This window comes from Solea senegalensis, unplaced genomic scaffold, assembly GCF_019176455.1.
Source record: "Solea senegalensis isolate Sse05_10M unplaced genomic scaffold, IFAPA_SoseM_1 scf7180000013388, whole genome shotgun sequence".
NCBI lineage: Eukaryota > Metazoa > Chordata > Actinopteri > Pleuronectiformes > Soleidae > Solea > Solea senegalensis.
Genome location: NW_025320814.1, coordinates 1 through 62,455, shown reverse-complemented (window position 1 = coordinate 62,455; position 62,455 = coordinate 1). Strand labels below are relative to the sequence as shown.

At 39.3% G+C, this 62,455-nt stretch overlaps 4 protein-coding genes across 4 annotated transcripts; 3 read left to right on the top strand and 1 right to left on the bottom strand.

The window, feature by feature from the left end:
• Positions 1 to 32,862: 32,862 nt before the first annotated feature.
• Positions 32,863 to 38,151, top strand: LOC122760313 (transmembrane protein 42-like). Its single transcript, XM_044015400.1, has 3 exons — positions 32,863 to 33,203; positions 34,065 to 34,211; positions 34,616 to 38,151. Exons 1-3 carry the CDS (start codon positions 33,027 to 33,029, stop codon positions 34,760 to 34,762), a joined length of 471 nt encoding a protein of 156 aa, XP_043871335.1. The 5' UTR covers positions 32,863 to 33,026; the 3' UTR covers positions 34,763 to 38,151.
• A 1,526-nt stretch (positions 38,152 to 39,677) lies between these two features.
• Positions 39,678 to 51,641, bottom strand: LOC122760312 (palmitoyltransferase ZDHHC3-like). Its single transcript, XM_044015399.1, has 7 exons — positions 51,278 to 51,641; positions 46,772 to 47,103; positions 45,749 to 45,873; positions 45,014 to 45,110; positions 44,709 to 44,790; positions 44,444 to 44,574; positions 39,678 to 41,909 (listed from the first exon to the last, which is right to left on the bottom strand). The coding sequence occupies exons 2-7, from the start codon at positions 47,072 to 47,074 to the stop codon at positions 41,751 to 41,753; spliced, it is 897 nt and encodes a 298-aa protein (XP_043871334.1). The 5' UTR covers positions 47,075 to 47,103; positions 51,278 to 51,641; the 3' UTR covers positions 39,678 to 41,750.
• Positions 51,642 to 52,435: 794 nt separating this feature from the next.
• LOC122760311 (exosome complex component RRP42-like) lies at positions 52,436 to 55,576 on the top strand. The gene is made up of 8 exons (XM_044015398.1): positions 52,436 to 52,538; positions 52,702 to 52,803; positions 52,961 to 53,055; positions 53,859 to 54,024; positions 54,178 to 54,248; positions 54,696 to 54,819; positions 54,916 to 55,071; positions 55,415 to 55,576. The coding sequence occupies exons 1-8, from the start codon at positions 52,482 to 52,484 to the stop codon at positions 55,517 to 55,519; spliced, it is 876 nt and encodes a 291-aa protein (XP_043871333.1). The 5' UTR covers positions 52,436 to 52,481; the 3' UTR covers positions 55,520 to 55,576.
• Positions 55,577 to 57,090: 1,514 nt separating this feature from the next.
• LOC122760310 (tetranectin-like) lies at positions 57,091 to 59,692 on the top strand. Its single transcript, XM_044015397.1, has 3 exons — positions 57,091 to 57,285; positions 57,464 to 57,562; positions 58,743 to 59,692. Exons 1-3 carry the CDS (start codon positions 57,186 to 57,188, stop codon positions 59,147 to 59,149), a joined length of 606 nt encoding a protein of 201 aa, XP_043871332.1. The 5' UTR covers positions 57,091 to 57,185; the 3' UTR covers positions 59,150 to 59,692.
• The last annotated feature ends 2,763 nt before the right edge of the window (positions 59,693 to 62,455 follow it).

Below are 62,455 nucleotides of genomic sequence, written 5' to 3'. Positions count from 1 at the left end.
AAAGTCATATAGTATATTTGTCAAAATCAATTCGAAAATGTCCTACTATACTATGTCGTCCAAAATAACCTATAAAAGTCATAGTATAGTATGTTGTCCAAAATCGGTCGAAAATGTCCTACTATACTATGTCGTCCAAAATCACCTATAAAAGTCATAGTATAGTATGTCATCCAAATTCATTATATGGTTTTTGTGTGTGTTTCTTACCTTGGCACTGCTGTCGGAGTGACGTCTGGCACATGCTTGAAGCTGACTGATCCAAAACTGCTGTTCTTTGGCATCAGAGGCTACAAGGACACAGAAGAAGAGCACAATAATGGAATTACAAGTTGTAAAAAAAACTGAACCACAAAATAAATCCTCATGTGAGTTCAAAGTTTGGTTAATAAGGTCATCCAACTTCGAGTGTCTCCACATCCACAGCTGTGTATTGCAGTGTTCTGTGGTGTAGTCACAGTCGGTTGTTGTTGACACTGGACACTTTTGGAGAAGCAATCGACGATGTGAAATCCAATTTGAGCAGCCAGAGCATTCAGACTGAGACCAGTAAGAATCTGATTTAATGGCATTTTAATCAATCTCCATGTGTTTCACCCTTAGTGCTCACGTGGCACACTTCTTTGCCGCAAGTGCACCCATGGTAAATTTGTCATCTTCTTATGTGTCGTGATATAAAGTAGCAACAATTAAAACAAGCCAAGTGAACTTTGAACTTTGACGTATTTCCAAATTTCACTAATGCAATCGGATTTTAAACATTTTGAGTACTAGAAATGCTCTGTGTTCTAAGGGTTGAATCAGATTTGTAAAGTTCCGGTCCAGACTTCCAAAACCAAGGACGAAATCTGGATATGTGTAACAAATCTGACGTTATTTTGTCAGGACGACCTGCATGATGTCAATCATCTCATCTGCAGCCACATGGTTATTCAACTCATTAACAGTGGAACCATTTTGACCCCACCGCCCTCTTGACGATGTCCTCAGGCGCTGCTATCAAAACTAACCCTCTTCATTTTCTCCTCCACGCTAAATTTAACATTCAGTCCTCAACAAACACCAGTAAATCATTTTGACCACTTTGCAGGCAGCACAGGCAGCAGTTTGACACTCGCTGCCTCGTCCCCTTGGCAGAGAAGTCTGCTGTCGGAGCACAAACACACACACACACACACAGCTGAGGCCCAGACGAACACGGTGAGCTGCAGCTCTAACATTTGGAGACGTAGACTCTGCCTGTGCTGACCCGCTCCAGGTCAGAGGGGAAAATAATATCCTTTAGATCGCATTTCTCTGACTAATTATTTAAGAAGATATACTGATATGTCTGATAACATTAAGGTCAAGTGCAAGTTAAGCACCAACATCAAAATAGGGTGAGATTAGTCTGAAAGATTGCAACTGATTGCACAAGATTATAAAAAAAAAATACTGTGATTCAATCCTCTTTTCAAGTTTTTTCCACTGAGATCAAAACAAACTCAGTCAAACCTGCATTATTGTAAACAGAAATCTCAAAACCTCAGCAGCAAAAGTCAAGTCAAGTCAACTTTATTTCTAGAGCACAGATTAAAGGCCAGGTATAACACATAAAATCAATAAAAATAGAAGTAAAACAGTAAAATAGTGACATAATAGAATAGTAAAATGGTTAAAACTACATAGAAGTGTCCGAGTTGACTATTTTTATCCTGAAGTGAAGGCCAAGGAGAAGAGATGGGTCTTTAAAAGTGATTTAAAATGATCTTGTTAGGGATGATCTGATACAATTGTTTGATTGTCTCACCTGCTTCACTGAGCACATAATATAAACGACTTAAATGGACTTACAGCAAATTCAGTTTACAAATTCAACCATTCCATTCTGTGTTACTTGTTTTTTTTTAATTATAATTTTAAATTTAATCTAAAAGTTTACTACATCTAAACTACACCAGGGTAAAAAAAAAACACAGTTATTTAATGTTTTTTTGCAAGAACCAGCAACAAGCAATGGAAGGTTGTGGGGTCAATTCCCGCGAGTCTACATGCCTCGGGCAACCACATGTTGCTCTTGAGCAACTGTGTGAATGGTAAAAGTATAAATCAATACACATCATTTACCATGTTGGTAGCAACAATTGATTTTATATTATATATATATATATATATATATATATATATATATATATATACACACACACATATATACATATATACAATTGATTTTATATTACATATTTATATATATGTACATATATATACATATACACACACATATATACATATATACAATTGATTTTATATCATATATATATATATACATATACACACACATATATACATATATATACAATTGATTTTATATTACATATGTATGTATATATACTGTATATATATATATATACTGTATGTATATATATATGTATATATATATATATATATATACATATATATATGTACATATGATATCAAATCAATTGTTATATATATATATAATCTCCTCAGATTCACCATCATCTGTCCCAGTGCTATAATTACTATAAGTGGAATTAGACTATGAGGTGGTGCTATGATTGAGTGGGAAATATGTTTTCTCTCTCTCTCTCTCTCTCTTGCTCTCACTGCAGATTATCATCTGGAATAAAGTAGAACAGGTGACAGTTGTTGCTCATTTAAAATGGACAAACACAGCAGCTTCATGTTTATTTTTTAACTGAAAAAAACTGACAAAAACAATAATCACAGACAAAATACTAAAAGCAAAACCAGACAACACAATTTGGACTAATAAACCACAAAGGCAACCTTATATATATATATATATATATATATATATATATATATATATATATATATATATATACATATATATATATATTATATATAATCAAAAGTTGATAAATGACAAGATGAGACAAGACGAGATAAGAGAAGATACCATTAGAGGAATAAATAGAATTAAACATAGAAAATATACAATTCAATTTAAGTGAAATGAAATAACGCATTATATTTTATATTTTCTTTTTGCAATATAACCTTACAAAAATATAGTATAAATATTCTAAATATAAATAATCAAACCCTGCACCTCCTCTGTCTCCCTCTGATAAAAAGTCAAGTCTCACTGACAGGAAATCAGGCAGACAACATAAATTCCTTATTCGTCTGTCTCTGGTTTCCAATGCTTTCATCACCAAAAACAAACCGGCAGCACCTTCACCTCCAAGTCTCTTTCAGCTTTAATTTTCCTTAATCAGAATCATATTCTTGTTAAATGAGAGGAGCGTGTGCTGCTTCAGTATTTGACGTATGCATCGCTACACAAACAGGTGCACGTTAGCAGAGCCACGCGCTAACAACTCGTCATCTGTAATCACAGCCAGGTGTTTGCACATCACACCGAGAGAGAGAGAGAGAGAAATATCACATTAGATGCTCGCTCACTCTCAGGGTACGAGGTCGCTGCTCGAGTCAGTCGTTTACGTGTGTGATGACAAGAAGCAGAAAACTGTCAAAGAGTGCGTTTTTTGGTTTTTTTCCGTGTGAATACTCTAATCTCACCAGGAAAAGCCTTGAATTCTGCACTTTGTCACAGGAGTCACGACATTTAAGCTCCATTATCACTCACTCACTCGTCCTCTACTGCTTTATCCTCCACATTAAGGGTTGCTGGTGCCAATCGCAGCTGACACAGGGTGAAAGGTGGAGTCACACCAACGTCCAATGTGCCTAATCCTCAAATCTGCATGTCCTTGGACTGTGGAGACCCAGAGAAAAGCCACGCGCACACACGGGGAGAACATGCAAACACCATGCACAAAGACCCTTGTCTTTCTTGAACCAGGGAACAAGCTGCTCCTTCTACAATAAAACTTATAAAATCAATCTCTGAAAATTCTAGATAAAAAGCCAACTCGCTGTCGTCATTGTCACATCGTCACCGCATTGAAAGCTTTATTGATCTTGGATTTTCAAATGTATTAATTTAGCACAGCTGTGGTTTCATCCAAAGACAGAGGACGGCAGCAGACTCACCAGGAGCTCTGTCAATAACAGCTGTAAAATATCCCACCGCAGAACCACATTTGGGCAGATCAGCTTTCTCTGTCACAGGAAGTCGCATCAGGAATTCAACGCCTAACAAAATAAAACTGATACAAGATTAAAAAATAAACCATAAAGGTCCAGAACTGGATGAAAACAAGACAAGATTGCACTCACTTTTAATAGGAAGTGTATGAGTATGTGTGTGTGCATTTTTACATTGTATTAGGTAGATGAGAAATGTGGTGTTTATTTTAACTAAAAAATAAACTAAAAATGCTAAAAATGTGGGGGGGGTTTCATCTTCTCATGTGTTGATGAGTCAAAGTTATGATTCATTTTATATTGCATTTTTAGCAGTGATATAAAGTAGCAATAATTGTGCAGAAGTCACAAAATAGAGTGTTCTTCTTTTGTTTTTGTTCATAAAAACAAGCCAAGTGAACTTTGAACTGTGGCGTATGTCCAAATTTCACAAATTTAATCGGATTTTAAATATTTTGAGTACTTTTTTTATAAAGTTGGGAAAATGAAAGGAAAAATGTTTCATCCGATTGCCTAAGTTGTGCTGAAAAAAGGATATAAGACACTCTATGTTACACGTTCTTATAGCCTCTGTATATACTGTAATGTTTAAACATAGTAAAGGAAAAAAACAGCCTGTGTTCTACGGGTTAAAGAAGGTTTTTGTTTTTTTTTAAAGTATAACTTAGTTGATTTCATGTATTTTTTTTAATCAATACAATATTTCAAATGTATTCAATATAATAAATATGTTGACAACAGTTGAAGACGATATCTTCAACTATATATTAGCTATAATGTTTTTTATTTATTTATTTATTTGTTTGTTTGGCACAGTAATGGCCTAAAACCAGCAGACACCAGAACAACATCATTACACAAGATCAGCAGCAAGACCAGGTCTAACTGACACATCAGAGTTAACTGAGAAACACTCACAGTGAACTGCAATCAGAACCTGACCTTTACTAGTCCGACTCCTACACTGTCGGCACAGAGCCACAATAATCCACGCAAAAAAAAAATCAGAGTTCTAACCTTTACTGGCCCGAGGGCTTTGCCAAACATGTAACTAACTCACAACACTGCTCAAAATCAGACGAACGACTGACTCACTTGTAAATGTTTAATTAGTGACACAAAGCGTAGTTTGAATGTCATGTGAGAGGCAGAATGTGAGGCATGTGTACGCGTAAAGCTGAGTAAACAGCTTAAAACTGATAAGAATTGTCATGTGATGATCAACAGAACTTTAGGGAGCAAATGATTTGAAAACAAAGACATTTGCTGTGCAAAAGTTATATTAGTGAGCCTATTAGTGCAGCTAATGTATGGCAACATGTTAAAAAACTACATTTAAATGTGTAGAGGCAAACTCAACTTCTTCCTGCAAACAGGAAATGTGTAGAAATTAAATTGAAATTGATTAACTAGGTTGACGTAATCTATTTAAAAGAAGCTAATCAGGTCATCAATGGCTTTAAACTGGAATATATACGATGTTTTTCTTAGAAAGACTCATCACTGCTGCTCCAGGAAAGTGGGATTATTTCCACGTCGATAGTTTTCAGGGAATAAAAGCTGCTGTCCAGCCAAGTTTGAAAACTTTCACCACGGGATGTTTATCATCATCAACTCCTGGTGGCAAAAAACACAACCATCTCTACAGTTGCAGTGTGGTCCTGCATATATATATATATATATTGCTTTTTTTTCTTTGATTCCCTGTCTCTAACTTTCAATAAAAAGAGAATTTAAAAATGTATCAATGACATAAACTGGAATGTGGGAGTTTGAGGAAGCTGTAAAGGTGAAATGAACCCGTCTGCACCTTCTCCTCGCTGTAATCTCTGCACGACAGATCCGGTATCTTCCTACACCGGCTCACCGTCGAGTCACTTGTTCAAAACCCTTCTTGTGAAAAAGGCACAAACCTGAGAAGAAAGGTGGCATTTAAAAGCTCTACGCCGTAAGATGATATGCAAAGCTCCGCCTGAGAAACTGAACCTCACAGTTCCCCTCCGGAAAGTGGGCTTTTCAGGTGTTCCCATGGTAACCAGGCCTTAGTGTATCAGCTAATATTAATCACAGGCTGTGGCCACAAATACAACTCTTTTATTTCCATAATTTTCTTGATAGTTTGTGAATTTCTGTGACATCATTGTTTCCTCAGTGGACACAGGTCACAGAAAGCACTTTAACACAGAGTCACTGATGTTTCTCTTCTGTGGAACTTAGTTTAGCTTTAATGATTCCATTCAGAAATAATGATTTAATTAAAGAATGAAGGTTAAAACTGTGTGGAACACGGCAATAACATAACCTAACGTTAGCATGTGCAGTAACTGTTCTGTCTTCATATTATTATTCATATTATCTTCATATTATTTTGTGTAAACACCTCTTATTTAGAGCTCAAGGTGATAAATAAAAGTGTATAGGCAGGGAAAATATGTGAAGCTAATTTGGATTTGATTGGACTTTTCGCTCCATCTTCATCTAATGTCACTATATACCAGTGTGCGAAGTACATGTGAGGAAGAGGAGGATGACGAGAGAGAGCAAATGATCTTATTGGGAATAAATCTGCCTCCTGTGATGAGTAACTGTAATGTAGAATGATTAAATTGGACGATTAATCATTCAGTATACAGTTTGCAATGTAAACGAGAGCGATGTGAAACTGAAACTTTTATTTACTTTTAGCCAGTTGAATTCTCTTGGATTGAGAAGATGATGTTTGATGTTGATTGAACGATGATTAATCATTTACAGTCACATTTAAACCCTCTCCAGCTTGTCTACCGTAAAGCCATGGAACCAAAATCAATCAGGACACTTACATGCACAGTTTAATCGAGCCAAGGCCGTAGTTAAGACTAAGACACCGTGCAGAGTCTGAGTTCACATGCGGAGGAGAAAAATCCATTTATTTGCCGTGTACGTCCGACTCTGTAGGTGGCGTTGTATCTCGCTATCACTAAGTAAGTATGGAATCAGTTTCCTGTTGACCTTTTCCAGCAACAGTCAAAGACAAACTTTGGTGCATGCACACAACGCCAAGTCCGACTCCAGTCTGACTAAGAGTATACATGCAGGAGTAATCGGACTATGACTCACATTATCCAGGTATGTTAGCCTGACTGAGAATCAATTTTAGACTTTTAACATGTAAACACACTGAGCGAGCTGCGAAAATGCAAAAATAAAATTGGTATCGAACATAAAAATTTGCTAAATAAAATACTGACTATAGAAGCTTTAAAACAGCTAATGTTTAATTCTTTCAGACCAGCTGTTCAATACTTTTAGAAACAACGCAGAGAAAAAATTTGACTTCATAACACCGCTGCCCTCCTTGTGACTCCATTGTAAAACACACACACACACACACACTCAGTGTTTGTACTTTGCCATATACGGGCAGCGTGAGGACAGCATGAGGTCATACCTCTGAGTTTGTACAGCTCTCCATTGACGGAGTTTACGATGAACATGTGCGGCGCCTCGTCGCTCGGGGTTACAGAGGCGCCGATGAGGGGCAGGGACCCGCGGGGCTTCTGGCTTTTCCCCTGCTCATTGACAAAGTACTGCAGCTGTCCCAACTCTGGGTCCAACACAAAGTACCTGCGGGGAAGAGACACAGAGACGTTAAGAAAGTTAATGACCCAGAGAGAAAGACAAGGGCATCATAAGAAGCAACAGTAATGTCATCATCATTTTTGCTTTACGCTCTCATTATCTTGTTTACGGGTGAAACTTTTTTTTTAATTTCCCTTTTACACACAGCTTTCACGATCTGGGAGGGGGAGGAGTAAAAAAGCTGAGAGTGTGATGAGTCCAAAGGGAGCTGCCATAAAAACAAAGCTTTCAATTTTTTTTACCTGTCATCCACCAAAGGCTGCAGGACGTTGTTTACCACGAGTCTGTTCACACAAAATACTCCTCTGTGCGAGAGCTGAGCAACAATCTGCCATTACAGGCGAGTGTTGTTCTTAATTATTAAAACAAACTTCTTCAATGTGAATATTTACTGGTCTCTTTGCTCCATATAATAAAGAAATCATTCAAACTGAATCATTTAGGTTTTGTGGACAAAATAAGACATCTGAGAACATCGTCATCATGTCGAGTGTTTGGGAAACACAGATCAACATTTTTTCAGCATTTTATGGTCCAAGCGTTTACTCAATTAATCGATAGTATTATCGGCAGATCAATCGATAGATAGATCAAATCAGTATCGATTAATTCAGAGCATATTTCAGTTTCCATAACAATTGACTTCTGCTAAAATATAAGCCAGCTCCTTTACTTAGTTGTTGTTGAGGGGAAACTTGGGCTTTTTAGGATATAAGATTAAGATTAGTAATTTAAACTTTTGACATGGATTGAAAACATTGACATTGTCTTTTAGTAGTTGTTTTAATAGTTATCCCTGAGAGATTAAGCGTTATGAGGAGACAAAAGTGGAGCACTGCTGCATACCTCTGTGCACAGCCGCCACTTTTTACTCTTTTTCGACATTAACTGAACATGTCCAAACACTGGACCTCAAAATAGTATCATTAATACACTTTTTATTTGCTAGGATCTCACAGTGCAATTAATCAATTCAAACCTTGAACCTTTATAACGTGTTCCAAGCTCAAACTATACAGTCTAGATGAGCACCAGACTTTGTGAAGTAATTACCAAGCACTATGAACGCAGCCTGGTCTGCAGCGCTGCCCTATTTGCTCACCAGAAGAAGACAACAGTGATGTTATGCTGTTTTATGGTGACAATGGAGGACACAGACAAACATGGACAATCACGACAGCGAAACAGTATTTCTGCTTCTACACTATAAATCTGTACGTTTTCTGTAGAGAATTCAAGAAAGATGGAGCTTAAAAATCCATATATATAGGTCATATGGTGTGTTCCCTCCAAATCATACATAAAAAACCTCAATGATAAAACACCAGCATCAAATGCATAAACAATATACAGTTTTCTTTGTCTAATGAGAAGATTGGAAGAAGTTAAATGGCTAAAAACTACTGGTCCGAGGCTTAAATACAACACAGAACCACTGCGTCAATTAAGAAAGAGTCCATACTGAATCACACAACATTGACATGTATCAGTATTTCCTTACACCCCGACTCTGTGCACATTAAAGTCTCCTTTAACCAACAGGAAGCTCCATTGTAAATGACTAAAGGTAGCCATTAGTGCAGTCCACAGCTCAGGGTGTGGAAAATTAAAGCCCCACATTTTCCTCTTTGTGATTAATGAATCACATTCAATCGCTGTGTAATTGAATCTCTGCCTCAGTCATCGCAGGCCGGAAGATTTAAAGTGAGCCGGACACACAAACACACAAACACACACACACATACACAGTATAAACACTGAGAGAGAGAGAGAGAGCGAGAGGGAGGGAGACATTTCATTTCCTGTGGCCTGAAAGGTTTGCGTATGACATTTGAGAAAGCAGCGTGTTCTGGTTCTGCTGCCGCACTCCAGCACCGGTCACAGCAGCACTGGCCGCCTTTGGCTGTAACCTTTCAGTGTTTGTGCGCAGTGACCTGTGGTCATGGCGGTCGTCTTCTGGTTGAGCTCACAGTCACACACACACACAGGCCGACCTCTTTTCCAAACAAAGATTCACCATTTTTAGCAATCTATGTCCGTCCCTTTCATCCTCGTTTAAAGACGCTTCAGTGTTGACCGGGTTTTGATGGAGCGGCGCTGCCCTGAGCACACACACAGAAACAGTGAGGTGTAACCTGTCCACGCTGCTGATTTCACGCCGCTTTCAAAGAGCGGTGAGAGCGGAGTGTGGACTTTTTTCACCTTTCTAATCCAAAGTAACACATGGACAGTGAAGTGTCATGTCTGTCAGTAGAAACTACAGCCTGAGAGTTTTGGTTACTCCAGAATTCCCAGTGCCATTATATCTAGTTCTGTCACTGACACAGAGCAGCGTGATGTGGCCAAAAAGGTTATGATGATAAAAAGATCATTTCATATTGATAATTATGCAGCTAAAGGTCAGATAATTAAAGACAGATTTCTCCTCCTGAGTGAATGTGGAAATAACCACTTCACTGTGGTTTTAAACTTTGACAAAAAAAATGGGATGGGCATATTCAAAGTGAATTAACACGATGCATATTGAACATTTGAATATATGTGTGACAATCATTGCCCTAAACTGAGGCTTCATACTTTACAATTATCCATAAATGTATATCTATTAATGAAAAGAAAAACAATTAGAACCAAATATACAATTTTAATTAACTACTGTAATATCATGGCAAACTTTTAAAAGATAATCACAATAATGAGAATTTACGACAGCCAAAGTGTTTCTGCGCCGATTATTCTGCAAAATTTGAATTTCAAATGACAATTTGACCATGAATTGAGGCTTAATATTTTACAATTATCCATAAATAATACACATCTCCTCAGCAATACAAACATTCAACTATGAAACTAATTCCTAAATAAAATGTAAACATTCCCATCCTTCTTCATATTTTGATTGTATTGATCATTGCTTAAATCTAACAACAAATAATAATAATAACAACAATAATAAGAATGATAATAATAATGATAATGATAATGATAATAATAACAATAATAATACTAATAATAATAATAATAATGAAAATAATGATAATAATGATAATAATGATAATGACAATAATAATAATAATAATAATAATAATAATAATAATAATAATAAAAATAACAATAACAATAATAATAATAAAAATAATAATAAAAATAATGATAATAATAATAATTTTCTACACTGATTATTCAACAGAACCAGAATTTTACAGTGAGTTTCCATTGAAATGAATGGGGATAACAATTATAGAAGGACCGGTCAGTGTAATAAAATGAATGTAAATTCTGTCAACAAATACTTCTCAAACTAAACTCAAACGTCATCAAAAGTCTTTATAAAGGTAAGTGCTCTTTATATCATGCCATGGGAGTGAAAATATCTTCATTAATAATCATACAGAACTGCTAAAAGCATCAAATCCTTGCATTTAGAGGCAGATGTCAACAGAATGTCCTCCTTTGATGGGTTCACTGTTTCAGCTGTACAATAACATACATTTATAACAAATGACATCAGGGATCTCTCTAAAAGATGCCACCAGATGACGGAGCACATCGTTCACACGACTGTAGGCATTTTCCCATGAACCCTGTGCAGTTCTCTAGGGAGGATGTGCAGTGAATGGTGCTGTCAGAAAATTGATCCCCCACTCACAGCCTCGCCTCCTTCCATCAGGAGAGCTGGTGATTTATGTCGACCACAGCCGAGCAGGGAACAATCTGCCTGCGTCAGTTTTTATCCAGCCCTCTCTTATTCTCTCTCTCTCACACACACACACACACACACACACACACACAACAATATGAAGTCTTACTCCCGTTCAGTCAGCAGGAACTGTTGACCCCTCCAGGTATCACCAGTCAAACCATAATCCAGACCTTTTCCATGATGGATGACGGTTGATAACCGAGGTTGAGCCTTACATTCAGTCATTAAGTGTGCTGACATTAACCGACCTATGAGGCCACAGACTCTCTGACCTCACACTGAACTCTGAACCTTTGGAAACACGAGGTTTGCAGAGAGAAAGTGACTGAGATCAACGATGGATTGATGGAACAATGGCGTCACTGCATTTGTGACACCATTTACAGCAAAAACAGCAAATCTGATATCAAAACCATGTACTTGAACATTAACATTTAACATTTCATGCTTGGAGCCACAGACGAGGTCTATTTCTTTTGAAAGGGATGAGATCCTGTTGGGATTCTGAAGAACTGAGTGGGTTTTCTGACCCCAAACCACATTTCTGTGACGTAGCTCTCGAAAGGGTCTGATTATAAGAATATGTGTGTAATTAAACTTAAAGATGACAGAAGATGAGAATTTTTCTCTCACACTAATGAGTTGATATTGTCAGCAAATAAGCATGCAGAGCTCATGATTGTACGTAGTAAATGTACATTTTAGTAAAAAGAAAATTAGTATTGCAAAACGTTATTGTTCAGCAATCTGTATTGAGATGTGTTAAGATATTGATAGTGTATTGGATTTTTAATTAGTACCTGATATGGACCAATTTCCTGTTAAATATTAAATAGCCATTACAGGCATCAGATTCCAGTGATATGTCGTCTGCATTTTTATTGCTTTTTGAGGCACATTTTCAATTATATATCCGTTATATACGTTTCTGACTTTTTCCAGGCAAAGATCTATATTTAGGTTTCCTGATTTCTCATCAAAAACAATATCCTCCAGCTCTGAAATGTTATCAATCATCCACTCAAGAAAACACAGAGCTTTCTAACACTGAACATCTTTGCACCATTAACCATAATAGCAAAAAGGAAAAAGCTAGGCCAAGCACATTAGCCTATATGAACAGAAACACCATCACTTCCTAATAGCATTTACATGAATGCTGCAGGAAACTGCATCTTCTCGACTTCTCTTTATGAAGATGAATCTCAACATTGTTCAGAGGAACATGAGAGCAAGGAGGAAACAAGTAAATCACGCTGATTATTGGCCGCAGATGTGGCTGAAAAAATGTGTTAACACAGCAGTGTCACGTGGACGATGTAATCTAATCGTTTTATTACCGCGCGGGAAAAGAAATAAGTCCTTTCTCGCGATTTATCGGAACACTGCCGCGTCTTTCATAAACGCTGCTGACCTGGTGTTAGTTTTGGACGAGAACATTTGCCCATTTTTCCAGAATAACTTTCAATATCTGGGTTATTTACAATGTACTGCATGTTAAAATAGTGTATTAACATTTTAAAATGTAGAAAAACAAAAAGGGTTATTTCTCTGGAACTGATTCGCCAGCTTCCTGCAACAGCGCAAATGAAATTACGGTTAAAATCAGCTTTCCAAAACCGTCACCTGCGCAAATGTGACACCTGTAATACACATGGTGTTAAAGGATTAAATGATAAAAAGCTCTCACAATAAGTTGATTGTGGCTAATTACAAAAATGTAAAACTGTTAATAATTCACATGACGTGACTTTAAAACAGCATAGTCAGAAAGAGGGGAGGGGCTTCCTTTTAAAGCCTGGTTGGGCAATTATTTCAATCATATCTGGAACTCGAATCGTTTTGGTTGTGCTAATAGTGACAGGAAATGTTCACCACACCACATGCCTAATAGACACCCGCCCTTCCATTATCACTCACTCACTCACAGTGTCCCTCCCTCACCGTCATGTCACATGACCACTTTACAGAGGAAAATAAACACGACGTGGAGACTGAATTAAAAGCAGTGCTGACCCTTTACTGCTCGTGCTCGTGGGAGGCGAGTTATTGTGTTTCTCGTATTGTCTTCACGAGAAACTCAAGGTTAAAATCCTCACCGGAGACGACTTCTGGCTGGTGTTTTTGGTTTTTTGCTGCATGTCAAACTTTAAATTTGTGCTGTTTTTCACATGTAATAAATAAAATATTCAAGTTCACAAATGGGACTCAATCTCCAAACTGTCTGACAGACATTCTCAAGTCTGTCCTGAGGTGATGAAGGTGATGAAGTTCAAGCTCCTGAACAAAATAAGCTGCTGTATCCAGGATATTTATATTTATCAGGGCTGGACACATCTCTCCACCTGTTTCTTCCTGTGAAGTGATTTCTTTTCCTGTTCTTTATAATTCAGAGTGCATCTAAATTTGCATTGGGGCACCTAACATTTTACCTTACGTCTGTCTGCAAAGCCTCTATCGGCACTTGCCTGAACTCACACAGATGGCCTTGTGGTCATCAAGAAAAAACAGATGGGTTGTCACCTCTGATTGGCTCTAATCCAGATATTTTAGATAACGGTTAAAATAGTGTCGCTGAAGGCAATGAGTTGGTGCAACGTCACGATTCTGTGATCCTGTGATAATCAATACATAGCAAGACAGTCATAAAATAAAACTGAATAAACTGAATAAACAACTGAATAAAATAAAACTTCTGTGAAAAGTTAAACTTCGCTATTATTATCCACAACACAGAGAACAAAAGTGCGTACTGTGTTTAACGTGGATGGAGCATCTCTTAACGTAGCTTTCTCCGCCGCTATCCCGCTGTAAACTTCCTCTTCTTCAGCCAGGTAACTTCCAAACATGTGTCCCTCCTACAATAGTTAGGTTGCATTGAAATGTACCTCTCAATTATTCCCAATTCTGTGCCATTTTGCAAAGACCTTTAGTCTCTAATAGGAAACAAACTCTAAAAGTCCTGGGTGCTACTTTATCGAAAATGCAACTCAACAGTTTTGTTCCATTACAATTTATTCAAGAAACACTGACAGTGTATTTCTTTTATTTGTAAATAATGTCTTCTCTACTTTTGCCTTTGCAGCAAGAAGACCTGGGTTTGTGCCCGGAGTTTGCATGTTCTCCTTGTGTGTGTGCGTGGGCTGGGTTGTCTCGTGATTTTAATAGTAAAGTGTCTTTAAAAGCGTTTTATACATAAAATGTATGATTATTATATGAATATTTTAGCAGGCTTAGCTATAAACCCAGTAGAGTACACTGAGCATGAACATGTGTATTTATCCAGCTACCAGGCACACACACACACACACACAGAGCACCTACCACTACACTTCACTCTGACACATGGCCACCCACACTGTGGCAGAATTAGCTTCACTCAGGTCTGCTGCCCACCACGGCACCACCTGCCAAACATCTTCCTCCAAATGACTGATCACAACTCCAGCATCATCTTCCACCCCACCCCACCCCCACCCACTATTCTTAAAATCTGTGAGTCCACAGAGATAGTAAAGTAAATTCTCCTCCTCATCCTTGTGAAAGCCTGATATCAAAGGCTTCTTTTTCGGAATATCCTAGTTCTCTTTTTAGATTTCTGCGTCCAAACAAAACATAAACCAGCGTCCACTACTAAACTGAAGCCCTGCATAATCCCGAAACACATTTACACTGTTTCTCAGTCCATTTTACACAAGTTAGGGTGCAAAGAACTGCAGTTTGTGATAACTGACGATGATTTCCCATGCTAAACTGAAGTATACTCCTCACAGTACAGTAACACCTGAGGACTCGATGTTTGTGCACATTCCGCAGCAGCTTCTGCTTTTAAACTTAACGCACAAAGATTTCCCCTGAATCTCTGGGCACAGACAAGGTGGAAACAATCTGTCTCACGTGATCTGATCAGAGGTTTACAGCTATAAAGGGGTGACTGTGGTTCAGGGGTGGAGCTAGTAGTCTTTCAACTGCAATGTTGTGGACACGGTTCCCATCTCCACTCGTCTACACGCTTACATGGACTTTCAAATCTAACTTGATTTTAAAAGACGCAAGAAACTTTGTAACTAAATTTTCGATGTTTGTAACAAGATGCAGGACCACACACTTGATCCAGAAGATAAACAGATCAGAAGATAAACAGACGGAATCATCTTGTACAAGTTACAGTTCGAAAGAAAAGTAAGTCCTTGGTTATTTCCAGGTTCTGCTCACGCCCCAATCACTCAGTCGTAAATATCAACCACGTTTAACTAATTCTCACGATTTGAAATCAGAACGTTCAAATCTCGTATGTTTCCGCCTCACACTACAGGATCATTTGGCCACGTAATCTGTTCCAATCAAGTGTCAGATGGGGACAGAAATCTGGCCAATTATCCTCTAGTGCGGGTCAGGACTTCACCCCATGTTGTGAATAGGTATGAAAGATGTGTGATAGAAAATGTGCTGTGTGAATGGGTGAATGGCAAAAGTGTACTGACTAAGACGAGTGCTATGTAAATACAGGCCCTTTAAGTACAGGCGTGAAAGTATGAATTAAAAGAAAAATGGAAGCAGAAAACATCAACTGATGTCCCTGATATTATTACACAAAAAAAAGGTCTAATTCATCATGTGTAATGTGAATTTGTTTCCTCTCCTTTATCAACTTGTAGAACATGTGTTTGTCTAAAAAAATAAATAAATAAATGAAGCCATGACAGCTGTAGGCTGCTGATGTCTCCATTATGTCTCAACATACTGTTGCCTTTCTGTTGCTCGGAAATGGTTTTTGAATGGCCCATATGGTGCGCAATTAAACATTAAAACCCCTGAAAGTAAAGCTTTTTATTACGTTACCAGCTCTTACCCAAAATAAAGTTTTAGTGTCATCCATTTCTCTTTTTACCTCCAGGCTAACACATTTCCCTCCTAATGAAAACTGCACTTTTAATGACACAGTGGCTTCACACAACATGATAAGAAGACCAAGAATCATCCAGTGCTGTACCATGAAAAGGCCTGATTTTTCAGATATACATAAATGGCATATTGTTGTGAGTGGAACATCCAGCATGAAGCAAAATTAGTAGGTAATGTTTTTTCCTTTTTTTTTGATAGATTGCATATTATTGCCTGACAATGATGCAAGGACTGTCCAGTCACAGCTAAGCATGGTTATAATAAGTGACCTTTATGTGTGACTCATGGAGCTTTTCACACCGCCAAACACTGCCGTGGTTCCCATTCAGGCTCATGTCCCATTCAGAACCTTGTTGATTTTAGTGAGCCCGTCCACTAGTGATCAGGGAACAAAAACAAAGCTCCACCGCCCTGTGTCATCAACAGTGGGCGTCGCTCCCTGCACGACATGATCCAAAGTAAACACGATAGTGGCAACACAGCAGTCTGCACTGAGCTCCTGGCAGTTTCCCTTCTGTTCCTTTAGAAACATGTGGTCAGTCCAGTAAGCCGCTTATTGTTTCCTTCACCATGTTTTACCAGGATGATGTCCTTCTGTGTGTCACACTGCTGCCTCACAGCAAGAGGGTCACTGGTTCAAAACCCAGTTAAACCTAGAGCCTTTCTGTGTGGAGTTAGCATGTTCTCCGCGTGTTTTCTCTGGTTTCTTCTCACAGGTTAAAAACATGCAGAGGTTGAATGGAGACTCTAAATTAACCTTGACCTGGATCCTGCTGGGGCCACACAGTGGAACACGTGGCTAGCACTGTTGCCTCACAGCAAGAAGGTTGCTGGTTTGAGTCCAGGCCTTTAAGTGTGGAGTTCCCTGTGTGTGCGCAAGTTTTCTCCCACATGTTCAAAAACATGCAGAGGTAAATTGAAGTGTCTAAAGTCCCGTAGGCCCCGAGTGAATGGTTGCTACGGTGGCCTGGAAGTGCAAACCATTAATACAAAACATTTTTACAAATTTACAATGAATTTGGGAATGTACCAAATCCTGAAAGAGATCCAGAAGTGATGAAGTGAGCGAGCAGTAAGACAATATTTAACAAACTGCCAAGACAAAGGGGTTTGTGGAATGACATTAAAACATTTATTTCATTTTATAGAATTAACTAATACAGTGAACGTTATGGCAAAAGTTTGATGTAAGAAGTAGTAAAATGAGGGAGTGAGTGCCTCTTATTTTGAAAGCCAGGTTGAAAGGAAGTGGTGCTTTATAAGATTGGCTATTTGACTGTTGTGTATGAGGAAGAAAACGTCGGGTCAGCGGGTCACTGGTTCCCTTTCCGTTTTTGTACAATCCACTTTTTGTAAGAATTGTGGCTTTTGTTGATTTGTAAAAGTGCTTCACATAGTAATGTGGTTTGTGCTTCTAGGCCACCGTGCCCTGCGATGTGTACCCTGCATTGGCACCAGCATCCCTGCGAACCTCATGTGGAGGATAAAGCAGTAGAAAACATTTCAGGTTCCGTAAAAAAAAATGTAGTTTATGCAGCAAGTCAAGGTTTGCACACTCTCAAGAAACATTGGGTCTGATTGCAGTGCTTTTCAGTTTCAGGCTACATATTCAGGATTCTTTTTTCCGATGCTTACTATCTGTGACGACACATTTACTGGAGCTCCAGGCCTCGGCTCCAGCTCTGGTCAATGAACTGAAAGGAATCTTGTTGAAAGCGAGAGCTTTGCCTTCAGGGAGTCTGGAATTGAAACAAGACAGGCACCTTCACAAAGGAGGAGCTGATCCGGCTCAAAACGCTACCTGTGAGGTGTGTTTGTTTACATTCTGAGTCGTGCATTCAAGTGTCTGTGTGCGACAACCCCATGTGATCACCTCAGACACAGTCTTCTTTTGGATTAAACACCACCTCATTTTTTTCACTCCATTAAAATGAACATGTTTGTCTTTTCCGCAGGGTTCATCATTCACCTGTCGTCTGAACAGGAGAGCAGAGAGCACCTCCGCCTGTCTACCCCACCCGTCTCACACATCTGGCTTCCATGCCAAAATCATGTACACAACAGTCTCAGCTTCCCCTTTGTGCAGCACCATTACATCAAGGCACCACAGCGTCAGTTATTTTTATGTGTGGCTAAAAAAAGAAGTGACTTTGTTCACATATGAAACAAAAGTCCTGTATAACTCTATATCATTCTGTACAAACATCACGATACAATGAAAAGTGTTTCTACTGTGTGCCTCACAACAATAATTAATAGAAGTTAAAGTAACCTTTTTTAAATTTAAAAATCAATCACAGGGCCGAGATCAAACAAGACACAATAACACACCGCTGTAAGCTTCCTGTGCTTCATTAGCAAAAGAAGATCAGACAACACACTAACATGTGTTTGGATCAATAAAGTAAACCAATGAGCCTGCAGCAGGCAGCACACACTGGGGGGTGAACACCAACAGAGCATGTACAACAGCTTTACACTAACTTCTACCTTTATGTCGAAGTTATCTAGTCAATAAACTGATACCTTTGATAATTGACTTCAAGACTCAATTAAAAAAAAAATAATACAACAAATGGTCATTGAATAAAGAAAGGAAACAGGAGGTGAATCAATATGAATTGTTGTTTCAGGTCAACTTCTGTGATGATATAGTGATGTTTATGTGGGTATTTTGTGAGAATTTGAGTTTGTTGAGGAACAACTAAGGAGATGCACTCAAAGACCCTGTGAAGTTTCATCGTTATTAAAATCGAAATATGGCCTACTGCACATTTTCAATCTCAGGATGCACAATATTTGTTAAAAACCAAAATGTGTGTCAAAATATCATTTTAGATTTAATATTTTCTCCAGCTTTACACATGAAAATTCTAGCATAATTGTTTCACACAGATCTGCACAGTTATAATTTTAAACATGGTTTTCAATGAAAATGACAATATTTATATTAAAATGACCAATTGCTCTAATGTTGTGAATCATATCATGATCACAAATTCAGTTTGTTCAGCCCTAATCTATAGGGTGCATTCAAGAGACCTTGTAAATCACTTCTAGAGTCAACGTACTAAACGTTCGCTGCCTGCCACTGCAACAAATTAGGTCATCGTTGGAGTATAAAGTGTTAAAGTGATAAAAAAACATTTGTTTTGTATATTTTCAAAATATTACGAAAAGTCACAGTAATTTTTTCTAATCAAGCGAATAATCGATTACTCCTAACATAACAACAATATCAGCCAATTTAACAGCGTTTATCGGGACTTTTCTAACAAATAGTCATTTATTGGCAAAGTGAAAAACAGAGTGACAATTTGAGCGACATCTTTGGTTTTGTCCGCCTCATATTGTTATTCTCACTGACACCTACTCGATTTTCAGCCACAGCAGTCGGCTGCATTCAGAGACTTTTAAAAACCCGCTGTGCACTACCTGCTTAACACCAAACAGCAGACACACAGTTAAGAGATTAACCAGCCAGCACAAATAGAGGAGCGTTTAGCAGCTAAAGAGCCAGAGATTTCCCTCAGGAGTTAGTCGACCAAAAGGAGAAGGTCACTGTTGGGTCACATGTGGCCGCACACACACACTCCAAATGAATGCTAATGTTTCTCAGCAACTGTTTGTTCAGAGTTTTTCCATATTGACATGAAGACTAGAAGAATCAATGTTGTGTTAAAAACCAGTTGTTGCAGGTTTTGATGCCAAATAGTGCGAACAATATTTCAGAGCTGCAGTTTTGAGGTGAAGAACACGACATTTTGTTTATCAAAAAAACCTCGAAAATAACCAAATATTTGTAGTTTTCAGTTGAAAAAGTGAATTTGCGTGATTGTATATGCTGGGTTTTGGATCTTTACAAAGAAAATATAATATATATAATTTAAAACAAATGATAATAATTGTTGTAGCCCTACACTGGGGGTGCATATAACAGAAATATTTATGTTATGTAAATGTGAATTGTACATTTTCTGTCTATAACAAAGAAATCATTAAAAACTGAATCATTTTTGGTTTGTGAACAAAACAAGATATTTGAGGATGTCATCCTTTCCAGGTTTGAGAAACTATGATCAAAACATTTTTTTTTTAATTTTCTGACGTTTTAAGGACCAAGCGATTACTCGAAAATAATTGACAGATTAGCCCTACGCTAATATAAATATGACATATTAATTCTACTGTCTATAATTGTCGGTACAGTAACTGTTCACAACTTTCTAAACAGTCAAAGATATTCAGATATAAATAGTAGTCACTGGGGGTGGGAATCACAGGTCACCTCACGATACAATACACAATACCAATAATATCACAATACAACGATTCTGTGATAATCAATAATATAACGATACATCACAATATCTTTCTAACTGCAGAAAACGTAGCTCTCAAAAGGGTCTATAATATCACGATAAGTTAAAAGTGCAGGATTTCTCTATTTATTCACAACATAGAGAAAGGTCAAAGGTCATAAAGTCTATGCATTGAACGTGGATGGAGCATTTCCTAACGTCGCTTTATCATCGCTGTAAACTCCTTTTTTTTCAGCCAGGTAACTTCTGCAAGTTTACCTCGTTCATTTGAGCAGCGCCGCCGTGAGGAGACGTGAAGTAGTGACGCCCGACGACTGAAACTCAACAGAGTTTAGTTTACTTTAGGCCGCGTTAATTTGTTGATTAAAATATCAATATTTTCGTGGTGTATCGATTATCATATTGCATGAGGATGGACGACAATATATGATCAAATTGATTCTCGCAGTTATACATTATATCATTCAAGTCATTCACGGCACATTGCAGCTTATCTCTGCATACGCTTTAATCTGAATCTTGTTTGTTGTTCAGTGAATATAATCACTGGAATATAATCAGACAACAAAAAAAAGATGAATCCAAGAATACATTTAAAGCTGAAGAGCACAACTTCTAATTATAAACAAATGACTGCGACATTCAAACTGTGAGTTGAAAATGAGTTTACGCAGTGATGATTAAGTCCATCAGCTCCACATGACTCTCTCTCTCTCTCTCTGTTTGTCTGTGTTTGGATCTCATGTTGCAACAATGAAAACACAAAAAAACACACTCATTCAGCAGTTTGACAGGATAAATGCTTCTTACCCCCCCGTCTGCCCACTGCCCTGCAGCTGTATACACACAAATGCTCTGTCAATCAGGTCTGATAGTCGAAACATAGATTTTAAGTTCTGTTCACAAAGACCAGACGCTGAATAATAACATAAACAACAACAAAATCACCAAAAGTTAAACACTGCAGCTGTAAATTAAGTCAATATTGAAAAACACTGGAGGGTTATTGGTTCAAATCCCCAAAAAGGTCCAGGGCTGGGTGCCCCTGAGCAAGGCATTGTCTCCAGATGCAGATATGTGTTGCTCACTGCTCACCTGTGCATGCCTTGTGTGTGTGTGTGTTCACTACAGTGTTACATGTTACTGTAATTAGATTAACTTTGCAGTCATTTAACGTGTTATAATTTCAAAAGTGTCAACATAACGGATGCTACATACGTAAACAACATACGCATTTTTAGGTTGGAGGTTTGGAGTTTGTCTCGACCAAAGACAGGAATATTATAGTCCACTGACTGTGTGTGTGTGTGTGTGTGTGTGTGTGCAAAAATGACTCATTCCAACATAAAAATACCACTTCAACTGTCAATATTTGTCTTTGTTTGTCAGAAAAATGTATTGGACAACTTTCCACACAGGACAGAGGCCAGAAATCAGGTCTACATATTGATGACAATGACAAACAAGCAAGTGTTTACATATGGGGAGTCATCGCTGACTGATGACATCATGAACATATGCCAGTAACATGAGTTCATCAGCAGGCCTGATACTGTACTGTGTGAGGGGGTTTCTGCATGTGAACCCATTAACCCTCCTCCTCCTCCTCCTCCTCCTCCACTGTGACGTGGTGGTAAAAGTGCAACGTGGACGGGGCAAAAACACTAAGAGCAGAAAGTAAATCGTGCCCAAAACTCTCTTCTCCTCTTTTTTTGACTCCATGCATGCTCTTACCTGTTTTGCCAGCCTTGGATGAGGTTGGTGTATTTGCTCAGGACTCCTTCCTGCTGCCTCCTGCGCTGCTGCTGCTGCAGATTCATGCTGTTCCCCAGCACAGCTCCCCGGCTGCTGCTGCTGCTGCTGCTGCCTCCTCCTCCGCCTCCTCCTCCGCCTCCTCCTCCTGCTCCGCCGGAGACAGGGCTGTGCGACCCACTCCGGCCCACGGGCTTCCTCGTCGCTGATGATGAAGAGTTCCCTCGCTCTGTGGTGGGGGAAGAGTTTGATTTGTTGGTCCCGTGATGCGGACTGCAGAGAGACTTGTCCATCCTGGCGACGGGACGGCGGAGCGCAGCGGCAGCAGCAGGAGGAGGAGAAGGAGGAGGAGGAGGAGGAGGAGACAGGGAGAGAGCAGAAGCAGCAGCAGCAGCAGCAGCGGCGGCAGAGGTAGAGGTCTGTGGTGAAGGATTTCAGAGGAGCATAAGTGTGAAACAGTGCTCAGAAGTAACGCAGAGGACGTGGACGTCCCTCAGTGGCAGAGCAGGCTGACATGTTCCTGTGCCTGGAGTCCTCCTGCTCCCTCCTCCTCTGCAGTGTGTGGAGCTCCGGCTCCGCTCCAGCGTTTTCCTGCTGGGAACACAGGGAACAGAGCAGGGGACACGCCCACTCCGCTCTGGCCCTGCCCCCCGGATGTTAAAAAGCAACACACGTCATCATATTTAATAAACCACCTCGAATGCAGCAGGTAAAACTAGTCTTTTTAGGACACAACATGTGTCTGCATGTGTTATTTTATATCACAATCTATTGTGTTGTTTATTAAAAACGTGAGTCACTGCTGATTATTACACACACACAGGGAGAAATGGGTATAATGTGCACACAAAATGAGTAATATTAATAACATTCTCAGCAATTACCAAGAGAGCTGCACAAGTAAGCAAATGGACAATGGACAGAGATTGTGTGTGTTTTTGTGAGTTCATGAGATTCGTGAGAATGTTATTAATATTATTCGTGCACACGTTATATCTATTATTATATCAGAGGTCTTTTTTCCCATGTCCTGTCTGGGGCTCTGTAGATTATCATGATAAGTATCAGCTCTTTAAATGTTGATGTTTGTTGATGGTGATGTCCATAAGTGCATTTGTCTGACCGTTACTTGTCCAACAGGTCGCTGGACAGGCTTCACATTTGGCAGGCGACCTGCGTGTGCGGTGCCGACTTTGACATTGTTTGGATAAGAAATGCTCGAGGTAATTGTTTGAAATTCCACACATATTAAAAAAGAGGTCTCATGTATTGCACATACCTGTTCTGTGTGAATGGGTGAATGGCTGTAGGGTACGTGGTCATCAAGACTAGAAAAGCTCTAAATAAATACTTACATCCGTCTGTTCCCAATATAATAGTCAAACTTGGCGTCCTGAGGGCACCAGTGTGTGCAGTGCCGACTTTGACACTGTTTGGATAAGAAATGCAAGAAATATCGGTTTTAAAATAAAAAGAAAGTCACAGACTGAGTAGGAACTGCAAGAAAACTGCACTAGTCTGTAAAATATATACAACAGTGACCTTTAGAGTTAAACACAGTTACTACAATCCCACTGCAGGAGTAAACACATGCACAGAGACACTTTTCATCTCATGATACGAGGAGACGACAAGGCAACGATGATGGACCTTTTAAAAACATTCATTCATTCATGTTCTGCCACGTTATCGATAGATAGATCATCTTCAGCAGTGTTTCCCAACAACCCCTGCCCTGTTTTCGATGTTTCCCTGCTCCAACACACCTGATTAAAATCAGCTAAAAACCTGATAACGAGGTGTGTTTTTCTGTTCACAAAGAACCAAAATATGAAGGAATGAATAATAACATCAACGACAAAGTCACCTAAAGTTATGCACTGCACCTTTAAATCAAGTCAGTAATGAAAATACTAAGGTTTAGTGTGACACTTCACGGATTATACAAGAGATTGTAAATGAATCTCTTTAAAAACATTAACTAATTCATTGTCTAAAACTTTAAGTTGGGAAGTTGGAGGCAATCCCGGCTGACCTGACAGGTCACCAGTCCCTACGATGTATGTTTGTCTCACACTCACATCTACGGTCAATTTCGGAGCGGAGGTGTCAAAATTAAAATGACCTCAGGTGCCAATTAGCACCTTGTGTGGTCAAAAGGTGCGGCAAAAAAACGACTTTTCAGTAGCGAGTAGGCAAAATTATAACTCAATATTCCATTATGATATCACAATTAAGATATTTCGTGATGATATCTCACAACATTTCAAAGTAAAAGGGCTTGTTTTAATGTGGAAGGATGTATACTTCACAATAAAATAATAAATAAAACATTGAAAACATGCTGTATATGTAATTGAATGTTGAATTTTATTTTAGCCGTTCTTATTATAGCCGTGAGAAAAATATTGATTGTGAACAAATGTAGTATTATATTATTCTGTCTATATTCTATCACCTGTGTCTCAGCCACACACACACACACAAAGGAAGACGAGGTCTTGGACCATGTTCTCATTCTAACATGATATTAAGTGGTGGGCAGCATGTCATCGACTGGGGGCATTCACGTCCAATTAACCTCCTAATGTTTTGGACTGTGGGAGGAAACGTGGAGAACTCTATGCAGAAAGGCCCTTTACAGAAGTGGGATTCGAACCAGAGACCTTCTTGCTGTGAGGCAACAGTGCTCGCCACTATTCCGCCGTTTGCCCCTGAAAAGCTTTTTATGTGTTAATTTCTTGGCTAACCTTGGCTGTTTTGCTCCCCATCGATTTAATATTCATTTTATCTCGGGGGTTAGATAAGCTGCTCATATGCTCACTCACACACAAAAGCACCGGGATAGTCGGAATGAAAAGGACACGTTAATGAAGAGCAGACTGAACAGCATCGCAGGCTGAGATTGCACCGGTGCAATCGAAGGCATGAATCTCCACAAGACACTTAGAAGCACATGGATAGATTCCTGCTGCCTGTCAGCTGAGGCCGGCCACAAAGCAGAGAGATCAATACAAGAGAGTAAAAAAATAAAGACAAATCCCCGGGCAATGGAAAGTCAGTGGTTTGTTAAAAGGCTGTGCAGAGAGTCAGGTCCAGGTCAGCTGCATTTTATTATGAGAAGTCACAGCAGTTTGACTCTGATTAAAGTAAGCCATTGAAAAATGTATTTGTCATGTTCATTTTTCAACGTGAAGAAATCCTGGTCATTTTCTTTACATTCACCGTAAAGCTGAAACGTGACGGTCTATATTAAAGCTGTCCATTTACTCCTCCACTCTCGGCTCCACCTCATCATTTTCCTTCTCTTTCATCATGTCTTCATCACATAATCCAGGTTATAAGCTCTATAAACCGACTTGCATCATCTCTGCCTCGGTCACAATCAATCTGCTTAAACAGAACAAGCTTGTGCGAGAGCCGGCGGCCACTGACACGGCAGAGAAACCGGCGTTTCCTCATCTCGACCCCTGTGAGACGACAGAAGTTAATGCATGTCCACTCTCCGGCTTTACAGCCTTGTCCTCCGCTCCACTTCAGTCCTGCATCGGCTCTTCAGGCCCTCATCTCTCTTGGCTGGAGGAAGATTCTTCAACACCTGAAAATGTCTGTTTAGCACTAACCACATGTCACAGTGAGAACAAATAGAAACACAACTTTAGTTTTGGTGCATGTATGAATGTTAGAATGAAAGGAATTTGAAACCACAGATGCTGTATTAAATTCAAAGTGGTTAAACTGATGAACTAAAGTTCCCCTGCTGCCTTAGAACAGATGATACATATTTACCGCATGATAATTTGCTGTTTACACTTGCTGTATCTTGTCACTTCCACATGACTTCGGAGTTAAATGAATGCTTTGGTGAACTGGCTACACACAGATGAAGAAATATTTGCCATGGAAAGACACACAAATGGACAACATTTATGGACAATATTTAAAAATATTGACACAAATCTAATTCCATACAGAACGCCACTTTGAAAATAACTTGGACAATGCATGTAAACTCCCCAACACTCAATGTTCTTGAGCGGGTAAAATTGAATAAGAAGATTTTTTGAGTGACAACCAAAAACTCAGACAATCACTTAGTACGATGGATAACGTTACCTTTTGAAAACTCAATAACATAGAGTCCAAAAATGTCTATGATCAGCGAGATAAGAGATGAGTTCACGTGATTTAAACGTGATCTCATATGTGCAGCAGTGACTGAAATATTGCAGGGATGTGGTTGCCAGATCCTCCCATTACAGAATTAAGATGCTGCAGTTGCACAAACATGCACTAAATGTTATTGTTATTGTTTATTCCTGATAAGATCACTTGCTCGCTCGTCATTCTCCTCTTCCTCACATATACTTCACACCCTGGTATAGTGACATTAGATTAAAAGGGACTAAGAGATAAGATGACTCTAATTATTATTATTTCATTTAATTATTTATTAATTTTGTTATTTGTTTCATTTTCTATACCACCGATGGTACACGTACCACAGTTTGAGAACCATGAACCATGATGTTTTCATTGGCGTAGGTTCATCTGTAAGTTTGTTCTTCCTGTCTGCTACTTCCTGTCTACAGTTTGTGGCTTTGGGGTAGTTGATCACTCAAGTACAGTAATGTTCCCACTACCCACTAATGATGTCACAAAAATCATAGCATGTTCAATACATCACTATCTCTGGGCAAAAGTGTCCAAAAAAACAATCACACCTTATTGGATTTTTTAGACACTCCACCAGTTTCTTCCAGATCTGATCCAGATGATGGATTTTGCATAAAGGATGCATATATCGATGTGTATTTCTCAGGGACATCTTCACAGATCAGGATGAATTGTCTTGGTTAGGTAAGATGGTAATACCAGGAAAAGTTCTATACAGATCCAGCGGATCAAAACGTAATCATTCCTGTTGATATGTAAAACCCAGGTGACAAAGTGTTAAAGCTCTCAGGTCTGCGCTCTCAGAGTGCTAGAATATTCCAGCATTTTGTGTGTATTTATGGCTGGAATGACAAATACCACCTTGTCATGGCAACGTAGAACCTTCAATGTTGCAGCAGCAAAATTCAGTGCAAGAGACGTCTGATCCCAGGGTCCATCTCTTTGGGCATTTCGATGTCTGTCGGCCGTTCAGGAAATAACTGAAGACTGACTTTGAAGCTCAGTGGGGAAAAAAAAAACCTTTAAAGATAAAGTTGTGTGAAGAAGTTCGCTGCCAGCAGTTTCACATTTTCATCTCCTACTTCTGATGCCAGTTATTTCAACTCAGAATTGGTTATTAGATCACTATGTCTGTGGTGTAGTGAAGCGGTGTGTGTGTGTGTGTGTACTTGGGAACCAGTAGAACAGTGGACTTCAGTGTCGTTACACACTCACAAACAGGGGACTCCATGTGAACAGGGGACATTTCTCAAGTCCCCTGTTGGCCATGCTTTAAATCATGCTAAAATCGTGTCTAAGACGCTCTGGTGAATTTTTTTAATACTAAGCAAAGTGGGGACTTTCAAGTGTGTGAGCAGCATTTGAGAAGGGATGGATGTATTTCATGTCATTTTAACCACTTCTGTCTGTCTCTGTCCCTGACAGATATCTGCACTCCTGCAGTCCAAAGTGTACAACAATACTCGTCCATTTTCCTAAGAAAAAAAAGTCCACAACCAAACCAAACAGTGGTGTAAAGAGAGACAGCGCTGACCTTGGTTTGTTTAATGTTTCTGCAGAGTTTACAGAATCAGATTAGCCGCGTCTCACCTGGTCTAATTGTCCCTGGCAACAACAGAACCTGAGATTATCTTGAGTTTTGTTTTGGGAACATTTTTATCTGCAAACTCTGCAGTCCCCGAAATGTCTCTTTTTTTTTCTTTTTTTGATGTATAAAACTTTGTCCGTGTGCTCTTACTCTGATTTAACTGTAATCTAATCTCAAAAACGGTGATGTCGGGTCACACTGAGTATAATTGTCATTTCTGCCCCATTGCAGTCAGTATAAATGACATGGGAGTGTGTTTGACTTGCCAAACGCCTGCATCTGTTTGTACAAGAGTCTGCATTATTCACAAGAACCAGCAACCTCGCCAATAACTACTGAATGGACTGACTGGAGGGAGACTATTGACCGTGTAAGTGGACAACGTCAGCAGACACAGAGTGTGTGTTTGTGTGTGTATTTGTAACCTCTTTAGGACCTTTTCTGGCTAAAACACCGGCCCTGTCAGGACCAGTAGTCCTCATGGAGACCAAAACCTGGTCCCAACGTGGCAGAACCTCATTTCTGAGGAACTGGTTAAGTTTAAGGCTAAGATTTGAATTGTGGTCTGGTCAAGGTTAGGGTTAGTCGTTGGCTGGTTATGGTCGGGCTGTCCGATAGAATGGGATCAATGCAGTGCTTGAGAAAGAATAGCTGTGTGTGTGCTTGTATTAAGCTCCTTGTGGGGACATTTTGTCTGGACCGCACAATTTTAAAGTAAAGTTTGGTTTTAGGGCTAGGGTTAGAATTGTCTTTAGGTTAGGGTTGAGACAATTGTTAGGGTTGGGCATTTAGTTGTGATGGTGAGGGTTTGGGTAAGGGGTTAGGGAATGCATTATGTCTATGAGATTGTCCTCACTAAGACGTAACAACACATTTATGAGGTGTGTGTTCTTGTATGGGTATCATTGTGAAGACCAAGCAACGTATAAACCACAGGGGATGAGGACATTTTGAGAAAGTGGGGACATTTTAGCTGGTCCTCTCTTTCTGTCACTCCTTTAAAGGGTTTTTTGAGGGTTAAGACTTGGTTTAAGGGTCAGGGTGAGGCTTCCAGCTGTGATGCTGAGGTTAGGTTAAGGGACTAGAGAACGCCTTATGTCTATGAGTGTCCTCACTATGAACCTGCATGCTAAATGCTGTTTTAATGTAAACACACTTCTGTAAAATATCACTACCTCAGAAAATAGTGGCTCATATTTAAATCACAGAATTTCCTCTGCATTTTCCTATCGTTCTTATTTTCCAGTGTTTTATCTCGTGTATATTGTTGTGTGTGTGGTTTTCATCATCACTTATACCTGTCACTCATACATGTCTTAGTTGATTTTCATATTATGTGTGCTGTATTTATGTGTGAGACACAAATACAGAGACAAAAGTGGAAAAATAGCAGCGGCAGAGAGGTTTGAAACACTATTATCTGACTGAATTGTTCTCTTTTTACCCCTGAAAGTGGATAATAGCAGAGTTAAAGGTCATTAGTTGTTGCACTAGTGAAGGGTTTTTCCTGCTGTGGACAAAGACATGGAAAAGACAGTGACAGGTCTTCTATAGATATCGCTGAAGCTCTCTGTGGGCTCAATTATGTCTCTATTGAACAGGAGCCGGATCCCAATTAGTGCTCTAACTTGACATTTGTGTTTGCTTCAGGTGCTAACAGCTAATGGCGCCACTTGATTTCAGACGTTTCCTGTGAAGCAAACAGGATGATGACTGGGTCAAAACATGTCAGAGCGAGGAGGACGGTCGTGTCCCTGAAGCTTGTTTTCTGTCAGAGCAGAGCACAGGACGCTGTGACCGGAACAACACCCTGCCTCTTTTCTGCAGTGTCACCGCTCACAGCTCTAATATCCTGTTTCAAAGACGAGAGGAAAACAAACACAATCCACACAGGAACTTTAAATTAAACTCCAGCGCTGTAGCTTAAGTAATCATGTCAAAACAGCTCCTTTACGAAACTGATTATGATTTTATTGCTCACGGCTGTCACACTGGGAATGGGTAATACAGAGTTATGACAAATCACCAAAACATCAACGAGAAAAACCCAAGGCTGCATGTCACTTTCACTGTTGCCTGGTACGTGCAACACAAATATTAATGTACACTCGTCACAAGATAGAAAATGACGTCTACAGCAGGTGGTGGGAGAATGATATATGTCTCTTCAGCATCCTGGAGACATCTGCTGGACATGAAGACACATATGGTTGAGAAAATGAACAGGATGATTAATGGCCTCAACTTTACTCGTTTTTACTGCAGTAAAAGTGTAGTCATTAAAATATCCCTTACATAGTAAAATGAGGTGGTACAGTCCTCGTGAATCACATTTGTACAGTCACTGTTGCACGACATGTTCACTGTGGTCTTTGAATACATCCATTATCATTAATGTGTTATTGGTAATAGAGAACCAGGTGTTTCTCTCAGTTGAAAATGGTAGGAAACAGCAAAAATAGGCAGAATAATGCTGCCTTTAAATAAAGGTGTAAGCCTGTGGTTATCGCAGGTACATGATTAGGCTTTCATCTCCGGTCCAGACACTTAAAGTGTAATCTGGTTATAAAAAGAAGTTCGTTAAGAGAGTGTTTAATATTAAAATGAATTAATATGTACATGATTCATGCAGAAATCTCAATATCAAAAGCTTTTATTAACCAGCGACTGACAAATGGGTTCATGTAATTTATCCACTATCATCACAATCAAACTGGCTGTCGCTGATCATGTTTCACTTGACAGCTGATGTTTTTTTGGTGTTTGTGGCTCTTTTGCTCATCTGGGATATGTTTTAGTTTGAAGTTTACTGGTTTTTGCTTGATTGTTGTTTGTTTTCGACAGATTTCTGTTGTTAAATGTTCTTATATTGTCAGAGAAGTACAGGGACAGTTTGGTCCCAGGACTTTAATTTTAATGGCATTTAAATATGTGGCTCCCTCTTCCTGGAACAAGCTTAAACAGGATCTGGTCTCACTGAACTCTTTAGATCAGACTTCAGATCATTTACCTAATTACACATTTCTTATTTTTCAGAGATTGTATGTATATTTTATTTATTTATTTATTCATACATTATATTTATTCAAATTCAAATATGCTGAATGTTTGAATAGCTGTAACCTTGTCCTGTCTGAAACCTGCCTGTCTAGGCCAGTACATTTGCAAAAGAGATTTCTAATCTCAACTAGTTTATATCCTGGTTAAATAAAGGTTAAATAAAGATGTGTCTAAAAATGTTGATGAACAGTAAAAAAAAAAAAAAAAGAATATACTTTTATAGACTTTCCTTTCTAATCAGGAGAAAAATTTGGTCTTCTCTTTGAGTGCATGCTCTCCGGCAGACTCATCTCTCGATAAAGGCCACACACACACACACAGAATCACAGATCAAGTGTGGATGTGCACGTGTAGCATCGACTCCACACATGCACACACTCATCCCATGCATCCCATTTATACAATCAGCGTATGTTTGAATGTAATGATTCCTTATAATGCGTCTCATTAGTATGCTGAAGGGAGCAGAGGTCCACCTCACTGTGGAGGAAGTCCTACCCACACTAAAGGACATTTCATTAGCATTGATTTTTCTCTTTTCCAGCAACAGGAGCAGTCGCTCAGTCTTTCCCTCTTATAACATATATATTACTCACCATGTCAAGGGAGCACCTTAGTGTTGCTTTCACGTCATTTTTCATTGAATCAACGTAAACGACACCTGACAGCATCTGAGAATATTGCACTGTAAAGACGTTGTCAAAAAGTGAAAGTCCTGTGTGTCATCTGAGAGAATCGTTTATTTTTTGTACTTGTATATTTTACTTTTGTATATTTTTTGTATTCTTGTATACGTCTTTTAGACGTGGGACTGGCTTTAAAGGTGCAATGTGTAAAATGTATTGGTGAACTTTCATGTTGCACCTTAATGTCCTTCCAAGTGTCACAATCAAAACTCAAAAGAAGTTAAGTTTGTCCATTGTGGGCTACTGTAAAAACAAAGCAGTCCAAAATGGCAGATTCTGTAGAAATGACCCATCTCCATATATAAGTACAAAAAAAGCTTATTCAGGGGCAATGAAAATCAGCAATTCATACAATCAGATTTTACACTCACACATTTTTTGAAAGACATCATATTTTTGTGCTTTGTCAGCAGTTGTATTTATTGTTTTATTTTAAATGAAGGACTACAACCAGTAGTAAAAGGGATACTTAAGTAAAAGTACAAGCGTGTTACCAGAAAATGACTTTGGTAGAAGTTGAAGTCACTTTTTTATGTAATATTACCTAAGTATGAATAAATAAAAGTGAAAGCCTTGATGTATATGACATTTCCTGTACTTAAGTATCTTAAAAAAGTGAGGAGTTGACCGGAAGGTTGTGGGTTCAATTCCTGGCTCGGCTGGTCTATGTGTGTCCTTGAGCAAGACACTTAACCCCATGTTGCAGCGTGTGAATGGGTGAAAACTGTGGTGTAAAGCAGTTCATCAAGACAAGAAAAGCGCGGTATAAATACAGCCCATAATACCAACTCTTCTTCTTTTATTTGGTACAACGACAGGAAATGTAGTGGAGTAAAAGTACAAGTTGCTGGAAATATAAATAACATAGTAAAGTACAGAACTACCATTCCCAGAATGCCACAGGGGCTTTTCAGTGCTTTGACCATGTGTTGCGTGACTGCCACCTAGAGGGTGTGGGTGGAAGGTGCAGGAAAAACGTGCTTCCTTGGTGACACACACACACACACACACACAGACCGCACTCTCTCATTACAATGCATCCAGCTCGAGCAGCAGCAGCAGCAGCAGATATGTAAAGCTGGATCAGAAAACAATGTACTTCTGCTGCTGTCATCACCATCATCACCGCCATCATCATGTTCCCGGGAGTTTTCTATGCACTGCTGGCGGGTTTCCTCGGGGCTGTGGCGTCGTCGTCGGCCAAGCTCTCCCTCGGAGCAGACTACCTGAAGGGAGTGTGTGAAACCGGACTCCGGACGTGGGGAGAGCAGCGGAAATTCAGACAAGCGGACGAGACTACCACCTGTGACCGGGTAAGGCAGCGTCGCAGTGACGGGGAGAGAGAGGGAGTAATTACAGGGGGTGAGGATGGATGTGAGGAATGCAGCAGGAACGTGGTGCGTGAAGGAGATGATGAGTTGAAGCAGGAGGGGCTCCTCCTCTCATCTCCTTCCCTGTCTCCCTCAGCATCAGCACCATCAGCAGCATCACATGCAGCCGCAGCCGCATCCGTGTCCGCGTGCTGACGCTGAATGACATTGCAGCTCCTTCCACTGTGATGTGTCTGCCTTTGAGTTATCGCGTTGTTTCGTAGCAGGTCTCGTGCCTCAGCTGTTGGCTTCTTTGCAAATAGGGGTCAGGTGTCTCGTGTGACCTTCACGCGCTTGCACACAGTGCCATGTGAGGAGGCACGTGTTCTAAGGCTGAAATGGTTACAGCGAAATTAAATTGAAATGACAAACTTAAAACCTTGCAAAACATGGAAGGAATAGAAAATGAGCTTTGAAAGACAAATGCTACGAACAGACAACAGATTATTTCATAATATCAAGTGACAGAATTTGATTGATCACACCTTGTGATGAGTTTTAACATTTGCTTTGGCTGGAGAATTGAAGGGTGTCTTTTGGCAGAGATGTTAATGATTCTAATGATTCAGTTCCACTGAAAACAACTGCTTTACAAGTCACTAGGAAGGAGGAGGGAACGGAAGTCGCTGCAGTTTCATGCAGCCGCGCAGTGATGACTCCGCCCACGTTGAGTAGGTACTATTTTGTAGTGGAAAACCGACGTAAACCGAGGCGAGCTGGGAACATAGGTGGAAAAGGGGCTTTATATTAACTCATAATTTAACAAAGTTGCGAGTTGTAATCCGCTTCTTCTGTATTCTCCAGCTCCACATCCCTCTGAGGCTGCTGTGTGGTGGACTCCTTTTCACCTGCAACGCTGTGATGTGGACCTTCCTCGCCAAAGCACTCAGGTATTCTTCTTCCTCCACCAGAACCACTGTGACCACCACCGCCTCCAACTTCATATCCTCCGTAAGTAGCAAAGCTTTCCTCTCGCAACGTGTGTCCTCTTCGTTTTCAGTCTCTTATTTTATTTGCACAGCGCTAATCCATCACATCACTGTATATTATCTGAAGTCACTACAATTATCACAGAGAAACGCAACAGGAACACGATGAGCACAACCAGACTCAGAGTGTATGAACATGTGCCTCAGCTGGTTGGGGTAGGATAGAGGAGAGAAAGTAAGGAGGTTAGTGAACCTCTCTTCCGTGTATAAGCTGCTTTATTTTAGAAAGTAGGTTGGACTATTTTCAGAAATAAGGTGCCGCAGTGATTAAGGTGTCTCGCTTCAAGTTCAGCTCCTTGTTTCACATGATCTATGAAACTTTTGAGCATATTTAACTAACGAGACGCTGATTTTGTTTTTTGTCAGGCTTTTCTGGGCCAGTTAATCTTTGGTGAAGCCCAGATAACGCTGTGGTGGGTCGGGATCTCTCTGACCTTCTCCGGTCTGTTGGTCCTGCAGAGAGTCGCGCCGCAGGACGGACACCAGAGTGAAGTCAACACAAAGGACGAATAATATGTCTTGTCTCCACTAGTGCAGTTCATTGTGTCTCCTCCTGGTTGTTTTTTTGTTAAGCTCTGAATTGAAGAGAAACCTTAACAATAGCAGTTAAGTGCATTTAGGTCTTAAGTAAAAACTGTTGAACAGGATCAATTTGTTGACTTCTGATAGGCTTTTTTCAATTTCTTTTTTAATTTATTGAACTAAATGCCAATCAAACTGTGTCCTTATTTTGAGTTAGTGACCATTTATGCTTCAGTTTTTAACCACATAGGCTGTGAAGTGACGCTGGCTGCTGTGATAAAATCAGAGGAGACGCTGCTCTGGCTGGTGGAGACACGATGAAGGATTCCTGTGTCCACTGTCTTTGTCTGTCCACAGGCTTATTACTGACTTTACAATTCACTCAACAACAGCACAACAACTCATGGGCTAACACAGTGGAGGAGGACGACGCTCGGGAGGAAACTGAAAGGTCAATTCAACACTTTGGGAAATATGCTCTTTAGCTTCCTCACTGAGTTACATGATGAGATTAATGACATTTCCGTGTTTGTGTGGCAAATATGAAACTAGTTATTAATACGCAGGAAACCCGAGAAAAGGTTGAATTACGTAGTACGTACTTAAACGCTACGTCCAACAATCATCTGACATTTAGTTTCTTTATAAATCAACTGTGTATAAAACGAGATAAAACTGTGAAATATCCCATATGTGTGATTGTTACAATGAAAAAGAATAAAATCTATAATGTACCATAGGAAAGTAATTAAAAAGAAATCGTGAATCCATCTTTTTCCCCTTTAATTTGGATGCAAAGTCAAATTCATACATTTTTAGTAAGTAAAACTTAACTTGTTGGTAAATAGAAATAGAAAGTAGTACAATCAGACAAAAATCGAATCTTTTTCCCCCTGTAATCATCTCTCATCTACAATATTATACTGTATTGTATGTAGCGTATAGTGACTGGCACTGATCTTGTCATCTAACTCTCATATTTCAAGTTTCAACCTCTTCTTGTAAAAGTGGAGAACTATAATCGAAGGACCTGCGTGTGTTGACGAGACTGATTTGACTCGTTTCATGACTTATGGACAAAAAGCGTTATTTACTCTGTGCATGATGTTGCCGTCCATCAGCCTGTGCGTTGTGTACGCACAGTTATAGCAGCTGTCGGATCACCAAAGCTTTCCTAACTCACATATCCTACGAGACTCACTGTAAACACCCTACACTTACATTCCATTAATAATCCCACTGATGTAGCAGTGAAAGGCTCACCCCCGGCATGGTTTTTTTTTTGCCCACTTTCTCTTTGCCTTTCTGAAAAGCTTGAACTTTAACCCTCCAGAAACGAGCATGTGTTTTGATTCAGAGGCAGCTGGTCTTCCATTTCATGACAGACGTGTGCATGTCCCTGGACGCCGGCAAAATCACACCAAAGCACCATTTCACACCACAGTGACGTGAGAAACTGTCTCTCTGGTGTGTGAGACATTACCTTTTTTTTTTTTTAGCTTTATGTGCCCTGCATTTACGATCTCATTGATCGTGAAATCACAATCATAAATACCAATCCATCGCTCATCATCTCTGGGGCTTTAATACACCTCAAGCTTTATTAAAAAGCTTCCCTCCATATCTCTGGAGTTGTCGGCATGAATGCAATAACATACTTCCTTCAAATCATGAACACTGTGATATGTGAAACAGCAAGGAAGCTTTGAGCGTTAATAATTGAACGTAGTAAATGGCAATATGCTTCTAGCGTTTTGTTTCTGTTTGCATAAATCAGCTAAGTAAGTAAGTATAATGTAGTAGTGTGCAGGGATTTACCTGAATGTGGCATCGGAGTGCTGCAAAATGTGTTTTTAAAGTCACACTTTGCTGTTGTTTGGATACATATCACAATATATAATCAATGCATTATGGTAGCTATAATACCCGTGTGTCATATCCCACAGCAGCAGTGCACACATATATCCATAATATGTCCTTTCTTACACTGTTGTATTTGGTGGCATTTACATGCATCCCTGTTAATGTGACTGCAGAGACGAGTGATGTTTCATGGCAGGGCTGCACTCGCTGTGCATGGGTTTTCTGCACGTGCAGCGACATTGGAAGTGGATTCAGTCGTTTGTGCCTCCATGTTTTGAGAGCCTGGTTATGTTAGTTACTTAAAGGAGTAGTTAGACAGCTGGGGAAATTGTGCTTATTCGTTTTACTTGCCAAGAATGACCTGGTGTGCATTAAACTGTATCACAACATTTAACCAAACCTTAAAAAACACAGTAAATTAAACGGTTTAAAATGAATATTGTGAGTTAGTTCACTGAGCTGAACAGTAACAGCATGATGGAAGTCCACCATGATACCGTCCTTGTGTCTGTGTGAGGGATTAAGTTAGCTTAGCGCAAAGCTTAGACACAGAGGCAAAAACAGCTCCTTAAAGCAAATAAAGGTCAATAATAATGTTATGTTTGTGTTCAATAAGTTCAACACAAAACATTAGCTTAGCAACATGTACACTCCCCTTTGTGTACAATTAGTAATATCAAAATAATGCTAACAACCTAGCATAGTTTAGCATGAAAAGTTGAACAGGAAAGTAGCTAGCAAAAAGGGCTAAATGTATTTATACATATCTGTAAGTTCATTAATTACATTGCTTTGGTTGAATCTGTGGAAAAGCTGAAGCTAACAAGATTATTTCTGGTTTCACACTGGATTGTTTTGTTTCTTTTTTCGTTTTAGTCATTATGCTAAGCTAAGCAAAACAACTGAAACTACATACAGACAAAGTGAAACAGCACATTTCCCCCAAACGTCAAATGACTCCTTTAACATACTGTAACATTAATATCTGTGACCAATATTTTGTTGCCTGGCTAAATTTCTAGGTAATGGCATGACGAGGTTTAAACCAGAGGTCTCAAACTCGCGGGCCGTGGGCCACATGCTCGCCACTTACTGTCAAGTTATTTATGTATGTTTTTTTTCTATTAATCCATTCATTCTTGCATCATTAATATGTTTTCATTGTTTAACATTATTGTTTTGATGTCTTCTTCTCCAAACGTTTGACTTTTTTTTTCACTTGACGCCAACTGACCAAACGAGACACTCAGTGGCCCCCAGGTCATTTGAGTTTGAGACCCCTGTGTTTAATCATCTACCTATGAACACATTCTCAGTTAAATATAAGCAGTCACCACATTTATAGCTCAGTTACAGCGGCATGGCCCTGAGTGTAATGTCTTTACAGTATATCCATGTGCACATAAACTGTAGATGAGGTTGAACTACTGTGTGATGAGTTAATATGCTGCACTGCAAGACAAAAAAAAACAACAACCCAGAAACCCTTGACTCAATAAAGATTAAATTGACTAGAATAAAACTAATCTTTGTCATTTTTGATTAGAAGAAGCTCTGGAAAAATGTGTGATTTTATTTTCTTTAACATAAAAATATGTGCAGTCCAGCTGACAAGTATAACACGACTGTTTAACACATATGATGATGTTTTACAGATGGTGTGAAACAAACGTGTAAATGTAGACTGAAAAATCTTAAAGGGAATATTTAAGACACCATCTCCGATGAGAGACGAAACACTGTTAAATAATGAAGTTAAATAAACGACAAACGATGTGCGTTCCGTCTCTCGAATGTTGTTATCTTTGTTATCTATCAATTCAGACAAAAACAAGCCCCTTGGAGTTATTCTACGTCAAATTGAATAGAGTTAGATTTGAAGGTCTGTGTTTTCCTATTAAGTTTTCCTATTAAGCTCAATGTCTCTTTTTTTGCATTCAAACACAGTAACAGCTAATAAAGAGAGTGTTTCCTTGAGTGGAGCTGGATGTAATGTTGGCCTTGAGCGTGATGATGAGCATCATCTCCCTTTAAATACAAAGTGGAAAACAAATCAGGAGAATAAAAAGGCCTTTTAGATTCACATGATACATAATAGGCTCACTCCTAAATTTACTTTGCGACCTGTTCATTATAATTTCTTTGATTCATGATTTCGTTTTCCATACTTAACGTGTACTTTTACTTTTTACACATTTAGTCCATGCAAAAACATTGCTGTTTGTAATTTAAGCGTTTTATTCCGAACACAGAAGCCTCCAAATTTGCTTATTTTAACCATAAAAGGACCAGAAAATGTCCTGTAAATAAGTGCATTTGCCCATTTTTCCAGAATAACTTTCAATATCTGGCAGGTATTTACAATCTACTGCATGTTAAAATAGTGTATTAACGATTTAGAGGTTTTACTGAGAAAAACCCCCCACTGGATTTCTACATGAACACAGATTTTGCATGGTACATTTTTTGAAATTAGAACAGTATAAAACATATTTGAAATGACATTTGTGAGTTTTTGTCTCAATGTTTAAAAACAGGCCTAAAAATGGAAACTTATGTACAGGCTTTTTTTCCAATTCTCTCCTCTCAGACCACAAAGACGATGATTCTTCTAAATTACCATAATAAATACCCACATATTGACTTTGACGAGCAACTTCTCAGATTTAAGAAACCGTTGGCATTTGTTCAATAACAAACTGTCGCAAAATTACAGTAACGCATTTTTAAAAATGCATAATGGAAGTCTAAATCTACTTTAAATGTTTAATGGATAGCTGTTGTTGGACCAAACTCACTCCAATTACCTTTGTTTTTATTTTAACACATCAAATATCAAATATATCCATTTATTTATTGAATAAATGGATCTTCTAAATTGACTGAGTGTGAGAGTAGATGGTTGTTTGTCAGCTGAGACTGGCACCAGCGACCCTCATGTGGAGGATGAAGCGGTAGTAGACGACAAACTCCTAAATTCTCACCAAGCAAAACTTTATCTGCCACAAATAGTTACAAAGAGTCAATGAAATATCAATAAAACTATAAAATGATCACATAGTTTTATTTCATTCCCCTCTGAAATGTACCACAGTCAAAAAGAACAAAAGAAAATCAAATAGAACGTGGTCCACAGAAGCAGTTTTCTTACGCTACCGCGCACACACACACACACATAAGAAGAAAGAAGAAAGCTGGTGTTTCTTGTATGTAAACTGGACTGCGACTGTCGCATCCACACATTACATTTACATGTTTAAAAACTCCAGTGAATTTTAAAAGCCTAAGAAAATTCAATTCATGCTCTACAAATGAAAATGGGTCACTTCACTGCCGTCCTGCATTGAGCATTCAGTTTGGCACCACGTAGACTTGGTTCCACTGACTCCTTCCATCATCTTGAACAGCATGACACATACTGTGAGTTTAAGGCTTTTAAACACATCTGGGTAAAGGCCTTTTTTTTTCAGTGTGAAAGTAAATGAAGTAGTGTTAATTAATGTTGTTTAACACTTTCTCAGGCTCAAATCTGTAATCAATAACAAACAATTTCACTTAACGAGAGCAATCATTGTATTCAAAGAGTCAATGTACGGTATATTGCTTCACTTTCTGACTTTCTATCTGTGCTGGTGTCTGTGATAAAGGAAGAGTGCGTCTACATTTACTGCACAGACGTGTTGCCAGTGCTGCTTCTTATTATTTAAAACAAAACGGACATATGATCCGTAAGATTGTCCGAAAAATAAAACTACAATCTGTTATTAACTGACATCCAACTCAATAAATGCATTTCCATCCACTTCTTTCTGTTTTCACTCTTAAGCTGAGGTGGAAAACTTGATTAAAAATGATGCCAAATATTGAGAAAAGTTTGATGGAGAAAAAAAAATTTTGATTTCCAAGAAACGTGCAGTTTAAATGAGACAAACGGTGACACCATCAGATCTGTGACTAAGCCACAAACCACTGTTCTTCCACTCCAATTGTCTCTCCGTGAACCAAGTAATGGATGGAAAATTTAAATTTCACATGGACGAGGACAGTTCACGCTGTGCTGTTTCACATTAAACGCGTTCAACCTGTGAAACACTGGGTCACTTTTACCGCTTATGAACCGTCGATTACGTTGCACCATGTAAAGTGCTTGCACCATGTGCAGCGTGACGTCTTATCGTAGTAACTTATGGCATCATTTGAAACACATGAACTGGCCAGTGATTGGATTTCTGACGCTGATCCACAGGTGTTTGCTGGAATATTAAACCACCATTAGTAACCACAGGTGTTATGATGCTAATGCTACTCTCCATATGACAGCCTTTGACCACAAAAAAAACAACATTTTCTCCTATTGCTCTTCCATATCATTTGTGTTTTCCTCCAGGTGGGCGGGGATTACTGCAGATGACGTACATTTACTGTTGATACAAAATAGGGTTCCAAAAGTCAAACTATCCCCATTTACTTGAATGGGAATGTGTCCGGAAATCCACGGTCATCTGGCTTCAAAAAAAAAAAAACCACACCACAGGGTCATATAAAAAAAATGATTAACCAAAGAGAATCTGCCTCACCCTGACTGACACATTAAGGCAAAAAGAATGTAAATGTCTTGAACAAACAGCAGACAGTTCATCGATGTAACGCTCTAAGGCAGGCTCCTCCTCCGCATGAAGTAAAAAGACGATTATCAAAGACACAAGATGAGACAGGATCAGGATGATGTTGGGGGGGGGACAAAACACACACAAGTGGCCTTGACTGTGCAGCTCAGTGCGAAACCATCCTGGACTTCAGTTCACATGGATAAATATTGGAAGCGGGAAATGATGCAGGATCCTCAGGAGGAGGCAGAAACCGCCTCTTCACTCCGGTGTCGTTCCACCGACTCGTATTAAGTGCCTCTTGTTTAGCTGTCGCTGCTTAGTTTGAGTTATACCTTATTAATCTCAGTCAGCACCAAGAGGAACAGAAACATAAAATGTAAAAGGTGACAATATTTAGAAAACTGTTATAATATCTTCAGACAGAATACCCTGAAATATCAATAAATGAAAGAACGTGTATATGTAGTAGAGATAAGTTCATGCTCTTTGAGGTCCACAGCTGAGTTTCACACTATATACTGGTAGATGTCTGCTTTGCCGTGGTCGGGTGTTGCAAACGGGCTCAGCCAGGTGACAGAGAACGGGTGTCCAAACACCACCTTCATGTTCATCCATTTAGACCTTTTGGCCCAACGTCTCTCCTCCTTTTTCAGCTGCTCTATGCCCTGCAGGAGATGTGACAGACATGAGGAGACAGACAAAGACATCGTCTCCAATCCTGTTACATATGGAAAACCGATGCGAACTGAATGTACATCAGCTGAGAGGATAAACCTGCGTCATTAAAATTTAATGCAACACGAAATAATAGCACGCAGAGACTACAGGTGGTGTATAATGATGCTCTACAGAGAGAATGTTATTTAAGACAGTTTTATGTCATTGTGAGTCAATGTTTTAAGGATTTGCTGACTTGATCAGGGCTGAAACAATTACTCTATGAATCTTTTTTTTGACAATTTTGGTCATTTTTTCCAGTAAGTTTTCTGATTTTTTTCATTTCAAGAAATCATTCAAACTGAATCATTTTTGTTTGTGGACAAAAACAAGACATCTGAGAAGATCAGCATTTCCAGGTTTGAAAAACATTGATTTTCCAAGCGATTACTGACAGATGAATCGATTATGAAAATAATTGTGAGTTGCAGCCCTAGACTTTATGCACAAAGTTAAAACTGTTGTGTGTAACTTTTAAAATATAACCAACCATTCAGATCATTGTCAAAATGATTTCACTCAATGATAATTAAGATCACCAGCTCCACACGACTCTTGTGGTTAGATCTTGTGTCACCTGGCAACAGCAACACTGCACTGCAAACAGTTTGGACTATGACAAGTTTCACAAGTGAATTCTACTGCTGAAAATGCTCGGTCATTCAGTACTTTGACAGGATATATTGCTTCTTGTCCCCGCCCGTCTGGGCTACGGCTGTATACATTAGTGGAGGCTGGTGATAAAAAAAATGTTGAGAGAGAAAAGAGAAAATGCACCACCTATAATTAGAATCTATAGTAAAATATTTTTCTGGAAATACATCAGAAAAATAAAATTGTAAAAGAGGCATGTTGACATTTTTAATTACCGGTAAGTCAGGTTGTTCCCAGCATTTCCTGATGAGTAACACAATCACACACACACACACACACTCACACACTGATAGTAGCAGCCTCCATTAGATTAAAATGGACAGAAATAGATGTTTGTGGTGAATATTATGTCTGTGACTCATCCTCATGGGTGGGTTGAGTGGATACAGTATGTATCTCAAACTCCCTGGAGACTGTAAGTGAACACACACCACACATCTACACAGTGACTATGAATTTAGAAACTTTAACCTCCGTCACTGAGACACAGTCAACAGTTGTTAGGTATAGCCTGTTGAGTCATTTAAAGTCAGGGATCACTTCTCACTTCACTACTTCAGTGCAGTGCAGTTGCAGCACACTGTGTTAGAGCCTGTGCAGCACATTTTACTTTACTGTTCAGATTTAAGTAACTTCCATAAACACAGTAGGAGAATGTAGAAGAGATGCTTGAAAGCCAATCGTCCAAGCAAGCTGAGCCGCGAGTGTCGTCACTAGAAGAGTCATGAGCGCGACGTCCGACACAAGAATCAAACCGAACAATGCCGAACTTTAGATCAGTTAAAAAGACGCGTTAATCTCCTAAATTTAGAAAGAAAAGGTTTAAAATCTCAGTATTTAACAGAGGAGTCTGGTGTATTTAGTGACAGCATTGCTGAAAGCAGACGGTTCAGTGAGTGCTGAACTTATCTTTTTAATGAACTGATTCTAGTGATTCAGTTTCAGCGAAAACAACTGCTGTGGTCGTCACTAGTTTGTGTCGCGTATAAAACGAGGCGGTTTTGTGCAGCCGTGCTACGACGAGCCCGTCCACCTTGAGGAGGTCCTATGAGGTAATGGAAAATGACATCCCTGAAACCAAAACCGAGCAGTGCAAGAACTGTATAATAGAAAAGCATCGTAATACGCCGCAGACACAAAGATTCCTACTGTGCACTATGTACTTTGTAAAGTACGCACTATGTAAAGTTTGCTGAGCAGGCAGGAACACTGTGTGTAAATAAATGATGGTCTACACCTCAATGGCTTTTGCACATCAACGGTCGGCCACAAAATAGCTGACGACTCCTCATCACTCCATCACGATGTGATTAAGCAAATAAATAATGATCAGAAATTTAAAAAAAGATGAAAATGCTTTGCAGATGGAGTCAGCAGCTCGTGATAATGAGCTGATGCTCAAATATTTTACTGAAGAAAAAGAAAAAGAAGACTTAAGTACAGTCAAGAGGAAAGCTTGTTTTGTCCAGGAGCTTAAACTTGTTTGTTTAAAGCTTAAAGAGTTGCGGAAAGAGAAAGATTCATAAGGTTGAATAGAGAAAATGTGCTTATTTAATAATAAATAATAATAATAATAATAATGATGAATTTTATTTGTAATGAATATTACAAATAAAATATTTGTTGAATATTTGAATATTTTTTATATTTTTAATGTCAAATTGTTGACAAAGCCCATTCTATTGAGTTAAATATGTTAAAACATGGAAAAAGAAAATCACCCTTTGACATTGTGTCTCTGCTGTAAAAGCATTTTCATGAAAAATCCACTTTCATCATCGACAGTGACAACATTTCCAGTGTTGCGATAACCGCTTGTTTCACTCACCGTTTCATCGGTGCAGATGGAGTGAACCTGAGTTCCAAACATGACTGCGGTGAAGATTAAAAAGAGGAGACCTTCAAAACAGAGGAGGATGAGGAGGATGACAGTTGCTGGTGGAGAGAAGTTACTGCACTCTGATGACGGCAAGAGAGAGAGAGTGTCCATTTTTAGACTTTTTTTTGCACAATATCTACCCCCAGACACTCGTTCATTCACATATATAGGAAGTCTGGAAATTAAACCGTCACTTCCACACTGCATTACTCACTTGTCCAGTCTTCTTCAAAGCAGAACACAAAATGTAACGCGACCAAAACTAGAGCGTGGAGTGATATTAGTGCAATGTACATCTGAAAAACACAATCAAAGACAACATTTTTATGACAAAGAGGGAAAAACTGTTTATCACTTACTCAATAATGAATAGAGAAAAATAGAAAAATGGTTGTAATTAAGTTCAAAATACATGCACTACTATAATAAAGTGAGATTTAGAAAGTAAGAGGAGAGCACAAGACAAAGAGAGACAGAGGCGTCATCGTTGGTGTCGTTACATGATGATTAAAGACTCACTGTGAAGAGGACAAAGTATTTCTGGTTGTTCTCTCCCACACAGTTGTTCACCCAGGGACAGTGGTGGTCCATCTTTTTGATGCAGCGTTTACACACACTGTGGATACACAGGTTCATCATCAAAACAACAAACCGGAATTTAAATATGAGTTACACGGAATTGAGTGCACATGGGGCTTTTAGTGTGCTTCACATAATTTCATACTGGCTGGAACCGGTCTATATTTGTGTGTGTATATGTAGAACTGTAACAGGAAATACATTTTTTTTACAATTCTTTTTCAATACTTTTTTTCTTTTTTTTAAAAAAAAAACTGCCAACCTGGGTGTTAACACACTACGGTTAGTGAGTCATTTGAGAAAAATGCATTATCTGAACCACAGGCAAGGATGACTCATGATATCAAATAAAAGAAAATCTCCCTGGTGTTACAATTCAATTACTCTGCTGTGTTTTTGCACTTTCCATGCCTCCAGATCCCAAGAAACCACAGAGCATGCACAGAGGGAACTCCTCATTATCAAGCTGCAGAGTCTACAAGGAAATGCTGCACAGCTTCTGCTAAAAAAAAAAAAAATAGGGAGGGGGCAGGGACAAGGACGAGGACAGAAATCCCCTGTGGGAGACTCGCACTAGGACTCTCCTCTGTGAGGTGACTACAGCAGCAGAACAATAAGGTTTAGCAGTGATTTCCCTACGATGTAACCACACATTCTACACAGAGAGCGTTGTACCTGCAGTGATGAGCTCTGTCAGGCTTGATGCTGCAGCACTTGGGACATTTGTAAACCACCTGTCCCGGTTTGAGCTGCAGGCTTTCAATGAATTCTTTAGTAGCGTTTCCTTTAGGCACAGCTCCCTGGGAGAGAAGGGAAGAGACGAGACACTTTGAAAAGACACGTCATTGGGGTTTCTTCCACATGAATTGTCAACGGACTACTTTGACTCAGATTAACTTGTGTGCGGTAACAGCAAAACTCAGAGATTGTTTCACTTGTTGAGTGCAACAAGATGATTAAGTTAAATTAAATTAGAGCTGCAACTACGATTATATTCATAATCGATTAATCTGTCGATTATTTTGAACGATTTGTCCATAAAATATCAGAAAACTTTAAAAAGTGTTGATCGGTTTTTGTCAAACCTGGAAATGATGATGTTCTCAAATGTCTTGTTTTGTCCGCAAACCGAAATTATTAATTTTTAAAGATTTCTTTGTTATCCAGAGCAAAGAAATTAAGAAAATATTCACATTTAAGAAGCTTAAGCAATTGGAAATCTTGTTTCAATCATGAAAGAAGCTTCAAATGTATGTCACTGGATTAAGGGCTTGATTAAAACTGATGATATATTCATTATCAATGAAGGTAATCCGGGTGAGACGTGAGGTCTTAAAAATAAACAAATTAAAAAGTTTTAGATTTGCTGTATTGTAATGAAGCTTAAAATAATGACGAGCGTCACATTCATGTGCATTTTTAATTATGAATAATTTACAGAGCTGCTATGTTTTGTGCCTTAGTTATGAAGACACCTAATAATTAAATGTTCAAATGTTATTTTTTTCAAATGTCAGATTTTCAGACCTTAAAATAGGCCACAACGTTCTTATGATTGAGAAATTACAGGAATAAAACTCCTGTATAGTTTTTTTCTTATGGAGTGACTAGTCGTCATCCATGGAGCTGAATTTGGAGCGTTTAGAGGCGGTGGTTAGTTCAACCGCTGACAAAATAAACCACTGAGATTTGACTGACCGGGTCTGTGCACATGGCCCTGGCGTGAGAGGCGAGGGCGAGGAAGCCGAGGCTCCCGAAGATCAGCCCGTTGAAGAGGCTGTAGGCCACGTTCTTGGCCGGCAGCAGCATCACAAACAGCACCACAAACTCGGCGTAGAAGACCAGGAGCCAGGTGATGATGCCGCACACGATCCCGCAGCTGTCGCGGATGAACCACATGGTGTCGGAGCTGTTGCGGGGCGGGGGCGGGGCACAGTGCTCGGGCTTCAGGTAGCCAGCTTGCCGCTCGATGTCCCTGGTGCGGTGAGCCGGGCTCTTCATTCTACAAGACCTGTGGCTCCAACCACATGCTGTGAGAAGAGATGAGGAGAGGATGGAGAGGAACAATTACTATATATTAGGAGGTAACACAAAACAGCTAATCATCACAGTCTAGAAGCTGCAACAACGATGTTTGGGAGTTTCTGTCTGAGAAATACCTTAAATCAAGCTACAGCTTAATTATAGCTCTCCCTGCAGTAAGTGTCCCACAGGTGCAGTTCTACTAGTTAGTGTAAATAGTCATATGAGTTAACTACAATCTCCAGCAATAAAAAGGAAGTAGAGACTAATAAGACACAGTGAATCAGCAAATTGAAGTAGAGGAACCATTAACTAAAGGAGGAACAGACACTGGCTGGTCTCATTCCAACAGGCTGCAAAAACCCATGCACATTCCTCTCACATCAGAAAAAAGAGGTTGTTGGAATTATAATAAACCACATTTTTTGTATATTTCTGTAGTAAAGGCTTAAAAACAAGTCAAATGACAAAAAATGTCAGATTATGATCAATATGATTCAATATTACAGGAAGATAAAACAGAATTCTGCTCCCACTTTCTCACCCAAATCAGAGCGAGTGGTAAGCGAACTCAAATGGTTTGGACATTGCAGAGGATTCAATCAAACCACGTGGCTTCACTGAGTGACAGACTAATCTCACTTTTATGTCAATTAGTCCTTGGTGAATGCTCCTGGCAGGGGCACACGCTCCCCCTAAGGGCAGGAATGTAATGAGAATGACAACGATGCGGCACATGCGGGAGGAAAATCAATCAAAGTCGTGTCTGAGTTAAACAAATACGTCTCATGGTTCATTTCAGCGGATCACTCACAGACTCACAGACACCAGCTCTGTGCCCGCGTTACCACTTCAGACCTGAAAAAACCCTCTCACTTCATCTCAGCCAGTGAGTTCCACTTTCTATTGAAGAGATAAAGCAATTGTGCTTTTTTTCTGTCAAGATTTAACCAGTATTTCGTAACAATAATAAAAGCACATTATGCAGCTTTTATTTCACTGCAGGAACAGGAGGAGAACATTCACCAGGACAACCTGCCAGGACTTACACAATGAGCACGAGACAATGGGTCTATAACTGGACACAGTATTACAGTAAATCATGTGATTGTGAATCAGACTTATATAAAAAAAATTAAATCAAGAAAGACAAACAAATCTTGACTTAAGATTTAAACCAGAGCTATTTGGGGATCCACTTTTTAAAGCTAAAATATTGTGACCCTAATTGCAATATAAATCACGACAAGAGCACATTTTTGCTCAATGAAGTGACTAATTCACAGCAATGTCTGCAACATCTACTACAATTTTTAAACATTTACATAGAAATCTCAAATACACAGGATGGGAAAATTCTGCAAATTTGTTTGGGGACCCAAAAAACTCTTCTGCGACCCATCTGTGGGTCCCGACCCAGTCTTTTGGAATCACTGACTTGAACTATTCCATCAACCCAGCTCAAAACATAACAGTGAAACAAGGGTCTTAAAAAAAGGTCATTCCTAGTACCTTAATCAGCATGACTGACCGAAACTGATTCAGATCTGTTTGGTGTGTTATCACTGAAACTAGTGATAAAGATCATTAACTCCTGAAATAAATAATATTTCAAAATATATTAATTTATGTTATGCTTTTATCATTGAGTTGCCCCGCTGGTGGCTAACTGCTACTTTCATGTACTTCCTGGGCTTCACTTCTCAAACGTAAGTGCGGTCCACATCACTCAGCAGGAGTCAAACACAAAAGGTCATGTTTGGGCTCCAGTCATTAAACTAGCAACTTGTGTCGTCAGCACAGTAAAACTTAAAATGGCCTGCCCTTCATTCATCGGCCAAAAACTACTACACATTCTTGGACGAAATCCTTGTTAAACAGGTTTTATTTAATCGCTCATTCGTGAGGTTGGTGGGAGCAGAGACACTTCAAGTCAAACTGGTTCCAGGGAGGGGGGGATCCCTTACTTCATTCACAGTTCACTGCATTTAAACAAAGCCACCAAAGTAAAAATGCAGATAATCTGAGCGACAAGACAGAAACATGTATGGTCATGAAAGACCTGGGATGAAACTGACTGCAAAACCAGAGTTCATTAACAGCTGTAAAAATCAATGAATGGTTCCTTTTACAGCCTATTGACTTCTCTCAGTGAATGACTGTGTTTACAATGAAAGCACCAACTGACAGACTTGTAGCAGGGACTCTTCACAGAACAGCCCGTCTTTATTTATGCAGAAACAAAGACAAACCCAACAGCTGAGAGTGAATGAAAACATGATACCCCTGCAGTGCTGAGAAATCTAAATGCCAAGTTTAAACTGTGCTGACAACAAATGTATGGTACAATCAGATATTAAATCAATGACACTACTACGTTACTATTAGAATATTAAAAATGTGTGACATCATATCACTCTATGATGGTATGTTACAGTAAATCCAGGCGTCCAGGGACAACATTATTATTATTACTATTATTATGATACTGCAAAAACATATTAGGTGTTATAGCCAATCCTGAATAAAGGTTTTTAAGCATTTGCAATTTTTAGCTCATCATATTTTCCAAATTAAATTGAGTTTAATGAAATCTGTGACACTCAAATTTAAGTAAATACAAAAAACAACAGATGTTATTAAAATGTGAAAGCTGTAAAAACAAAATACACATCTAACTCCAGGCTGAGTTGTTCTCAGGACATCTAACAGGACCACTAACATACTGGAAATATGACATTTATAGTGCACAGCTTTAGAGAAATTTCAAGTTAAAAGTCCCACATTCGCACGTTTTAAATAAATAAATAAATAAATAAATAGCTAAAATTTGGCATGTAATAAAATGACCAAAATTTTCCATTTGTCAGTTTTAGAGATATTGTCATTAGTGGAAGAGTCATGAGCACGACAGATTCTAATGGTTTTAAGTCATCATGTGAGCATACAGAGTATGTATACCTGCAGAACAGTGTGAGCTCTGTGTTTCTGTGATGATCCCAAATACAAATATAAGTGAATGTGAGATAGAAGTATTGAAAACTTTGAAAAACTAAATTGAATGTGTATTGGTCATTATCAGTCTGATACTGGTCAAAATCACTGGATCAGATATCAGACAGATAAAAATGTAAAATCCATTATAATTCAAAAATCATATGTGTCACATGCATCACTCTTTACAGACTGAAAAATGTAAATAAAAATCAGCAAAGCAGTTTAGCCGAGTCATGATTGGGCTGTTTATTACAGCAATATTTGGTACACAGTCAGAGATTTACGTGTGTGAACTGACTCAGCATTAAGGTGCTGTTGACAGAGTTAACGTAAATAAAGGTCCACATAATATGAATCAATTCTTAGAAACATTAGAAAACAGACTGCGACGAAACAGGGTTGAGTTTCACACAAAAAAGTAGTATCGTCCCCTCCCTAATTTTAAGTCATTATTGTGCAGGTACAGTGAGGTCACATATAGACTGACTAGGTGTGACATCTATGACATACTGGGCAGCAGACACTTTTACTGTACAGTTTCAAGTTAAATGTCCCACATTTAAACTTTTTAAATCAAAAAGCTCTCAATTTTGACATGTAATAAAAACATAAGCTCTGGTAAATACTGATACAGTTGTGCTCAGGACATCTATGCCCACTAGCAGAGTGGAAATCAATATTCAGTAAAAGTACTGTATTATCAAAATGTGAATGGTGTAAAAATACACATTTAACTCCATGCTTCTTTTAAGACACAAATGTTTCATTGGGCAAATGACTGTAACCTATAGATTCATTGATAATGGAAATGACTAGCATTGTATATGATTTACTTTGACAGGGACATAATTGGAAACTGTTTAAACTTCATTTTGTGGACTCACAAATTAACGGATTTAACAGGAACAGTCAAATGTAAGTGTTTATACACTTTTGGGAAAAGCTTCAACTGCTACCAGAATAAGGACGAATTTGTGTCACTATTCAAAGCCTTTTAAATAGTGATCGATATCAGACTGACTTCCAGAAAGTACTGAAGCAATATAACTGTGCAGGAAGTGACTGTGGCAGCTACACTAGGATATCTGGATTTCCAGTTGTTACCTCACAGCACTAAACTCAACAGTGTCATAAATAAAGAGTGGGAGCTCTACAGTTCATTTTGTATAAAAAATAAAAACCTACCTCACAGTCTCCAGGTTTGTCTACAAAAGTTTCCTGAACTCTTGGCGTAGTTTGGAGGCTTCGTGCGGTTAAAGCAGAGCAAACTGAGAGTGGGAGTCTCCACCGCGGCTCCGCCTGATAGCTCAGCACCAGCTAGCCTCACTGCTCCCCGGCCGCGCAGCTGCTGCTCTCCGCGGCTTGGCTCCCGCTCTCTCCCCACCGCCTTGGTTTGGACGAGAGGGTCGTTGACGTTTTGTTCGTCTTCGACTACAGCCGCGGACTGAGCCTTGGTGAAGGCCTCAGGTTCAGAAAGGTCTGCGGGCGGTGGGACAACAGAACCCCGCAGAGCCAACCAGGAAGTCTCCCTACTGGCTCCTCAGAAACATAGCTGCCCTGCGCTGAGTCTGCCAGGCAGCACTTTCTCTCAGGCTGAGCCGTCACGATTTCTACAATAAAACATGTTTTAAATCAATTTTCATGTCGTAATACACAATGTGTGACCATGAAAAAACTACAACAGAAATAATAGCAAACAAAAAATATAAAACATACCGCAAATGGTATGGGTAACACCAGGGTGATTAAAAATATTACATTACATCCTGAGAACAAACATGTGTACATTTGCATGAATAATTAATAATTAACTTATGCTGATTGTAAAAGATGGCACAATTATGTATGATATTGGTTGACCTTTGTCCCTTAAAATGACTTGTATGCCTGATGCTTGAGGTAAAACACATTACCCATAACCTATAGACAAGAAAGATTTTGAATTCCAACCAACTCTGATTACTAAAAAAAAAGTTGTTTCACTGAATTATGTCGTGAACTACTCAGTAAAGTCCCCCAATTCTACTTTTTCATATTAACATTTTTAAATGTTTGAGACAAATATTTGCATATCAGCAAACATACCAAGATCTGCCAATATGATTAATGACTGAAACACTGGAGTAGGCTGCTGCTTCCTTGACTTCTATGCTTGCACCCAAATGTTTATTTATTTTGCACAGTGCATCTGCTCTGGCATTCATTCATTCATTCATTCATTTATTAATTAATACTACATTTTCACCTTTTCATTGTTTTAAAAACCCGCAGCTTTTACTTTGAAAACCGGATGTGGTGTTTTTCTTTTCATTTTTCCCTCTGTCGTTCTTTGATTACGTAGAAGTAGAGCGACGCTCACACATGCCTGTAGTGTTTCTGTCACATCAGTATGGCAACAGTAAAAGTCAGCGAGGCTGAAAAAGTCTACATTTTACACGGTATTCGGGTAAGTTTGCACCTCTAATCGTCCTCGCACTGTTCTAACTGTATATCATTTGGATAAATGACACGGCAGTGAGTGGTTTGTGCTCCACACGGGCTCGCTGTGTTAGCACTTGTTCTCTAGCAGCCTGTGTTGTTGTTGTTGACATGTTGATTGTTGTCTTCAGGATGATTTGCGGGTGGACGGAAGAGGCTGCGAGGACTACAGACACGTGGAGATAGAGACTGATGTGGTGTCCAACACGGACGGATCTGCTAAAGTCACACTGGTAAACCATAAACACATAGCATAGCATGGTGTTTCAGCTAAAGTCCAACATTTTGCCTCATAGTCTGGATTAATAAAAATAAAAACAGTGCGAGAATGTTAAAGTTATCCTTTGTTCTTTCTGTGCCTTTTTTACTGACTCATGTAATCTCTGTCAGGGTTACACAGCAGTTCTAGTTGGGATTAAGGCTGACATTGGAAAACCAAAACCCATGGTGCCAAATGAAGGATATCTGGAGTTTTTTGTTGACTGGTGAGTATGATGTGAACCATGAGAAAAATAAGAGCAAACTTTTTTCTGTTTAGTCATGTGAGCATTCCCCTTACATTTTGCTTTTGTAAAGTCATTTTGTCAATACTTTCCTTATGTTTTCATGACTGTATTAACCTGAGGTGAAACATCCATCCATCTTCTACCACTTTATCCTCCACATGACGGTCGTGGGGGGCACTGTGCTGATCTCAGCTGGCATAGTGCAAAAGGCAGGTGCATCACAGGGCCACATATAGAGACAAACAACCATTCACTCTCACCCATATGGTCAATTTAGAGTGTCCAATTTACCTAATCCCCATATTGCATGTTTTTGGACTGTGGGAGGAAACTAGAACCCACACTGTTTGCTAAAAGAGCATGAAAGCAACAAGTAAATCCTGACTTTTGTTTAATAACACAGTCCAAATTGATTGTAAGAAATACTGTATCAAATTGACTGGATTATAAGGTCTGTTGACAAAAAATATGTGATAAAAATTAACTCTTTAAAAGATGCTTTTTTTATCACAATTTGTGTTAATATGTGTTATAATAATGCTGGTAAGTGTTTCAGTCATTTCAACCACTAGGAGGTAGAGTTGTGTTGTCTGTTTCCCGTGTTTCACAGTGATGTGCAAACCTTCCAAGTCAGACAGTGTCATAATGTGTTACATTAAATATGCACCACACATGTCTGGAGTGGAGACAACTCTGTGTCTTACTTACTTTTTTCCCACCACCTCAGTGTTCTGTTCCCGCTAATGTTTATTATCTTATTGTCCTTCTTCCGTCCTCTCCAGTTCAGCCAATGCAACCCCTGAATTTGAAGGCAGAGGAGGTGAGGAGCTGGGGACGGAGCTGAGTAACACTCTCTACAAAGTCTTCAACAACAAACACAGCGTGGACCTGAAGAGCCTGTGCATCAGTGCAGGAGAACACTGCTGGGTGCTCTACGTGGACGTGCTGGTGGGTGCAATCATACGTCCACGTCACAAGACACGGTTTATTCCTACTCGTATGATATAATGTGGCTCATCTTTATGTTTTATTTGAGAAATAAATCCAAGCAGATTATTTGAGTTGAGGAAAGTAACATATCACACCTTTATGCTTCCACAGCTGCTGCAGTGTGATGGAAACTTGTATGATGCCATTTCTATAGCTATCAAGGCCGCGCTCTTCAATACAAAGTGAGTTATGTGTCATTTTATTTTATTATTAATAGTCCTGTAAATTCTTTAATGATCATTTATTTTGTTAATCCTGATGCTTTGTTCTATTTTATCACTGCAAAACCCGACCTGAAATATGAATCAGGGCTCGTAATCCTTGAAATGCTTGAAACGAATAGCTAATTGACTCAATACTATGTTTATTAGCCCGAGGAATAAAACGCTTTCGTGTGACCTTGCCTTTTTGTAAAACACATTTTTGTTTGTTTGTAGCACACTACCACCTCATTTATTGCAATAAAACAGTGAAATAATACTTTTTAGTTTGAATGTATTGATATAAATTTAATCCCAGCTGTGAGGTGCTGGAAAACATGAAAATGGACGTTGAAAGTGCTTGAATTTGATCATGGAAACCTGTGATGAATGCGCTTCTCAACATTCCTCTGACGTCATGACCAACAGAATTCCCAGAGTGCACATATCGGCAGACGAGGAAGGAGGAAAGGAAATTGAGTTGTCGGACGACCCGTACGACTGCATGAGACTCGATGTAGAAAATGTCCCCTGCATCGTGACCTTGTGCAAGGTGAGCTCACTTTGTTACACTCGGGAGGTGAATAGATTCTAAAGGTCCGTCGTCACACGCGTGCAGTGAATACATAAACGCTGTCTGTATCCACAGGTGGGCCACAGACACGTGGTGGACGTGACTCTGCAGGAGAAGGCGTGCTCTGTGGCGAGCCTCATCATCTCTGTCACGCACAAGGGCACCATCACCTGCACGAGGAAGGTGGGCGGAGGCAGCCTGGACCCAGAGAGCATCTTTGAAATGACAGAGGTGAGTCCGGTGCCTTCTCTTTAACCATCTGGCCTCCTCTCATCACAGCTGGTACATTAGCATAAGGTGGTTTAATTTATTTTTTTATCTCACAGTCATTGTCACGTTTACATTATGAGAGTTGACCTTGAGCTTATAATTGGCTAAATTAATCGGTAGGCGGTAAAATAATGAAGAAAATCAAACGTTTGTCTTGAATTAAGTCTTTGTTTTCTCTCTTATTATAGTGTTAAATGTGATGGGTAGCCACTGTACTGTTGTGTTAGAAAATCAACCCACATTATGTAAAAATATGTTACGGTGTTGATTTATTGAATAAAACGGTATGTTTTTCTGTTTCCAGGCAGGTAAACGGGTTGGAAAAGCTCTTCATGCTCCACTCATGGCACTGCTGCAACAGGAGGAGAGTTTGGGAAAGAAGAGACAGAAAGTTGGCTTTTTGGGTTAAAAGCACCGTGTGTATGTAGATGTAAACATCGTTTTCTAATAAAACCTTTTATATATATACAGACATTTTGTCTTTGTATGGCAACAACTTGCATAGTGTTGTATGGAGTTAAAAGAAACAACTCCTATGATCACTTTATTTGTCTTTATCAGAGATTTGGCTCATGAAAAATACTAGCATTGATTTGCAACATTTCAGCGCTAGACCTCAGGGCAAGACTTTATTTTACTATTTTGTAATACACAATATGAACTATTCTTTTGTACTTTAAATACAAGGGGCCATCGTAGAGTGACATTATAAGGTACTTAAGGTATTTACTGCAGTAAATGGATGATTAACCACTTTAGACAAAGATAGTAACTAATATGTTATTTTTTCATTAGTATTTTAAATTCAGTTCAGTTCAATTTAATTTGTATAGCGCCAAATCACAACATACATATCTCACTGTACATATTACAATAATATGTAACGCAACAATTCACACAATGAGCAAACACTAGGCATCAATGGAGAGAAAAAACTGACCAAACCAGACTCAAAGATGTGCAGCCATCTGCCTCGACCGGTTGGGGTGAAAGGAAAAATGGGGGACAGAGGAGGGGAAGGGGAGAGGAAGGAGAGGTAGAGACAGAAGATTGTATCAAGTTATAAGTTTTGACTAGAAAGTTGTGAATTAGTCAATAAATAAGTTGGTGTGCTAAGTCATTTATAAATTAGGTTTACACATATATATATATTGCAGGCATAAAAACACATCAGAGCATCTCTGTATTTGTCATCCTCAATCACCAATGATGAGTTGATCAAATCTGAATCTCTGCACAGGAAAAGTCCAGACTCTCTGTAACCTTCTGTCTTTGCCACGTGGCAGTAGAGGATTTGTAAAGTCTCGCAGAGAGACCAGATGTGACTGGATGGTTTCCACCGGGACTGTTGTTTGTGAGTGTGCGTGTGTGTGTGTGTGTGTGTGTGTGCAGACTGCGTGAGCACACGGGTCCAAAACAAATTCCTACATATGTTCAGAGCTCTCATTGCACTTTGAAACAAAACATTTGATGATTGATGATTCTGATTAAAGACTACACAGATGCTGGTTAATGAATGTTTCATTTCGGTGCTTCACTGCTGCCAAAAAGCACCCAGAAATATTCCGATTTTTTTCCGAACGAGACATAAAGTAAGAGCATTTTTGGCCAGCTTTTAGGAAAGAACGTCTTATTCAGTCATGTTCTCTCAACAGTCCAGTCTTTTAAAGGCAAGAAATAAACTGACACCAAGTTATTAAGGCTTTTATGCAACAGGCGAGTCAGTGTTTGTTGATTCGTTTTTTTCTTTTCTTTATTTCTGCTCCAAGTTATGTCATAACTGTTTCCACACTGTCTCGCTCCTGTCTGCCAGTCTCCACCTGCTCTCCACACCTGGCTCTGGTTAACACAGCTTCTCCAAGTGAAGTGTCAGGAGCCAGATGACACACAGACACACACACACACACACACACCATCCTCTCAGGCTCCTGAGGATGGATTGTTATTCCTGTAAATGACAGTTTTGGACTTCAGTGCTTTCCCTCTGTAGTGTCGTATGAGAGGGAGGGTGTGAGGCGCAAGCAGATAAATTGCAGGCGTCTACGTCGCTTCAGCCTCATTCACCAGGTCTGACCATGGAGTTCAAAGGAGGGTGGTGCGTGCTGCTGGGAGCACTGCTGCTCGTGAGCGCGTCGTGTCAGCAGACTCCACCGAAGAAGAAGCCACTGAAAAAAGGTACAGCTGGAAAACATCTGTCACTTCACAGCCTGTATGAGGAATGGCAGGATTATTTGAGACGCTGATATCAAATGAAATCATCTCCATTGTTTTCCCCTCACAATCATGCACCTACAACTGCACTGTTCCAACTTGAATACACATGATGTCAATGTTCTCTGCTGTTTGGACTCAGACGCGACCCGGGACACTGCCATCGAGGAGCTGCAGAAACAGATCAACGACATTGTTGACGAGCTCAACCTTCTGAAGGAGCAGCAGGCCCTGCAGACAGGTAAAGCCCATATTAAATAGCTCTATATTCTGACAGCTGACATTGGTTTCTCAGTCTCAGGTCTTTCACTATAAATCTAGGGCTTTATTCAGATTACAGCTCAAATTCCAATACAGATGAGATTTCATTTGATGGTCACATTCATAACTATAAGTGACTTGCATCTGATTCTGTTGTTTGGCCAAAACAAGCCACAGAGACTCTCATATGACCCTTAACTATCAGATCTATAACCACTCTAGGACATCTAGGAATGACAGATTTTGCATATTGGATTTCTGTGTCCTCAAAGCCCTGAGAAAAACTCTGATGTGAGTAACGTCTGTGGAAAAAACAATCACTTCAGCCTCGTAATGTGAACGTAGCCGCTACGAGAACCTTCTCCAGTTGATTTCTTATCCACACCCTCAAGAAGAGGTGGTCCATCTGCTCCTGTGGCTGTGCCGTTTGCTTTCCGAGCCTTTTTTCTGCAGATGAACCCTGAGAGAAAAAGAGAGAGAGTGAGCAAAGTCAGAAAGGACTGAATTAATGAGTGAAAATGATAATGATCTATGTTCTATAGAAGCCTATTCTCTGCATGTTTTGAGTCAAGCAATTGACAGGTTAATTATTATATGGTTGAATTCTCTAGGCGGTAGATCATTCCATTTGCAAAATAAAGTGGCAAACACTGTAGCATGTGCTATTTGTTTACATCTGGTCTCACCCTAACCCCAACAAGAAAGGACGTGGACACACCCTAAATTACCCTTTATAATATTTAAATCATAAAATGGTTGTATTGTCTTTCAACCATTTAAAGCAGTGTTTGATCTCTCGTACTCTCACACGAGCGACAGTGTTCATGGCATCAAAAATAGATTTTCAAATTGGTCTGAGCCATTAAAAGTAAACACAGATGGGATCCATGTGTGTGATGGTCGTCTTTGAAATGGGGAAGGCACATGGCAAGTTTGTCTGATCTCAAGTACAGGACTGGAAATGATTCCCGGTTGTTCTTGCAATCCCAAAAAAAAAAGAAGATGAAAAGCACCTTTTAGTTTCATAATGACAATGAGGTTTTCGTGCTTATATCCTGACTTTTGTTCATATATCAAAGCGGGGATAACAGGACATTAAAGTGATTCTGGAACTGGATCACAGTTGAGTTTTATGTGTCTTTTTTTCTCTCCCTCTGTAGTTTGTTTGAAAGGCGTAAAGATCCACAGCAAGTGTTATTTAGTCGACCCTTTGAAGAAGCGCTATCACACTGCCAGTGAAGACTGTAACGCCCTGGGCGGCGTCCTCGGCACGCCCTCGTCCAGCGATGAGAACGACCAGCTCAGAGACTACATCCGCCAGAGCATCGGCCCAGACGAGCAGGTCTGGCTGGGTGTCAACGACATGACGACTGAGGGAAACTGGATGGACCTGAGCGGCACCAGCATCACATACAAAAACTGGGACACCACCAATCACCGGTCCCCCCAACCGGATGGCGGCCAGTCCCAAAACTGTGCCGTCCTGTCTGGGGCCGCGGGTGGGAAGTGGTTTGACGAGAACTGTCGTGAGGAGAAGGCCACCGTCTGCCAGTTCAACATTGTTTGATCCCATTTATCTCATGATAGACTGTGCATGGTCATAGCTGCTTTGTCTGTATGCTTGCTGCAGTGCCTGCTACTTTCAAAAGGAGCTTTTCAGCCCGTGGTTCTCAACCGGTTCTGCATCTGGACCCAATTCAGATCAAAAAGTCAGAGTCAGTTGCAATGAAGGTATTACATTTACAGAAATGATGTGGCGATATGTAATTTGCAGAATTCCTTGTGGTCGCAGTAGAGAACATATTCTCTAAGGCAGGGTTTCTCAATCCTGGTCCTGGGGAGCCACTGCTGCCCTGCATGTTTTAGAAGTTTCTTCGTTTCATCACACCTGATGGGTCTTTATCAGGCTTCTGCTGTGCTTACTGATGAGCTGACCGTTTGAATCAAGTAGAGAAACATCTAAATCATGCAGGACAGTGAGTCCCCAGGACCAGGACTGAGAACTTGTCTGAGGTCATTTCAAAGATTACCCATTTCTTTTCTATTTTTTCCAAAAATAGAAGTTATTAGATATTCAAACTTCATGGCACCAATGTCTCTACGATAAACTAGATCTCCACACCTTGAAAGCTCCATGACACTGGTTGAGAACCACTGGTTGAAGCTCAGGCATCCCTTACAAACAAATAACTACTGTAGAGTATTTTACAATCAAGTCAAAGCGATAACATTTTGCAATTGAATAAAATCCAACCTCTATCTTCAATGAGAATTCTTTAAAGAGATGATTTCAGTTTGCTAGTTTTGTAGTCTCCTATAAAGGTCTAACCTGATGTAACTGAAAGAGGGCATCAATAAAATACAAAAAAAATATCCTTGTCTTTTGTCGTTTTGTACGGAAGCGCATTGCATTCACTTGAAAAAAAAATGTTGGTTTGTTTTTCGGAGTAATTTTTTTTTTGGTCTGTTTTTCGGAATAATTAATTGTCATGGTTGGTTTTTCTGAGTCATTTTTTTTCATTTTTTTGCACTAATTTAGAGCGCATTTCTGTATTTTTGTGGTGAGAGGCAAATAACATCACATGCATGTCCGATTAGGTGAATATGTCAAAGATGGGCTGCATGAGTGGCTTTAAAAATGTGGGGTTCTGAAACGTTCTTAAATTTGGGACCATTATCGCTCATTTAAATTTGGCACCTTGCAGTCGGAATTGTCATTTGCCATTGTCAATTGTCATTGCATTTAGCAAAAACCGCTGACTCATTTTAATGCAGGCACATCGCATTGAGGGAGTCTTTACTGCTGAGGTCGGACATAATAATCACCTACACATCTTGCACTCCCGTTTATACTCTCAGGTAGCCCACAGTGCTGTGTGAGTGAGAGGGGGAATGGCTACAGTAGAGCGGCGAAAGCTAATGTGTGCTTCTTTTACCGATATATTTAACAATATATTCAAACTTGTCACTGCACTTACTTGTGCTCGTGGCAAGACACCTGTCAAGTTTGAAATCAATCGGACCATCGATTTCGAGAGACAGACGTTCCTGCAATTTATAGATGGATTAATGATGTATATTACTGCACACTGACCAAAGCACTAATGCAATTAGCAGAAGAAGAAGTTAAAATGCCTGAAAGTTAAGTTAAGCTAAACTTCTCATCTTATACCATTGGAAATAATACTATTACAACAAAGAAATAATCAACCAAACACAATTTCCCTTTACTTTTTGTGCTAAGTCTGGTTCAAACACCCTCTGAGCTGCACCTTCACTGGGAAATTCTACCAAACAGTCATTAATGACATTAACGTACAACGTTTGTTTGTGATGAAATATACAATACAATTAACCGACTCGTAAATTAACTCACTCAACTATTAAAAAAAAATCCACAAATTTGGCAACCCATGTTGCTGGCAGGACATTCTGTTTTTAAATATAAAATAAAATCACACTTTTACAACAGGGCTGAGATGGAAGTCACACATATTGCCAATGCTAAAAGCTTCATCCAGAAAATGTTATTGGGTTATTTCTCTGGCCTGAAAGGTTCCCTTGGCTTCACATAGGAAAAGCTTTTACACCTAAATATGCATAGGCTTTCTATGGATATTTCCTCAGAGACAGATCTCCAACTAATGTTTGACTGTAAATTGAGTTGGGGGGGCAGAAAGGCTGTGGGGTGGTGTCACAAAGTAGTAGAACTGTTTAAGAGCAGTCACTAATGCATATTCATGGCATAATATTATCAAAAACATGGACTGGAGATAAAATGTTACGAGGAAAATGTAAAGTGGTGGAAATCAGAGGTCTTACATGTTATACGTTTGGTTAACTGCTCGTCAGAATTGCATGTCAGACACGGATGAATTGTTTCTAAACCTCGTGTTAACAAATGTGGGTGAGGATATTCATAGAACACAAGAAATTCAGTGAGATTCTGAAGTGAATTTCCCCATTCAATTTCTCACACATGCATTATACGCCTTGGACGTAATGCCTCGCCATATAATTTCCCACAAATTACCAGGAAAATGCCACATTTTTTAATATTACCCTATTAGGTACAATATTGTCAGCGTGACTTTGCTCATTGTGCAAATGAATAAGTGCTGTTCATGTGATCATTTAGGGAATACATGTAGAAAATAAAAGGGTATTTTTTTTCCCTCATTTGAAATATCACTTTAATATTTCCACTCTGCTGCTCTAACCAGTGAGTGAGTATTTCATTTCTTCCAACAGGAAAACAGCATTAAATGTGGCTGAGGCATTTGTTTCTCTCAGCATGGCAAAGACACATACCCAAATGCCAAGAATGCGTAAGTGCAGATTCGATTTACGTCTGCTGCATTCAGGTGCATCATAAAGTACAGCGTGCTGAAGGAATGGGGTCAAAGAATATTCCTCGACTGTCCCTTTGTGGTCAAACACGCTGTGCTTGTCCTGTTTTTCACAAACCCTCTCTTATTGACCCACCAGCTGTACACAACATACCATTGATCTCAAGTGCACACGCATGCATCTTACTATGTGTGATTGATGTGTCTTCTGTTAACTAATGATGGCTCTGAAAAGGGGTTTAACTGTGAGTGATGAGGCAAAGCTCAAATGACATGAATTGAATGAAACTACCTGCGTTCTGTGTAGGGCTTCTTATGATATAAGACGGAGGATCAAGTAGGTATTTTAAGTAGATTCACATCACAAAAATACCACCCATCTCTTAGTAAAACAAAAATATATATAGTTTATTTCCTAATTCTAGTTTGCATATTCTCTTTTATAACCCTATTCCATCCCACATACCCCACATACTTTTACCCTTTTTTTTTATACAAACTTCCAACAAGAAGTAAAAATAAAA

Coding starts and splice junctions, on each gene's coding strand:
- LOC122760313 (XM_044015400.1), top strand. CDS start 33,027: ATGTTCCCGGGAGTTTTCTATGCACTGCTGGCGGGTTTCCTCGGGGCT. Junction 33,204..34,064: donor AGACTACCACCTGTGACCGG/GTAAGGCAGCGT, acceptor TGTATTCTCCAG/CTCCACATCCCTCTGAGGCT. Junction 34,212..34,615: donor CCTCCAACTTCATATCCTCC/GTAAGTAGCAAA, acceptor GTTTTTTGTCAG/GCTTTTCTGGGCCAGTTAAT.
- LOC122760312 (XM_044015399.1), bottom strand. CDS start 47,074: ATGAAGAGCCCGGCTCACCGCACCAGGGACATCGAGCGGCAAGCTGGC. Junction 45,111..45,748: donor GACAGAGCTCATCACTGCAG/GTACAACGCTCT, acceptor GTGTATCCACAG/TGTGTGTAAACGCTGCATCA. Junction 44,791..45,013: donor AATACTTTGTCCTCTTCACA/GTGAGTCTTTAA, acceptor TGTGTTTTTCAG/ATGTACATTGCACTAATATC.
- LOC122760311 (XM_044015398.1), top strand. CDS start 52,482: ATGGCAACAGTAAAAGTCAGCGAGGCTGAAAAAGTCTACATTTTACAC. Junction 53,056..53,858: donor CTGGAGTTTTTTGTTGACTG/GTGAGTATGATG, acceptor CGTCCTCTCCAG/TTCAGCCAATGCAACCCCTG. Junction 54,249..54,695: donor GCCGCGCTCTTCAATACAAA/GTGAGTTATGTG, acceptor CATGACCAACAG/AATTCCCAGAGTGCACATAT.
- LOC122760310 (XM_044015397.1), top strand. CDS start 57,186: ATGGAGTTCAAAGGAGGGTGGTGCGTGCTGCTGGGAGCACTGCTGCTC. Junction 57,286..57,463: donor GAAGAAGCCACTGAAAAAAG/GTACAGCTGGAA, acceptor GTTTGGACTCAG/ACGCGACCCGGGACACTGCC. Junction 57,563..58,742: donor GCAGCAGGCCCTGCAGACAG/GTAAAGCCCATA, acceptor CTCCCTCTGTAG/TTTGTTTGAAAGGCGTAAAG.